The following is a 72,089-nucleotide window of genomic DNA, read 5'->3' as shown; positions in this document are numbered from 1 at the left end:
ACGAGAGAGTGTGACAAGCGCTGTGATGTCCCTTGTGCGCTGCACAATTTGGACATGATGCATAAGCCACGTCATCGACATGTACTCCATGTAAGATATTTAGCCTTCTCTGTTGGAGAGAATCAGATTTTCATTGAATCCTGGTCTCCAGAGTCATAGAATCCTAGAGTTGGAAGAGACTGCAAGGGCCACCCAGTCCAACTCCTTTATTCTGCCATGCAGGAACTCTCAATCAAAACATCCCCATTGACAGATGGCCATCCAGCCTCTGCTTAAAGACCTCCAAAGAAGGAGACTCTGCTGCACTCCGAGGAAGGAGTGTGTTCCACTGTTGAACAGCCCTTATCCTCAGGAAGTTCCTCCTTTGTCTAACACACAAAGCTATATCCCAACCTCCTATCCAGGAAGAATGTCAAAATGTTCTCCATTTTGAGCATGACTGAGAAACATGAATTTATATTGTTTTTTATTAATGTTTTTGGCTTTTAGTTGGGTGTGTTCTCGATTTTTGAACATCCTACAATTTGTCCTACATTTTGCCGTGCATCATGTCCTACATTTTTCCTACATTTTGTGTCTTGGGGGGGCTCTTAGCATCTCAAAATGGTGGCACTTAGTCTGGACCCCCCCTTCCCAAAATCTTGGCTACGTCCCTGCCCATGGGCAGAAGAACTGAATCTTGCAGTGCGTGCTGATTGCCTTTATAATATTATCTCTGTATTACTGAGCCTTCCAAAAAACAAGTAACTCATAAACCAAGAAGTGTAAACAGTATTATTAGCATGTTTCAGTCCTAACCTGGAAAAAAAAACATTTCTCAGTGGAATATAGTAATTCAGTCTCTACTTATTCACTCATTGGCCCCTTTGTTGAGACTACTTGCAAGGATTTCAATTAGTGCTATTTTTTAAAAAGCATATATTCCATTGTGATAACAACATTTGGAATTACAGATGTACAATACAAAATCATAATTAAATGGAAACGAGACAAAACAGAATCTGAAATAAGATCTGACTAAAAAAGAGTGTTGTTCTATGTGCTTGTCACTTTCTGTTAATGTTTCAGTAAATTATGTTGTCATGATTGGTCTGGAGTTATGGAAAACTGTGTTTGATTTCATACACCAAAGAAACTATTATGGATGAATCTTCCCTGACCAAATCAAATGCAATTAAATTTGAACTTCCTAAAATTTACTAAAAATATAGAGCAAACACTACATTTCAATATAGGATTTTTTCGAGAGCAAGAAAGAGATGGTATAATTGTTAAAGCGTGCCTGTGCCAAGCACGGGCTTACCATCCATGGTTTGAGCTTTTGCAGACAGCAAATCCTGGCTTTCTCAATGGGCATGTGCCCTTTGAAAAAAAACAGGACTTAAGGTCCCATGTTTTTTACTACACTCTTGGGGATATGGAATTCTTGGTATATATACACTTTGCAGGTCTTCAAACTTGGTATAATACTGGAAAAGTTGAAATCATAAATATAATATAAAGAATGCAGTGCATCTGTCACTTCATTCTATCCACACAAGAGGCTTTTAGATCAGTTCCAAAGAGTATAGGCTTCAAGTTAGATAGAAATAGATATAAAATTCATATAAAAGTTAAGCTAAGTCACAATGGAGTCCTGTACATGTTTACTCAGAAGTAAACCTCACTGATTTCAACAGAATGTACATCCTTGGAAGGATTACAGTTTAAGAACTATTTTTTAAAAAATATATGTAATTACACTTGCAAACATCTGAAAACATGATATTTTAAAATTAAAGCTTAGATAAGACATCTCTATTCTTTGAATAAAACATAAGTGCAATTGCAAGTATTTAATGAACAACTACTTTGGGATCTTTGAACTAGAACTAGTTGCCTGTTAAAGATTTTATTCAAGTTATGCTGTTTGTTCTAGATGGTCTTTTAAAAGAATAAGCCCCACAGGTTTGTACCAGTTTGAGATTGCCTCTTCCTATTTACAAAGCCATTGAGCTTGTTTCAGTTATGCTATTATCTTTCCTGTCCAATGAACACATCAAAGAAATAAATTTTAAAACCATTAAAATGTAACACATAAAACAGTACATAAAAAGCAACTTCAGAAGCATGAGTGGAACCAATAAGTTCTCTGTCATGCTGGATTTCTTACTTTTTCACCTTTGAAACCTTGTTTTCAAATTCTGCGTCATGTAACATAAAAAAATTGTCTATCAAGAGTGCCAGATTTGTTGTTGCTATGTGCCTTCAAGTCATTTCTGACTTATGGCAACCTTGAGGTGAACCTTTGCTGCTATTGTTCTTAACTGCCTTCAAGTCGATTTCAACCGATGGCAAGCCTGTGGATGAGGCATCTCCAAGATTCTCTGTCCTCCACTGTTCTGCTTAGTTCTTGCAAAGCCATACCTGTTGCATCCTTAATAGAGTCCATCCATCTAGCATATGGCCTTCCTTTCTCTTTCTATTTCCCTCTACCTTTCCTAGCATTATTGTTTTTTTTCCAGTGAGTTGTACATTCTCTTGATGTGTCCCAAGTATGACAGCCTCAATTTTGTCATCTTGGATTCCAGGGAGATTACTGGCTTGATCTGCTCCAGGATCCATTTGTTTGACTTTTTGGCTGTCTATGGAAACTCAGCACTCTTGTCCAGCACCACATCTTGGATGAACTGATTTGCTTCCTATCTTCTTTCTTAACTGTCCAGCTCTCCCGTCGATATATGGTAATAAGGAATACAAGACCTTGTATGAACCTTTGCATTTTAGGATCTTTTCTAGTTCTTTCATAGCCATACACACACCATTCTTGATTTGCAGGCTGTAGTCTGCATTCCTATTAATTTGTGATCCCAGGTATAAGAACTCTTTTACTATTTCTATTTCTTCATTGTCTAGGTTGAATTTGAGTAGATCAATGCTTCTCTAGGTCCCAACATGAAGGATTGCCTCCCCACACTGCAGAAAAATGAAACATAGGCACGTTACAGACGGGCCCATGAGGCGCCATCATTATGCGTGAGGGGCGGTGCTTCCTGACGCGCCTTGCCCCTCGTGCGTAACGAGTGCGTCAAAATGGCAGCGCCCTATACATATGGGTGCCGCCATTTTGATGTCGTGGATGCATAGCGTCCGGATGTCGCACGGCAGAAGTGATGCTGTGAGTGTGTGCCTCGCGCCTTGTGGCACCACTTCCGGGATGCAGAAAGAAGCGCCATTTTGGAGCTTCTTTCTTGCTGCACCTGGGAACCGTGCAGTTTGGCTGTTGCAGTTCCCAGACTCAGCAACCGGCAGCGGCGCGAGACCACCCATTTTGGGCGGTCTGTAACGCGCCATAGATTTTCACTGTGAAACTTCTTTTTCGCATTTGTGGGGAATCCTTCCCAACCTGGTTGGTGGAGGTCTTGTTTATTTTTGGATATTGGCGGTATGTCTTTGGTTGTCTGGAGCTTTGTCATACCAACACTAGAAAGGTGTTAAGTTTGATTGACAGGGTGAATACCTGTCTGTGAAGCATAAGGAAGGAACCAGAGCCAGCATGAAGGATTCCTGCCCCACAATTCCAGAAAAGGAACTTTTGTGGTGAATACCGATGTTCCGTTCTTTTGAATGTCAGGTAATTCAGGGCTTCTACATTAGCTTCTGATATTGGCTCTTATATTGTACTGGGCACTCTCATTTTACAGTATTATTATTCTAGCATCTTTGCTTCTACATCTGGAATTCAATAGGATTTTAAGATTCAGCAGAATAAAGGGGTACATCTTTTCATGGATGACATTACTTCAGAGTGTAGGTGAGGGTTGCGTGGTTGAATGGGCTAAAATAAAGGAGGAAGAAAACAAGCATGTCAAGGAGAAGACTATGCCAAGCCATTCTTCTTGCAATACCAGTTATTTATGTGCAGCCAAGGTGTCCTTTTTATTTTATTTTATTTTATTTTATTTTATTTAGGACAGAGAGTAGGAGAGGCATGAAACCATCAAACCTCCCATTTGCCATCTGAAGTGATAAAAACTAAGAAATATCTATGTGTTCACATATGCATAACCCCTATGAGTTATTAGTTTGACCCAGTGGATGGGGAAACCCTAGGGAGGGGACTGTACCTGCTATCTGAGTTCAGAAAAGGAGGGATTGCTAAAGCTGGGGAGAAGCTTTATTTGCCAGTGCTAAAGACTTGGCCTTTTTCACCTTGAATAAAGGGTTTAAGATTGCCTCCAAATATTACAATCCAAACAAGCAGCTCAGACAGAAGACTCAAGCAATCAAGTCCTGCACCTTATTGGATTTTTGGAACCTCTGGGGCTGTGCATATGTGTCAAATTTAATATACATAAAGTCATAGGAGATTATCAGATGGGACGGGATGGGGACAAGATCTCATTCCCGTCCTTATCCTGTCCTTATTGCGATCGCACAAATGCATTTCATAGACATCACTCTTATCCTGTCGTTGAAATGGAATTGTATTAACACAAACTCTAGTTAATACAAAATGACAGGATAAGTGTGACGTCCTATTAAAATCTTTCATGTGATCACAATCGGTTGCAGTTCAATGATGGGACACTGACAGGATAAGTGTGATGTCATATGAAAATCTTTTTGCGACTGGACCATAAAGACAGGACAAAGACATCCTTTTCCCCATCTGATAATCTCCATAAAGTTCGAATCCCGTGCCATGCAGGAATACACAGTCAAAGCATTCCTGACAAAGCACTTTGTTTAAAAACCTCCAAAGAAGGAGACTCCATCAAGGCAGTCTGTTCCACTGTCAAACAGCTCTTACCATCTGGAAGCTCTTGTTCATGTTAAGGTGAAATCACTTTTCATGCAGTTTGAATCCATTGCTCCTTATCTTTGTATTTGAAGCAGCAGAAAACAAGTTCACTCCATCTTCAGTGTGACATCTTTCTAATATTCAAAAATGGATATTGTTTTGACCTCTTAACCATCTCTTCCCAAGACTATTTTGTTGTAGTGTTGTAGGTTTGTTGTTTGTATATATGTGTATATGTATATGTTGACTGATACTGACTTTGAGGATGATGCTGGAGAAATTTGGAATATTGTAGAAAAATATGGTAAAATATACACACATTGTTTCTATGGAGTGTATAAACTGATTGGGTATGATATGTTGGAAATGTTCCCTGTCACTACTCTGAATATATGCTTCAATCTTCTGGGGGGATGTGTATTTTGGATCTGCATTGATTCATTTCTTTGAGCTGAGATTCTCCATTGTGATGCTGATTCTTTAGACTTGTATTAAGATATGACAGATTATGGCTGCCTCAGAGAGATTTTGTAGTCACAAAAAGAAATGCAATTTTAAAATACATCCCTTTAAAATATTTAAATAAGCAATACAATTAGCCAAGCACTTAGGGTTTATTAGCTACAGCAAGTAAAATTAATAAGTAAATTCTGATAAAAATGATTATGTGTCACAGTATATGGTTTTTACGATGACATTTCACATAATCTGACTTTGCTCGAAGAGAAATCACTCATCTGTTAAAATTACTTTTAAAAAGCTGTCAAAATTGGAAAACCTGCTGTCAAAAATATGATGAGAAAAGTTAAAAATGGTAAAGTATGTTGTCTTAGACAAAAAAAATTACCTTTATAATGGAAAACCTTGATATTGTCTCATTATATTCTTGCATGTATCGTCTTTTACAGCTAGAAAATGGTTTGTGCATGTGTGTTCACGTATGCACACACAGAATAGGAACATATGATGACTGTTTTTGAAAAGTATCATACTAATGGAATATTTCCAAGACATTAATTCTAATAAAAATCAAACTATACCTCTACAGTCATGTTGCATGGAAGTGTTTCATAGCTGAGGATGGGATTATGTTAATTTTGTTAGAAATCCTGGATCAGTTCATGGTTAAAAACTTTCAATATGGCTGAATAAGGCTGTTGAATAAATGGCAGTATCCTCTTTCTTCATTTTCATTAACTACATTTGTATCTTGCTTTTCCTGCAAGAAGCTCAGGGTGGTTTGTGTTCCTCTCTATCTTACTACAGTGTTCATAAATCAAAGCCAGATTTTGCCAAGGTTTTGCAAAGGTATTTCAGACATAGGGCAGCCATACCTACCTAGAAACTAATGGCTTGGTATGTCCCGTGTGTATGTATATTGACTCCTCTGCAGCATCCAGAGATTGAAGCACCAGTACTTACCATGAACAGTCGTTTTTGCACTGCGATTTATATTAGACTAAGATAGGAATGAGCCAGCATGTTTTAGTGTTTGAGCATAGGACTATGATTCTGGAGACCAGGATTTGAATCCCATCTTAGCCATGTAAACCCACTAAGTGACCTTGGGCAAGCCACACTCTTTCAGCCTCAGGAGATGGCAATTGCAAACCCCCTCTGAAGAAATTTGCCAAGAAAACCCAATGATAGATTCATCTTAGGGTCACCATAAGTAAGATATGACTTGAAGGCATGCAACATTAACAGCAATAGGAATAAAAACCAGATATATCTGGTTTAACTCCAGGGCCCAAAATGCATGGGCCAAATAAGGCAGCTTCCAGCCACTTTGGGGGCATGGTGTTCAAATGACACCCCCCCCCCGCCCCATCCAAAGCAGCCAGAAGCTTCTCTAGTGCCATGACTCAGACCTTTGGACCAGATTAAAAAGGAGACGATTAAATCTGACTACTGGTGGCACTGGTCTGGGACTGCAGTAGCAGCCTGCTTTAGGAGCGGGCTGTGCAGTCACTGTGCTCTCAGCCCAATTGCGGCCAGACCATCTGTTCCAGGCCCATGACTTTATTCACAACACCACACTGAGTGATAATAATGTTGTTTAAACACACCTACATTAGTGCAACAGAACTTCAACTTCTGGGGGGGAGGGTTTCAATCCATTGTATGATTATTATTATATTTAAAGAACTGGTTGGTTGGCTGATGCTAGGTAGCTGGTTGATTGGGGAAAAGGCTATCTATACGTAAATGCCTTGGATTCAAGATCAACTCCCTTGGAACCGAGAACAACTTAGATCCAAGAAAAAAACTTGAAGAATAATTAATATAAGCCTCACACACACACACACACACACACACACAAAACCTAAGACAACAGAAATCAGAATAATTCTTCAAGGGACTGTCACATAATCTGTCCCATTATCCATTATGGAAGGCTGCTGCTCAAATACACGACAAGAGCCATAGAAGTATATATCTTCTGCAGGTCCAATATTGATTCTGAAACTAATATTTTGCTTCCCTTTGTCATGGTTCCAGTGGTCATCTGGTAAATGAACTTGTATGTTCTGCAAAGAGAAATTAACAAAATTATTTCTGGGCTTTGAATCCCACCATTCTTTTTTTTCCCCCAGCTCTTATGACCACCAGAGAGGAAGCATAATGTAGTGGTCTGAGTTCTGATCCATGTCTCAGGTGACCAGGGTTCAAATCCCCACTCAGCCACAAAAATGCACTGGGGGAACTTGGGCAAGTTATACAGTCTAAGTCTTAGAGGAAAGCAAAAACAAACCCCATCTGAACAAATCTTGGCAAAAAAAAAAACACTCCATGATTGTTTCATCATACGATTGCCATAAATCAGAAACAACTTGAAGGCACACAAGAACAACAACAACCATCAGAACTCAAAATGGTGGAGAAACAATGATAGAGTTGCTTTTAATCATGCAAGCAGGAGGCAGTCAAGAGCAACTTTACTGTTCATCCCACATAGAGGAAATATTGGTTGGCTTCTAAAACCAATTCCTAGGGCCACAAGCTTGTGCCATAACTATGGAAACTGTAGAAAGAAAAAAAATCCCCATATAGTTAAACACCTGATTATACTGCTGTTTCATATATCATCCAATTCTTTGATATAAATTCATTTGTACCATATTCTAAATTAACTAGATTAAATGACAGCTCACAGGGTGATTCATACAAATACATATGCTTATGTGTCCAAATTCTGAAGATATCCTTTTCATACAACGAATGCTACCTCTGTGATGTTACGAACTCAGACACTGCTTCTTCATATGACAACATAACTAAAGGACCAGACTCTTGCATTCAACTATATTCCAATAATAACAATTCAATTCAGCCCAATCCCTTAGTCAGTGGCATATTTGCTCTCAATTCTGTTTCATTCATCACATAATTCATTGCAGCCTCCAAGTTTTCCATTGATTTAAACTGATGAGCTTTGGCATAAAATAGAGACTATTCCTACATAGTGCCAAAGTAAAACAGTTTAAAATCAAGTCATGTTAAATTACCCCTAAGAGTACAGATGATTTGGTTATTTGTTAACTTAATTGTTCTCTAGCCCAAGTGAAATGTGCTGTATGCAAATTAAATAATACCAAGTGTCAGCACTTTAAAGAAATGCTCATTTGGCTTCCATTGAGGTTTTTTGCCTCCATTTTCTTCATTTCTTTTGCAAGAATATTTGTCTCCATTTCTCCCAGGACAATATAGAGAGACACACAACCCCCCCTCCCCCGTTCCTGCTGGCAAAGACGGAATAGCTGTCAGCAAACCAATAATACATAGTGGTAAAATATTTATATTATAGTTTTTCTGGGAAAGTGAATGGGGTTTTCATTTTCATTCCAATGTGAAAATGGGCTATACACAGTGATATGCTTGTGTCTGAAAAGTGAGTGGATAGAATTCTAAACGCTATAGTAATTTATCTCCCAGCTATCAGCCACTGGATGAATTAATAAAAATAGAAAGGCTTTTACTAGTTCCAGTGAAGGAAATTTTAACTGAAGTTACACAGGGCAGTAATTAGTAGCATCTCACATTCAATGTCATTGGAGACTGGTCTGGTAGATCAAACACTTCTGTATGTGGCCTACTTATTTGGTTGCTGGCTCATAATTTTCAATAATGACCCTGTCTTGCTGAGGGAGAGGGGGTAGTCTTCTTAAGCCACTAGAGTCCTCTGAAAGATGGCGATGTTCAAGTACAACACTGTGTTTATGTAGTCCCCAAAGTGTATCAAAGCTCAGATCCACAGAAATAAAAGAAAAGTCAAACAAAACAAGCATTAGACTGCGTAAAATAAGGTATGGACAAGGCAAACAGGTGAGGCATTGTTTAGGTGGCTAAGGTAGATCAATATCTGTACTTGCAAGCCCGGAATTTTGCCCGCTTTCCTCTGGCACTATGCAGATCATCTTACGGCCTGCAGACAGACTGTCGCCTAAATCCAACTGACAGGCAACCTATTTCACCTCTGTAAAAGAAAAGGGGGAAAAATCATACCTATCTTCATTCTTGGAGTGCACTGGAATACAAAGTACATCTGCTGATATTAAACCATTCCAAGGTATACATGCAAAATGGCATCCTCAGAGAGTCACTTTGATTTTATGAAGATAAATACATGTTCAAATTGAGCTAGGCTTTCTTTTCTCATTACTTCTCATGAGTTATCTATTTTGGAACAGAACACTTTAGTGAAAGACATGCATTGTCTGGAGTGGAAATTATTTCTGTGCCACGTGCTGTCCACACAACTCTCTTGAATGTGTTGTTTTGATGAATATGGTTGTTTAGATAAGATTTCACCAAAATAATATGACCCCATTCAGCAGGCAAATCCATGTGCAACACTGGATTTCATTACACACATACACTTACTTAAAAGTTTCCTGGACCAAGACAGATAAAACTATTTCTTTCTCATTTTTTAATGTTATCTTCTTTGATAACCTCTCCCATAAAGACCTCTACTTTTGAATTTCTAGGAGGAATGTACTCTGGTGCCTCAAAAAAAAATACAGTTTCCAGAATTCCATAGCATTGAGCCATGGCACTTAAAGTGAGGTCAAACTGGATTATTTCTGCAGTGCAGATGCAACCTAGCATACAGAGCAGTGGATTTAAGCTACAGGAAAAGAGATTCCAGGTAAAGATTAGGAAGAACGTCCTGATGGAAAGAGCTGTTCAACAGTGGAACACACTCTCTTGGAGTGTAGTGGAATCTCCTTCTTTGGAGGTTTTTAAACAGAGGCTGGGTGGCCATTTGTTGGGAGTGCTTTGATTTTGTATTCCTGCATGGCAGGGGGTTGGACTGGATGACCCTTGGGACCTCTTCCAACTCTAGGATTCTATGATGCCTGGGCTAGATAGACCTTTAGTGTGATTCAGCATAAGGTTCTTATTTGTTTCTGTATGTTTTTAAAATTCATTTTGAAGAATCTATATGCTGCCTTTTTAGCCACAAGGGCTTCCAGAATTATACAAAGTCAATTTAGCAGTCTTGGCCTTCAGGCTTGCAATCTAAGCAAGATATAGCACACAAAGAAAAAGGGAAGGGAAAGGAATTAAAAATAAAGTTCAGGAACAACTGTTACCCAGCATGCTAGCGATGTGCCTTTTTACTCCTTTTCTCCCTTTATTTCCAGACCAGTATTCATATGCACTTATCCATGGATGCCCACACATTTTTAGTGGTGGACTTTAGCCCCAACAAATCATGGACATTCTCCTGAAAGTATACCTGCAAGTCAAGAAATACAACTGACACAAACAAGAGATTGGCAGAGAAATACGTTAGCAGAATCCCACAGAATGTAATTCCTTCCTTTCCCCTGCCCAGTCCCCACATCAGTGGTAATTTCATATTTATGCATATTTATGTGTTGATTACACTAACTGAATGGCATGCCTATACTGTAATAGCAAATGGCATTCCTTACATTGCTATAGGCCTTGCTTCCATAAACATTTAATAAAAATAGTACCTGTAGATGAATTAGTTTGACCCTTACAAAATAAGTCAAGCTAAGGGCTAGACCATAAGTCAGGCAAGGAAACATGGCACCCTTTAGCATCCTGACATGCAATATATGTGAAGTTGCAATAGCGTACTGAGTAATAATTGCTGTTGTGTTCATACTGGCACATCCAGTCTGGTGTAGGTTAGATACAATTCCATTTTCACGTCTTCCTGTTGAACATTAGCTTGTCAATAGAACATGTGAGTCAATCCAACCTGTTGTTCTCCTATTCATCATTTCTATCCACTTCTCTTCAACCCAAGCAATAATGTTGTAAAGCGTCTGGTAATGGTGACTGTTCTTGCCATATAACATTAAATAATCTTTAGTTGGACCTATGAATACTCTCTAATGTGTACATACTGTTAGACCTAGTTTAACAACATACCTCCTGTCTTAAAACATCTAGCCATTTGAAGGGCTTCCATGTCTCTCTCCACAACCTTTTCTTAAGCACCTCTAAACTGGCAAGGATTTTTTTTTAATGCAAATCAAAATAAAGCTTACAGTCCATGAGCATCTCTAATGCAGTGATTTAGCGATCTCTTTGCTGGTTTCATTTTCTGCCTAAAATGTTTCTGCAGAAAGTGATGGTTATAGTTTATGTGAACAATTTCAAGATCAACCATGAAGTTCTATTTTAAAGGTGGAAAAACATGCTGCTTTAATCTCCAGAGTGTAAAGGTCACTCTTGTCAGCTAATGCATATCACATCTCTCAATAATGAGAACAAGTACACTGTTCGGAAGAGGAACTGCACAAGTTACAGATGTTGTAATCATTATTTTCTGCTTTACCTCTCTTTATAGCAGAGGAAATGTAATTTACTTGTCAGATTGAAATGTTTGATATAAATCTTTATCTTTCCTTTCAAACAAGTTTTTCTGAAACATTATATTATAAACAACTGGCATGTTTAATTAAACAACTATTTTATTCCCAGCAGAACAAAAGGGTATGATTATATTAATTTAGCACCAGGACCTGTGACCAAATCTGAAAGAAAACACATTCAGCTTCACAAGGTATGATTAGCTTAATTCTGAAATAAGACATGTGACCAGAATTTCAACCAAATATTGCAGATCTATTCCATATCTTGGTGATCAGTATGTAGATGGGTGTTCATATAATTCAGGGTGTAGGTAACTATTAAAATTTACAAAATATAACATCCTCTTGTAATTATCACGTCTAATCTTTAACTGGTTATCAATTAAAACTAGGGCTTAGTGTGACAGAGAGAACCTATCTAAAAATAAACTGAGGTAGTTTCAGTAAATGTTTCAGTTCACTAGGTATGATCTTCTAGTTCATCACAAGAAACATCAAGGAGAAAAGGTTTATAGTAAAGCTATACATATTTCCCTTTGGAATCAATAGGACTTCAAAGTGTTTAATTTCCATCACAATGTATGCCATGTTTTCCATCATTATGTATGTCTGCCCATTTGTGAGTTCATTGGTTCTTCTGACTTTAGCACACCATTGGGCACCCCTACAGTCCACTCCAACAGACCTCAGCAACCCAACTGACACAATTGAGACACATATCTTCAGTTGATTTTCTACTGGGTTTTTTTCCCCACACTGCATCCTGTGTGAACTTTTTGGGAGAGATTTGGGGGCACAAAATTGTCCTGTGTCTGGAGGCTTTGGAAGGGTTTCAGAGGCTGTACTTTGGAGCCCAGTGGGCCACACGTAGACCTTAGGCCAGTGATGGCGAACCTTTTAGGGACTCAGTGCCCAAACTAAAAGATGTCCCAGCACCGGATGTTACCCAGTGCCAAGGGAGGAACTTCTGGGGCGGGACTTCTTTCCCCACCCTCCCGGACCTTAAGCTGCCTCTCCAGAAACAGCTGAAGATCTGGGGGAGGATGGGAGGGAAGAGGAACAGGAGCATGACTGTTCTTCCTCCTCCCCTTGCATCCTCCCGGTCCTTCAGCTGCCTCTCTGGAGGCAGCTGAAGGCCTGGGGCAGCCAGGAAAAGGGGCAACAGTTGTACATCTGTTCCTCCTCTTTCCCACCCTCTGCATGCCCTGAAAAATGGCTTTGTGTACCATCTCAGGCACACATGCTTTAGGTTCACCATCACTGTCTTAGGCCATATGTTCCCCTACATCTATTTTAGCACCAGGGCTGTTGCTACCATTCATTTCAGTGCTGTGACTCTCCCAGATGTCAGAAGTTGTGGAGAAAGCAGTTGCAGCTTGCTTGCTCTTCCTCATAAACTGTCTGTTCCTCTCTGTTCAGAAAAAAGATCTCTATATGTCACACAAAGGTGCTTTACAGACCGCCCGTTTGGGGCGGCCTGTAGGCACTGCTTTTCCTGCCGGATCAGGGCCTCAGCTTCCAGAGCGGCAGCCTCCGTGGCCCCGATCCGCCTCTTTCCAGGCCGTGGGGAAGCGCTAAAAGGCTGAGGACACCCAGTGGTGGCAGTGAGGAGGAGAACCTTTCTCCCTTGTGTTGCTGGCGCAGCCGTCTAAAGGCTGTGCCAGCGACGCAAATTGTGGAAGGAGCTCCGTTTCGGAGCTCCTTCTCACGCTGCGTAAAGGGCGCTCTATGTGCCCTTGCGCGGCACAATGATGTCACGTCCGCGCCACCCCGTTTGGAGGCGGCACGTTTGTGACGTCGTAAAGGCGGGCCCCGTGTGGAACGGGCACTGCCATTTTGTACGTCCTGGGGACGTACTAGGGTTAGGTGCGTGCGTAAGGCACACACTTTGCCTAACCCTAGTACGTCCCCAGGATGTACTTTACGCCCATCTATAACGGGCCAAACTGTCTTGAACCCCCTGAGCTCACCATCTTCCCACCCAGTGTGATGAAAGACACCACTGCATTGCTGGTGTCTAAGTAAAATTTAGAACCATCAGTTCCTCAGTCAATGACTGAGATAAAAAACCAGATTAACAGACATGGGCTGGAATCCTTTTGGTGACCAATGTACATGGAACTTAAGAATGACACTGTGTAAGGAGATATTCACTAGTTCTTTGTGCAGTGTCTAAACACGGCCCTAAAACAGACCTGGGACACCACCCTCCATTTCCTTGCTGCAAAGAAAGGAAGAAACAAACAGGTGTGGCAATGCCGTTCCAGGCTACTGATCTGCAGCATGGGGATTACAAATGAATTCAATTTCCCAGATCTCTAGTAAGTCACTGAGTGATCCCATTTCTCATCTCTCAGCTACAGAACTGCAGCTGGCTGCTACCTGGTTGCCTCCCTCTTCCTTCCCTCCAGCTAGTAAACAATTGTGGTGGTACCTTCAGAGCTTGAAGGCTGTCTTTAAAGTCTTTAAGGTGCAAGAGAAGCATAGGAGATTATTGCACATGTTTTTCTTCTGAGCTGGGCACAGACGTAAACCTCTTAAAAACAGATGTTTTCACACACTTCAGTGCCCAGCTCAGAGGCATCACGTACGCGATCTGGACTTCTCCTGGCCTTCTCAAAGAATGGGAAAAGTCCGATTCATTGTGAAGTCCAGATTGGATACACGATGCCTCTGAGCTGGGCATGGAGGTGTGCAAAAATTGCCCAGCTTGGCAGAAAAATGTGTGCAATAATCTCCATCGTGTTGCTCATGCAGAGCATTAGTCGCCACTCACTCTGATACAGGATCTCGGCCACCGTTAACAAGATAGCTTAACAAGATCAGAATAGCATTCCATAAAGCTCTTCAAAAAGCCTTCTCCCACCCCCCAACCCCACACAACATCCCAATCCTATGCTTGCTAACCCCTAAAGTAGAAAATGTTTGGTGATCCTATAAAAGCAGAAAATCCACATGTAAGCTATATGCACACAAACTTGTGGCTGGTTCAGTCCCTACTTAATTCAGGTATATCCAACTGTCTGAATTTGAGGGATATGGCTACTCATTCAGGACAGTTATTTTTCTGTGTTACAGTTCCCACAAGTTCTCCAATCAGTGGCTATTGAAGTTATAATCCAAATAAGGACTTTCCAAAGCTCTGTCTAATTGTACTCTCTGAGATACAGTTTCCAGAGAGCTGCCCTAATCTCAACTTCTTTCATGTAAATAGAAATAAAAACAAATCTATTGGTGGTGGTAGTGGTAAAATTAGCTACCATCAGTTTTTTGGGGATTTCTGCTGGGAAGAATCATTTTGTCTGAACATCTCTATTGTACATATTGCTTTGTAGAATGCTAATTTAACTGCTTATTGCAATTCTAAAATGTATTTATATATGATATTTGTATAGTATATGGGACTTATCACACAGCTCAATAAAGCGCCTTACCACTGCCAAATTCAATTCGAATTCAGGATTGTATTGCAATATGAAACAATAGTACAATATGAAAGATTCTTTTTCTCCCATACAACTCTACCATCATTTCCATAGTTTTCAGCATTCCCCCAAAACTAACACAATTTTCCAACCCTTCAGAGTAGGATTGTGGGGGACTCATTAGGGGCTGTGATAGAGAGGGGAGATCACAACTTCCCAATGTAGCACTGAAGTCTGGCTCTATATGTGGGTGTGTGATAGAGAGAGAGAGAGAGAGAGAGAGAGAGAGAGAGAGAGAGAGACTGTCATGTATTCTCTTTTTTAACCTGTGATAAAATGTCTTCTTTTATTTCCATTTACCCTTGCATCCTGCTTTCAAAGTTTATTAAAACTATTTAAGGTAACCTTTCCCCCCTTTCTTGATAACAATGTAGTTATTATGAGCTACAGAATCAAATCTGCAATGAATTCTTTTTAAACTTGTATTTCTATGTTATTCTATCCTGAATGTAACCAAGAATGACATTTTGCACCTTGTTAAATCTATATATACATAACACACAGTGGCTTGTGTGTATTCTAATCTTTCCCTCCAATTATTGGCTGTTGTAAGCATTTGCACAGAATATCTAATGCTCATATAAAATTCTTGTACCTGTAGCAAGTGCTCCATGGCAGCCATAGACACAATCTATGGAATTTGTGAGACTTTATATCTGTTGAAAAGATGGGGCAATGGTTCATATTTGAAAATCAACCACACTCCTCTTCCTCCTCTCCTCTCTCTCTCTCTCTCTCTCTCTCTGTTGATTTTAATTAATCATCTTTGTTTACTTTTGTTTATTTAGGTGAGCAGATGAAATATTTTTGATCCAGATGTGACACTTTTAGAACTGTCATTTACTTTGCAGATATACAGGATAGTTGTTGTTGTTGTTGCTGCTGCTGCTGCTGCGGCTGCTGCTGCTGCTATTATCACATTCCCCTGAGTACATTTGTGTTTTCATGATAAACCCGTAGTTGAGAAAACGTGTCAGACACTAAGCACTAAATCCACCATGCAGAAACATGGAGGGATATTACAACAAACATTTTAGAAGGAAAAGGTCGTTAAGTTAAACTCCTTGTAATCTTAAATTATTTTTAGTGAAAGATATTTAACTGTCAAGTAGGATAATGACAGATTCAAATAAAAAGAAATACCCTGATTTAGTATCAAAGTGAATAACAGAGACAAAGCAATTTCTGGATATACAGTATTGGTTCCTGTGTTATGCCTTATATGTAGGGTTGCCATAATTGTCCACTATTACCAGGGACAAAATGTAGGACAAATTCGAGACCAAACTGTAGGACAACTGCAGGACAAAACTCAGCCCAAAATGTAGGACATTTAAGGTCCTCCATTTTTCTTAAATGGCAACCCTACTTATATGGTATTAATATTCAAGTTCGAGATTGGTTTATTTGTAAGTGGGTGCCACTGATTTCTCTTAAGCTGCAGTTTGTGTAAAAGTAGGCATAGTCTGCACTGGCCCATGGGATGAAGGGGGCGTGTATGAGGGGCCTCCATGATTGTGCTTTGCGAATGTATCACTGGGCACACTGATGCACCAACACACTGTACAGGTGGTACACTGCATGTGCGACTGTGTTGTCAGACATCCAATGAAATGGCATATGGGCAAGAAGAGAAAAGTAATTGGGTCACAGGAAGTGTATTTGTGTGATGGTGCACATGCACGGTAGGAAGGCGACAAAAAAATAATTGTGCAGTGCAGCTTGACACGACATGGTGCAGACAGCCTGTTAATGTTTAGCCAGCCTTGAGTGTTTGGCCAGCCTTGTGGGCAGCACGGTTTTGACCCAAATTCAGAAAAACCAGCATCAACCTGCATTTCCCTGCCCATCTGTTCCAGCCCAAAGATAAAGGTCCCACCAGGATCTGACTTTTGATGTCTACACATGGATGGGAGCCTATCTAGGGGAGAACTGGTAGACAAGAAGAGATAATACCAGTTTCCTGTTTCCCATAATGGCCCATGATCCAAGGTGAGCATCTCATGGCAACATTTCCTCATGTATCACCCACCAGCCCTTCTCAAACTACATGTTGCCAGCATTATTTCATTTTATCTTGTGCACATGTCAGTTTATAATGATTTCTCATTTTGTAGGTCTTGACAAATTTGCCCTAACATGTTTCTCAGCTTATGTATACCTACATGACAGCCTTTAGGGCTGAAGGGCAGGGTATAAATACTGTAATAAATAAATAAATAAATACTCCATTAAATCTTAATGCTTCATGTCTTTATATCCCATCTTTTCTCTGAGAAGCTTGACTGAATGGATCAGTTTATTGCAGTCACACACCAGAATATGAGAAGCTTGAGAGGAATCACATACTCATAACAAATTTTAGAATGCTATTCATGACCCTGTGAAGTAAATTAGGTTGCCCAATGAATTTCATGGATGTGTGGAGTGTGAACTCAGCTTTTCACTGTATCATGCCCAACACGCTAACCACTGCACCTGACTGGATTCCCCATTAGCTACCTGTTCTTCAAATATTTGTTATGCTTTACAATTTTTCCAAATTGTCTCAATCATATTATCTTCGAATGTTTAACACTGTATATTGTTTGGCACAAATATCTGTTATTGAATATTCTTCCTTTAATCTCAAATATTGGACAACATATATTTTTTACAGAAAAGTTACAATGTTTAAGAAATGTTTGTAGAGATTAGGAATATGTGAGACATAAAGATGGTAGTGCCTCATTCCAAAGAGAATCAGGACACAAGAAGAGAGACATCTTCCATTCTTAAAGGGTGGCTGTCCCATTTAGTGTTTCAGTTTGGGGATAGAGTGTTTGTTGAAATAGAGAAAATCACCAACCAATTTATAGAATTGTCTCCTGCTTTAGGTCCCTACTTACAAATACTCATAGAATCATAGAATCGTAGAGTTGGAAGAGACCACTAGGGCCATCCAGTCCAACCCCCTACCATGCAGGAAATCCAAATCAAAGCATCCCTGACAGATGGCCATCCAGCCTCTGTTTAAAGACCTCCTCCAAGGAAGGAAACTCTATCACCCTCCGAGGGAGTGCATTCCACTGTCGAACAGCCCTTAATGTCAGGAAGTTCCTCCTAATGTTCAGGTGGAATCTCTTTTCCTGTAGCTTGCATCCATTGTTCCGGGTCCTGTTCTCTGGAGCAGCAGAAAACAAGCTTGCTCCCTCTTCAACATGACATCCCTTCAAATATTTAAATAGGGCTATCATATCCCCTCTTAACCTTCTTTTCTCCAGGCTAAACATCCCCAGCTCCCTAAGTCGTTCCTCATAGGGCATGGTTTCCAGACCCTTCACCATTTTAGTCACCCTCCTTTGGACACGCTCCAGTTTCTCAATGTCCTTTCTGAATTGTGGCACCCAGAACTGGACACAATATTGTAGGTGGGTCCTGACCAAAGCAGAATACAGTGGCACTATTACTTCTCTTGATCTAGACACTATACTTTTATTGATGCAGCCTAAAATTGCATTGGCCTTTTTAGCTGCCGCATCACACTGTTCACTCATGTTTAACTTGTGGTCTACTTGGACTCCTAGATCCCTTTCACACGTAGTTGCACACATACTAACAAATCCCTTTTACAGAAAGATCTGATCAGTTGTATTGATTAGCAGCAAGATTAATTATTTCACAAAACTGGTCAAAATGCTTTGAGAGTTTGACAAATTATGATCCTTTGCACTTCTTAAGTACATTCATTTAAAAAATGATGGTGGACACAATCCCCCACCCACCCACCCACACACACACACACACACACACACACACACACATTGGCATCTATTTATTTCTGAAGCTGACAGCAGTACAGATGAATTCAATACATCAATTCCTTGTGTAAATTTCTGAAAATATCTAGCGCATTAACACTATTTTTAATAAATAATCTTTAGAGAACAACAGGTAGAACACTGAGAATATGAATTTCACATGGAAGAGTTTTTTTATTTTTCCTTGTATAGACTGAAATGGCTTTTTAATTAATTTTTGTGGGTTTTTCGGGCTATGTGGCCATGTTCTAGAAGAGTTTCTTCCTGCTGTTTCGCCAGCATTTGTGTCTCACAGCTTCAGAGAATGCTTGCCTGGAAAGGAGTTAGTTATATATACAGTATTGTGTGACCTGGAAAGGCAGGAGTGATTTGCATGTGTTTTGTTCTGTTTCTAATGGCAGGCCTCAGGGTGTGAGGGTCTGCACAAGAGGATTAGTGTCTTCTTGATAGTGCTCATTGTCTGCTGGGAGATTTCTCATTTTGCATTTGTTGAGATAAGCTTTTTTAATTGCTTATCTAATACTGTAATGCATGTGTGAATTTGTCTAGTTCCTTTTAAAACCCTCTTAGGGACTATACAAACAGCCCCAAAGGGGTGGCCTCCAGCCATCCCTTCTTCAGCCAGATTGGGGGCGCAGCAACTGCACACTATGGCCCTCGTCCGGCCTTTCCAGGGTACAAAAAGGAGCCACAAAAAGCTCTATAGAATGTTCATGTTTCTAATATTCAGATTGGAAATAGAAAAATGCCAGTGGCAACCTGGAGCATATCTGTGCTTGAAGGATGTATCGCAAAAACTTACATAACGAATTCTTCCAGACAAATCAGCATTATACTCCCTGACTGTGAAAACGTATTGCTTCTAAATCCTTAGATGAGTGATGGCAAACCTTTTGAGACAGAGTGCCCAAACTCAAAGGTGTTCCACCAAATGTCACCCAGTGCCAGGGAGACGGGACATCTGAGGGGCAGGACTTCTGACTCCTGAGGGTGGGGGGAAGAAGAGGAACAGATGTGTGCCTCCTCCCCACCCCCACCCCCACCTTCCCAGACCTTCAGCTGCCTCTCTGGAGAGAGTGAGACAGCCGGGAAGAGGAGGAACAGGCACGAACCTTCTTCTTCCCCTCCCTCCACACGCCCTAAAAAAGGCTTCAGGTGTCATCTCTGGCGCGTGTGCCATAGGTTCACCACATGGGCTTAGATGAAACTGCATATTTTCCCAGTTGTGAAATCTCTCTTACTGTTGTCAAATGATGATGAAGCAGTGTATTGAATAATAATGGAATTAAAAATCAATGAAATCTGTGGTCTTCAGCTAATTCTCAGTTGCACTGTGCTCATGTATATCGAACATTTGCTTGCTTCATGAATTCTGCAAAACCTATCAATAAATCCTCCATGCTGTCTTCATATTCAGCACTTAACATTAACAAAAATAAACCTGCCTGAACTTGCAATGTCACATTTCTAAACTTGTTGCTCACTCCTACACTTCTGACATCACTCTTTCATTCATTCCTTCATTCTGTTTCTCACTCACTCACACACTCATTATTCTTTCTCTTTCTCTCTCTATTTCATTCTTTGACATCAGCTCTCCCATATCTCTTCAGGAGGTAGAAGCAAGCTACTCTTAGCTGACCATTCACCTATGGACAGGCACAGCTGAATCCTTTGGCTCTTCACAAGCTGTCAAGCTCTCCTGAAGTCCTTGGATTTAAACCAATTTAGTCCAATGGCTTAAATCCAAATACTTCATTTTAAATGGAATGGGATTGAGCTGTTGTATTCCATTTGCTTTCCACAGGGGCTTGATCGCTTGCTGATTTCAACAAAAAGGAGTGAACGGAACTACTCTCAGATATACTGTACTCCTAAATGTCTCTAGTCTTTCTTCTTTTCAAAAGCCAATACAATATGCAACATATCAAATAATACCAAGGAACTAACTACTCAAAGAACAGTTAAGTATGCCCCAGTGTACCAAGGGATTAAACAATAGAATACATCTAACTGTACTTAAAATAAGGGCATTTTGGAGATCAAGGTAACCTGTAATCATCTGGCTTTCTGAAATGTTCGTGACACTTGAAAAACTTGGTTGAAATTATTTGCCTTTGATTTTATTGAGCCAGTGGGCTGGGAATGTCTGTGTCTGTTGTATATGAAGTGACAAACTTGAATTATTATTTTTCTTCACAAACATACAAACACACACACACACACACACACAGTCATTGCAATTGCAAATATACATCTATAAATTATAAGAACTAAAAGCAACAAGTATAAATTATTACAATTAAAAGGATACACAGACACAAAGATCTAGCACATTATACCTGCTATATATTAACTACATAAATCAGATCATAGTGAACATCATGTACAGCGTTCTGTTTCCAAAAAATAATAAATCATAGCCATCTTTTTACAAAGTTTTCCTCATTCATTTTATTTTCTTCCGACTATGTCATCATTACTGTTAGATCGTTTCCTTCTCCTCCTCTTCCTCTTCTTCATAATATTGTGATAAAAGTAGGATGAAAGACTGTCCCCTCCTCCAAGAACTAACAAAGATTTTGGCAGCTGTCAATAAAATCATCATCAGTTTTACACCACCACTGGAATAATTTTATACAGTATTCAAGGGAACACTGGGAAGTTGATAACCAGTTATATTTTTCTATATGAATGCCAAATAAGACTAAACTTTTGGATATTTCTGAAAAATACTGTACGCAGATAAATTTCACCAAAATGACCACATTACAAGAATTTACCTTATATACCATGGTGATTGTATTTGGATTTAAACAGCACTGGAATTTTTTAAACTTTCATTTAAAAAAATAATTACTATGCTATTTTCCTTCATCCTCATCCATCTATTCTCAAGCTTCATCTAACATACACATCTTTAAGTCTCTTTTCCATCCATCCATCCATCCACCCATCCATCCATCCATCCATCCATCCATCCATCCATCCATCCATCCATCCATCTCTTGTTTTAGCTTTTAGGCTTTAATCCTGCTAGAATACTGTGATAGTGATCACATTGTAGGCATGGTTATGATGAACAAATCATTGGATTATTAGATACAATATGATATCTTTGCAGATTTCTTTTTGTATAGTCTTTAGTCTTAACACACAATCCACTTTCATGCAGTCTCACTGTTCAACACTCAGACACTCGTCCTCTCTGATTTTAGTCAACTCAAAATTCTATATGACCCTCACTTTCCTCCTTATTGTCACATCATTCTTCCAACAGCATTCATTCTCTTCACCAGCCACCCTTCATGTGCAAATCCACCCCATGTTTTACTCCTGTCACTCTGTCTTCATACATTCCCAGAATCGTCTTCACCATCTAACATAATGTAGTACAATACAGAAATACAAACTGTTTCACTTTGATAAACTAACAATCCACATTCCAATTAAGCTGAATTGCTAAAATGACAAAAAATTCTTAGAAGGAGCAGTTGTGACATTACTGAACTAGGATGGTGTCCCCATTTGTACTGTCAGAACCAAGGGACAATCCACACATTCAGTCAATGCAGGACTCAAGACATTGTGAAGGAATACAGAAATAGTGAAAGAAAGTGATTTTACTAGGTCTAATGATACTCATCAGTAGATCTGATGATATACATCAATACTGATAACCATGTATTTTTGTGCAGTAGGTTATGAGTACATTTGGATTGACAATTACTTCAGATACATCACAGTGGGCAACTACTTTAGGTCTGAGGACAAATTCTTCCTCATGGCTCAATCCAGGCTGCAACTCCCTTGGTGTCAAAATGCACCCAACAGCTAAATTCAAAATTAAATTACCTTAAGGTCTTTTTAGCCCAAACAAAAATGGGCAGTGCTCATTTTTATAGAAGAATCATATTCAGTAATTTAAATTATTTATGATGGTGCTTTTGGAGACACATATGACCTATAGGTTTTGTCTTGCCCACCTCTGAGCTACATCAACACCACCTTCCAAAACTGATATTTTATAATGTTGAGATAGTAGCACAACAAGACAGTTCAGTTTTCTGTGTAGTATGGGAATGCTGTTGGCTTCCCTATTACTAAAAATATATCAGAAGAAACTGCACTTAACATGATTTACACAAACACAAAAAAAAAAACCCTGAAAATCCCTGCATTCAACACTGAAACTGCACTCAGCTCTGGCACCTCTCAAAGTACCAGACCTGTTCATAAGTGAAGCCAATGCTGATTCTATGAGAATTGACTTATTTGTGTTTTGAATCAGGCTGTAATGAACCCTTTGGGGGTTCCTTTCAAAGGAGATTGCAGTGCCAAACACCTTCAGAAGTCCTGAGCTGTATTTAAATGGCATGTTGAGCATTCACAAACCATGGCAGTGTGAGATAATTGTGCAAAAACTGAACAGAAACATTGATGTGTGGTGTATGTAATTAGTCAGCATGGTATCTATATGCAAGTATTGCTGATGAACTTTGTGAGAGAAAAAAATCTAAGATGGGTTTGTATGAGTGTTGTATACAGTATCTATTAATCTATACACACATGCATGTCATGCATCTATCTATACACACAAGCACACACAAACAGTATTGTCAATATCATTTGTGCAAAACCAAGTATACTATCTTTATAATGCACACATGTGGAAATTTTGCAAGCTGCTCCTACTATTTCTAGGAAAAAAAGAAGAGGAAATACATCAGTTATTGGTTGTGAATTATTCATTCAACTCTGGTTACTATTATATTGGAGATATTTCCTGTGAGCTTCTCAATCTTATAAGGCTCTTAGCATAGGAATGAAAGAGGGCCATTTGCTAGCCAGTTCTCTGTATTTCCCCCCACTTGCACACATGCAGAGCTCCAATGGATTACCCATGCTGTTTACTAGATGTCACATGTATTGCCAATCAAACATCTGTGAAGCACAATATCTGCTAAATGTTAGTCAAGGATCATTTACCTTCAAAGAGCTTGTTGATCCACCATTGAAGCAGCTTATGAAATTAACTTCTTCATAGGGAAGAAAAGCTATACAGTTTTCTTGTACTATCACTGATACCATCTTGTTTAATAGATACAAAAAACCACAAAGCAAAGAGCAAGAAAGAGGAAGTAAAAGATCTCCAAACAAGAATCGTCTTAGCTTTTCACTTTAATGCATAAAATATTAGTACTATTTGTAATCCTGGAACCAAGGATGATGGCTTCCAAAGCTGGCTTTTAAAACTGTTAATGAGCACTGGCAATGTGAAAAAAGATGGATTAGGTAGATGTAATGAGATATGATTAAAGGGTGTAAGCACTGAAGGGTGTTAGAAAATTCTTTTCAGAAAGAATATAATTAGTGTCTTGTAAAACTACTTAGTAGATAAGATTTTTTTTCAAAAAAAGAAAGGTTAAAATAAACACGTACCATATGACAAACCTGCTTAATTATTTCTCCCCTCTGGTGCTTTTTTATAACTAATAATGTGCAGAATTTTTTCTAGATAAATAATGTTTGTTGAATATTTGTTGAAACTTCAACATCCAATTCAACTGATTTTAATTGCAAAACACAAAAAGGCCAAGTGTAGAAATGTCCTGTTCCATTGCCAATATAGATTCCCTTGTTGATTTATGTAATGCAGCTAATAATATGTGACTTATCTTGGATTTAAACAAACAACTGAGCTTCTTTAAAGCAAACCTTCTTTAAGTTGCTTAGCAACTTTTAAAGCAGTTCTTTATTAAGCAGACAGGAATTGCTTTTTGGATTTCAAATTTTCAAAATGCAGACTAGCCAACCAACATATGGGGGGAGGGGACTAGCTTCAAACAATGGAGTTAAGAAAATCTCACACTGGTATTTCGAAGGATTTATATTTGACTTGACATAAACTTTTAAAAATAAATCTGAATTCCATGTGGTTTGTGAGAATGATACTGACAAACCTTTTAAAGTAATATTTGTTTTAAACAGTAGTTTTTTCACTTCATCTTTTCAACTTGCAAAGTTCCAAACTTCAACATAAATTCTAGCTTCCCTATATTAGAGTTCATTTCAAGTATCAAGAATAACAGTGGACCTTCCTTCCAAATCTGGTTCATGCAACTGGCATATTTGTTTGAGCTTGACTTTGTGTGTTAAAATTTCATATGTGTCCGTTTACAATTCTTTCTCAAGAATTGATTCAGGTAATTCAGGTCCAAAACACACTACAGAAATAATCCAGTTTGAGACCGCTTTAACTGCCCTGGCTCAGGGCTAGGGAATCCTGGGAATTGTAGTTTATTGTGGCACCAGAGCTCTCTGATGGAGAAGGCTAAATATCTGACAAAACGACAGTTCCCAGAATTCCCATAGCAATCAAAGGGGCATCAAAGTGAATTATTTTTGTGGTGTGTTTTGGACCCTAGGTGATCCTTCAGACACACATTTGGAACTCTAAAATTTAGGTAACTGTGATTATTCACACTGAGCTAGCCTTACATTGAGAAGTATAAATGAACTCTATTATAGTTATTTTTTCTTATTTTAGTTATTAAAAATGATTCTGCCACATATTTCCTCATTAGTATTAAAAGTGGTTTTGTAATGTAACCCAGTCCTCAGCCATCCCCCAGTGATCCTTGATATCAAATTTATATCAGAAAGGGAGGTTGCTGGCTGGTAGCCACCAGGGACTCCCCAGCATAGCAAACCAGCCATTCTATATAAGGACATCTGGATGGCTCAGCATGGGAAAAGCCAGAGACACTTAGCCAAAATTGCTTCAGAACCTACATAATCCCTTCACCGAGGAGAGGACTGGTGAAAAGCTGGACCTGGGGATTGTATACATACAACAGACAAAGGTAGTTTCCTTCTGGGAATGAAACTCTTTTTGTCTTAGGACACTGACACTGATTGTCCCATCATTCTTTCCTATGACACCCCATTCTTCTCCCTTGGGAAATTCACTTAAGCCTTTCAATTCCTGAAACACTGCCCTCATGACCCATTTCTTGCTATAAATACACATGCCCAGACAATAGCAAATTTGTCTGGTCTGAAACTGGACAGAACATCTGTTCAATTTCGACTTGACACCTCAGTAGCCAGCCATCCAGCCCATTTGTCACAAGTGACTACTGAGCCATCTTCATTCTGGTAACCCCACAATTGGAGCTACACTTCAGATCAGTACAGTATTACCTCTTAGTCACCCTGCAACATACTATTTCCTACTACTACTAAAGATAGTAGGTAGCAGCAAATAGCAGGGTGGCTAAGAGGTAATACTGTACCAGTCTGAAGCATAGCTCCAATTGCCAGGCTACTGGAATGACAATGGCTCAGTAGACATCTGCAACATGATTAATTCTTGTATGTGTGAGTGAGATAGTGTTCTTGTGAGTGTGGAGTCCTCTTTTTAAATAAACTAAGGTGCAGTACAGACTGGCAAGGAAATGCCAGCCCATTGTGCTGCGCAGTGTTGCTATGACAACCAGACCGTGTGGCACAGTTGCGCAGTAAAAAAGGAGCCGCCTGGAGTGGCTCCTTTTTTGTGACGTTGCAAGAGCTGCATCGCAGCCCTTATGATCCCACTTCCTTTTAGAGACTTGTGGGTGCTGAGATGCCCACACATCATCAATACGTGCCTCATGTGGGCAGTGCCGCTCAAAAATGGCGCCGCCCATACGTACTAGGGCTCGGGAGCATGTGGTTGGTATGCATGTGCCACTGCCACGCTACAAAGCATCCATATGTATCGGGCCTAAATTAATTTGGAAAATGTCTCTGGGGTTCTCTGGTTTTGGAACTGTTATACAAAGGTGCTGGCTCTGAATTTGCAGTAACAAAAACAAAACTCTCCGGCCCACGTCAGATGCCAGCGTTCAGCTCAATCTGAGTACAATGCACTCAGAAGCATCTTAATGTAGCATAGTAAGGAAGCAACAGTCCAGATTAAGGTATTGGCAGTGCACTGACCACATTCCACACTTAACACATAAACTCACAGACACAGTTGATATCTTTCCTGTTCTTGGATGTTCTTTATCTTGAGCTGCAATATGTACAGATATTTACAAACTCCCCACACAGACTTCCAGCAGCTTCAGCATCTGTTGTAACACAGCTTCAACAATCCACTAGCATCCAACCCAAAATCACCAACCATGTGACCTGTCTTCTGGTACACTTATATACTGAGATGGCTATGAGTCATCAACCTGTGCCCTATAGTATAATGCAACCTTTTGCAAGGTTGCATTATGCCATGTGCTCTGACTCAGCATTTCCTGGCATCCTCACAGGAAATGATGTTCCCTGTCAATCAAAATATTTTCAGCACAATTTAAAGGAATATTATTCCAACAAAAGGCTGAGATTCTGGCTTTATATTACTGAAGCTCTCTCACTGCTTTCTATTGAGCTAAATTAATTTCCCCATTGAGTAAAATTTGTGGGTGCCCTGTTAGGACACCCTACAATTTAGGTAACAGTAATAACATTTACAGCTACAGCCATACGCACTTAATGGAAGTAAGTGCAATTGAACTTGATGAAATTTACTTCTGGTTTATCTGCATCAAGCTCACTTTAACAAAATAATCATATCCATGTAAGCTCAGAAGTAAGTCCAACTGAATTAAATGAGATCTACAAAATAGCTGATATAGGATTACAGCCCTAAAAGATTGATAGAATGTTCTGGATTGGATGAGGGAAAACAAGTTCAAGTTGAATCCAGACAAAACGGAGGTACTTACGGTAGAGACCCCCAAACCAGGTATCGGGTTGCAACCTCCGGTCTTAGAGGGGCTCACGCTCTCCTCCTTGTCGTCTGGGGGTGCTACTTGACCCGTCACTTCAGATGAGGAATCAGGTGAATGTGACGGTCAAGAGTGCCTGTTATCACCTTTGGCTGATATGTCAGCTGCACCCTTTCCTGGAACAGGGTGACCTCGAAACCATAGTACATGCGCTGGTAACCTCAAGACTTTATTTTTGCAATGCGCTCCACATGGGACTACCCTTGTGCCTAGTCATATGGCAGCCAGGTTGGTCACAGGAAAAGCAAGGAGTGACCATATAACACCAATATTGAAGTCAATCCACTGGCTGCCTATTAGTTCCCGGGCACAGTACAAGGTGTTGGTTATCACCTTTAAAGCCCTACATGGCTTGGGCCCAACCTATCTAAGGGATCGCCTGCTTCCATACAATCCGCCCCATACACTCAGGTCCTCTGGGAGGAATTTACTACAGCCCTTAAAGACCAGGTTGACAGCGACTTTCCAGAGGGCATTTTCTGCAGCCGCTCCCAATTTATGGAATGGCCTGCCGGACAAGATCCGTCAAATTACCAATCTAGAGAGCTTTTAAAAAGCCATTAAGACGGAGCTCTTCCGGCAGGCCTTCCCGGGATAAAATACTCAGCCACGAATAAGACTTCCCATCTAGTGAACTCTGCCCATGATGATTATTATTTGGATTAGTTGGATTTTAATATGTAGTTTTTAATCTTACTGTATACTGTTTAATCTTGTTTTAAAGGGGGGGCACTATGTATATATGGATGTATTTTAACTTGTTGTACGCCGCTTTGATTGCCTGGCAAAAAGCGAGATAGAAATAAAAACATTATTTTATTATTATTTTTACTGAATCCAGACTGAGCAAATGAAACTTAGGTCCCATTTAAAATAATGTTTAAAAAATGATTTTCCCATCCTTGAAAAGCTACGGGATAAGCCTGGGTTGCATATGGACTGCATATAGGCTGCCAGTGGGAGAATGTGGTAAGACCCGTCTTTGAAGTTAAACATCAGGATAATGATGGGATAAAGCATGTGCAATAATCTCCTTAGATTAAGTATTTAGAGAGTTCTAGATTCACTTCCACTCCTAGACTCATAGAATCATAGAGTTGGAAGAGACTATAAGGGCCATCTAGTCCAACCTTCTGCCATGCAGGAACTCACAATCAAAGCATCCCCCACAGAGAGCCACCCAGCCTCTGCTTAAAGACTTCCAAGGAAGTAGACTCCACTGCACTCCGAGGGAGTGTGTTCCACTATCAAACAGCCCTTACTGTTCCTCTTAATGTTGAGGTGGAATCTCTTCTCCTGCAGCTTGCATCCAATGTTCCAGGTCCTGTTCTCTGGAGCAGCAGAAAACAAGCTTGCTCCTTCCTCCATATATCCCTTCAAATATTTAAACAGGGCTATTATATCACTTCTTAACCTTCTCTTCTCCATACTAAATATCCCCAACTCCTTAAGTCAGTCCTCATAGGTCATGGTTTCCAGATCCTTCACCATTTTAGTCGCCCTCCTTTGGACACGCTCCAGTTTCTCAACATCCTTTTTGAATTGTGGTACTCCTCTAGAGTACTTAAGTATCTCTAGAAAATAATTTTAAGAATTGCACTAAACTACGGATCCTAGAATTCCAAAGAGTTAAGTTGTATCAGCTCAACTAATAGCAAACTATGGGGTGAAACACACAGACCAAATAAAGTGGTTTCGAACTGCTTTGAGGGTGAGGGATTTAGATGCCTCAGGCCTCCCAAACCATGCTCCGGGGCCAAACACCAGAGCAAAAACAACCCATAATATTCCAGTTTAGCCTTCTCTGAGGAGGACATTCAGAGGAAGAGACAGAGAGAAAGAGTTGTTACTACCTTCTCTCAGCATATTTGTTGATTACTGTACTTTGAGAATACTTGGAACAGAGACTCTGGAAATAATGTATTGGGCCAAAAGTTATAAGAAAAGGTATTCCTTAAGGACTATACGACACAGTTTCCTGCAACTGTTCATGTTGGGTGAAAGGAATAAACTAATGCAAGAATCTTCTGAGAACTTGTACCATCCTATGAGAGAACGGAGCAGTAATCTTAATCTGTTTTCCAGAAAAATTGGGCTTTCTCCTGCCCATAGTTTGTCTGTTCCCATTTGTAAACATAAAAGAGAGGGAAATATAATTCAGTCTCCTTGATTAAAGTCATCCATTTTGTGTGCATTCTTTTCAAATCCTCATCACATTGAATTCACTCCTTCCCACTCTACTGAAATATGTTTTACACTGTATGTTTTTACATTGTTTTAGGGTTGTTTTGACTGATGTACTACCTTTGGAATTTAATGGAAAAGATGTTAAATCCCTGGTTATGTTTCCTGCAGAAGACATGTTTTAAGGTAGAGAAATGTCAGGACAGCTTAAAAAACCCAATATCAACAGGAAAACAAACTTCCAACATCTTTGATGCAGAAGTAGTGAGCCATTTTAACTACTTTTGAGCCTGTGGGTTTCCCGATATATATTAAAAGAGAATTCTGTTGATCCATCTATTTGTGTCGTTACCTACTCACTTAGGAGACACTTGGGCACTTCAGACAATGATCTCACCCATTCCCAAACTTCCCTTCTTTTTCCACCATTTTTTCCATCATTTCTCCTATTGTAGAAAATCCACTGAGGAAAAAAGTATATCTTCACAATGCCTTCTTGTTCTTGGCATGAAGAACTTTCTGCCTAGAGATGTCCTCTCTGTCTTTTCATGCTATCCATACAATAATGGTGCCTCCAGAAATGCTTACAATCAGAATGTTTATATCATTTTTTAAATACCAATTCAAGTCTTGCTGTGGCTCATGCTTATGCAGTCCAAAACTGCATGACCAACAGACCAGACAGAGACATAGGATACTTGGGGGTAAACCCAAGATTTAAAGATTGGGGTCAGAAGAATAAAATAAACTTTAGAGAGAAAAACAGTCTAAAGGGGAGAAAATTCCCCAAAACAAAATCATTAGACTTCTGTGGCACAAAATGTTGAAAGACTAGAGACTATTTTTAAACCTTAAGAAGAAATGAAACTGAGAGCTGCCCATAAAAATCAATAAAATGATCAAAAATTTGGAAGTATCTGCGATTCAGTATACATTTGTCCACATAGGTACACCCAATCCAGATGAGGGAAGGGTGGAATAAATTAAAGAATTTAGAGCTATGAATGGTCTCATCAGAGGCTGGTCTCAGTCACACTTATGACATAGCCTATTTCACAGTGTTCATAGTACAGTGGACCCTTGTTATACACTGGGGTTTGGTTCCAAGATCTCCCGTTTATAACAAAATCCATGTATGCTCAAGTCCCATTAAATATAATGGCATAGCAAAATGGTGTCCCTTATAAAAAATGGAAAATCAAGGTTTGGTATCTGAAATGTACACTTTTTTTGAACATTTTCAAATTGTGTATGCTTGAATCTGTGTATAAAAAATCCATGTATAAGAAGGGCCAACTGTACAATAAAACACACACTATGGCAGCAATTAAGAGACTATTGGTAAGTGGTACGCCTTTGTTTGGTTTTATATAACGGTAACAGTATGACTAGAATTGATTTGATTTGAATTGAATTCCATCTTTTTCTTTATACAGGATCCAAGATAACTTCCAAAGATTTTAAAAATGCAGTACATTTTTTAAAATTATTAATACAAAGTTTTTTAAAAAAAATATTAAGAGTCAGTTTAGTTTTAAAAGCCCAAGGTCAAAACAATACACAGTTAAAACACAATAAAAACAGATTTAAAAAATTAAGACAGACTACACAGATTAAAACAGATTAGAAGAGAAAACAGATTAAAAGAGAATACAGAATAAGAAAAGAGTACAGCCTACCCACTGATGACAAACCCCACATGCACACACTGCCATTAAAAACCATGGGATGTGAGGTCCCAGGGTTTGTGGCATCTGTGGGCGGGGGTGGTGGTGGTTCAGAACAGAACCCCTGTGGAAACTAAGGGCCTATTGTCATAGAGACATACCATAGATATTTATGCATTCCTTGTATAGAAGGAACAGGATTTTCATTGTTGTTGTGTTAACTGCTTTCCAGTCTACCTCCATTCATGGCAATCCTATGGATGAGACATCTCCAAGAAACCCTGTCCTCAACTGCTCTTGTCTTGCAGGCTCAGATCCGTGGCCTCCATGATTGAGCCTAACCATCTAGTATGTGGTCTTCCTCTCTTTCTACTGCCTTCTACTTTTCCTAACATCATTGTTTTTTGTTGGAAAATCATTGCATTCTCTCTCCCCCTCCTGAGATAGATAGGATTTTCCTGCATGCATCTCTACTGTCTTCTATCTCTATTTGCATGCCATTTGGTCCTGCTAAATTACAGGGGCAATAAATACCTTTGTAAATTGGTAAACAGGTCATGTGATCTAAGTATCTTCCTTAGGAATTTCTCTCACACAATAGATTTCTCCTGCTTTCCCTTCGGTCTCTCCATCACCATGCTCTCTCAACTTTCCTCTGAAAGATGGTGAGATACAAACTTCTTCTTTTACCTGAACTATTCACTAGATAGGTTAGGATGTAGCGTCCATGTATATGTGGATTTAAGCCATTAGTAAAGTTTTGTTTTTTAAACTACAAGCTATTTGTGTCAGCCTCCTTATAGAAGCATCTTAAGACAAAAGACCGTTTCTGCTGCTCTGCTGATTTACAAGCTAGACCCTAACAGGCTTGGCTTTGATATTTTTTGTTTCCTTACCAAGGGCTGAAGCCTTAGGAAACTTGAATTCCCCAACTTTTTTTTTCTAATGATCACGAAAATTTCATGATTTTCATAGGACATGACAAAGCCCTTTTCCTGTTCTTCCTTGCCACTTGAACAAGTAATTTCTGCTGAACATGCCACAATGCATGTGGGCAGAACTTTCAAAGCAAATTCTATGCATGTCTCCAGTATATAACACAGTCATTGTACAAGCCTCCCGGATACAGGTCACCTGGAGACCACATTAATCTTCTTATCCTTCATATAAGAAGGATAGGATTGGAATATAAATATGTTTGGAAGGCGTAGATTGTACCACTTACATTTTGTGATGCTTTCACTAGAATATATTTGTCCTTTTCCCCCTCCTTTCATGCCAAGGCCTGAATCCTATAGGTTAATCTCAACTAAACCTGACCTAGTGGATCAACAGCTGAATAGAAAATTAATAACTCCAAAATAAATTCCATTAATTCAATTTTTCCATCTTGAATTAACAGTAGGATTCAGGATTTTGTTTTATATAGGATAGTTTCTCACACGGTATCAAAATCTTTTCTTGTTTGCTCCCATGGAAAATCAAGATTACCAAGCACAGGTGACAGTGGACTTAGACCAAGCAGGTCTACACCTCATTTCCTTCTGAGCTATGCAGTTTTTCTTGTTGATGACTATGGTCCAAAACACACTGCAGAAATGATCCAGTTTGAGACTGCTTTAACTGCCCTGCCTCAAAACTATGGAATTCTAAAAACTGTAGTTTTGTGAGACATTTAGTCCTCTCTGTAAGAGAGCTCTGGTGCCACAATAAACTACAATTCCCTGGATTCCCTGGCACTGAGCCAGGGCAGTTAAAGTAGTCTTATACTAGATTCTTTTTGAAGTGTGTTTTGGACCGATGTTTATATGCTACTTTTTTGCCAATGCATTCAAGATAGATGAGTTTTAAATTATGATATAACATTTAACAGATATTGTAGAGAAAGAAAAGAGCAAACAAGGAAGAAAAAACTAAACAAAATTCAGATACTATGGCTACATTTTGAGACAAGAATTATGAAACATATATTAATTGAATCATGGGATCTTAGATTTATATACATCTGCAAGGGTCATCTAATCCAACTCTTACCATGAAGTACTATAGAATTAAAGCATTCCTGAAAGGTGGCCACCCAACTTCTGTAGAAAGACCTTGTTGAAGAGCTCTTACAGCCAAGAAATTCCTCCTAATGTTTTTAGTAGAATCTCCTTTATTGTAACTTGAATCCATTGTTTCATGTTCTATTTTTCAAGCCATCAGAAATCAAGCTTACTCATCTTCTAAATGACATTCCTTCAGGCATTGAATGATAGCTGTAATATTCCTTTTCAGTATTCTGTTCTGCAAGCTAAACATACCCAGCTCCCTATGTCATTCCTCATGAGGCTTAGGTTGAAGACTTTTGATCTTTTTGATCACCCTTCTCTGGACACATTCCAGCTTGTCAATATCCTTCTTGAACTGAGGTACCCACAACTGGACACTGTATTCCTGGTGAGCTGTAACCAAAGCAGAATAGTGCTATTGCTTCGCTTCAATATGCAGCCCAGAAATTCATTCGCTTGTTTGGCAACCACATCATATCAGCTAAGATAAGACAGGAAGGTACCTTTTCATCTAGGCCAGTGATACTCAAACTTAGGTCCTCCACGTGCTTTGGCTTTTACTTCCCAGACGTCCTGGCTGTTGACCAAGCTGGATTGGGCTTCTGGGAGTTGAAGTCCCAAACGTCTTGAGGAACACCCACTGATCTATCCCAATATTATCCATACTCACCAGAAATAATCCTCCAGCATTTTCACAGAAGCCTTATTCAGTCTGAGACCTTTTGCAGAACAGTAGCTTTGCTGTTTAGTTGCAGTTGATCATTCCTCAGCCAGTGGAGAGGTCTCCATTCTTGCATCTCTTCTGAGATTTGTTGTTGCTGTTGCGTGTCTTCACATCATTTCTGACTTATGGTGACCCTAAAGCTAACCTATTGTGGAAATTTCTTGGCAGGATTTGTTCAGAGGAGGCAGCCAGCTGGAAAAAAAACCTGAAGACAGTTCTAGAAGAAAAGAAACCCAAAAACAGTTCATCCCTAGTGGAAAATAAATAAAGGGATCATTGTGGTGGATGTAGCAATTGTTGTAGTGGTGATGGTGCTAGGGTTTTATTTTATTTTATTTTATTTTCTAGCTGCTGAGACTTGGATAGAGCCCAAAACCATGAAAACTGAGTGAGAGGTCTGATACAAGAGGATAAAGGCATTTTGTATGTATATATGCAAGATGGACATGTATAGAGACAATAGGTAATAACCTTCTAGGAAATCTTGGCCTTCTTTTCCACTTCCCTTGCAAGTAAAATTTTGTGGGAGAATAAAAGTTTTGGCTCAGAACAAATGGCAGAAATAAATCTTCCTCTCCTTCTTCAAGGGCTCCCCCTCCTTCTTTGAAAGACACCCTTCCAAAGTGTTGGGAAAGGGCTTGCAAACTTCAAGTCGCAGTTTTCTTTTAGGAAACCAATTTTTAAAGAAAACAAAGTGCACCCTTTTTTCGAGCTGACAGAGGGAAGTGTTTTGGCACATCTCCCGCAATGCTTTTGGGTTGGAACTGATGGAGAGGTACATAAATGGAAGGTGAAGCAATGGGAAAATCTTTGGGAAAACAGAGCTCTGGGGAGAAAGAACAAATAAAGAAATCTACCACTCAGGAGGCAGTCAAGGGACTTTTGACAGAAACCCGGGCTGCATCCACACTGCAGAAATAATCCAGTTTTACACAACTGTAACTGCCATGGCTCAATGCTATGAAATTGTTTGTGGCACCAGAGCCACATATAAGCAGAAAGATCTTAAATGGTCACCTGTCAAGGATACTTCAACTTTAGCTATGGATTCCTGCACTGGGAAGGAGCTGATAACTCTTGAGATCCCTCCCAGTTAGATTCAACTATTCAAATGAACTGGACTTCCATGTGTTAAACTGGGGCTGTCTACCAAGTGTGTCTTTGTGTGTGCCTTTAAGTTGCCTGTCAGCTTATGGCAACCCATTAATTTCATAGGGTTTTCTCAGGCAAGGAATACACAGTGATAGTTTTGCCAGTTCCTTCTTTTGAAATATAGCCTGCAGCACATGGAGTTCATTGGCAATCTCCATCGAAGTACTAATCAGGGCTGACCCTGCATACTTTTCAAGATCAGACAGGATCTGGTGCCTTTGGGATATTTACCAAGTACCAAACTACAATCTACCAAGTACCAGGAGTTAAAAATAGAATTCTGATTAACATGCGGTGTTCAAGCTCACTAACAAGACCACTGTGTTCTAGGAATGTCTCCAGGCTTTGGTCTGTGCGATGCAGCTAGAATCTTTGTTTTAGGCACCCTTAGTCCTAATGAATATCACATCAGGTCCTTTGGCCTTCACTGATTTGTAAATAGGACAGCCCCGCACTCTCAAAGGGAATGGTGAGAGGGGTTTTCCACCAGTTGCAAATAAAGAAGTCTGTAGGAAATCATCAGATGATCATCACAGTCAAGGAAATATTTAGGCTGGCCTTAAAACACTCACAGGAAAGAAAGGAGACCAAATAGTCTCAAATGACTGAGAGGTTGTAGCCCTCCAGGTCATTTTAGACTGCAATTTCTATCAGCCCTAGCTGTCATGGTCAATGCTGAGAGGTGATGGAGGTTGCAGTCCAATATGTCTGGCAAACTACAAAATCCTTCCACCAGAATGACCAGGAGCAGAATTTGCTGGGATAAGTTGGGTGTGGTAGTCCCAAAAAATCACTGATCCTTGCCACCATAGGAACTTTTGGCTTCATCTGAGCGGGGACAGGCCTGATCTCAAAGCAAGAGACTTTATAACAACAATTGAGAAATGAAATGTTATGACCTTTATTCCCTTTGTTCCCATCAATTCTCTGTCCCTCTTGGGGAGAGGGGGGCAGAGACAGTGTAAACTATTTGTCTAACACTTTCTCCACCACCAAAGAGTCCATAGAACAAGACTTGAAGCTGCATCAGCACTGCAGAAATAATCCAGATTGACTCTACTTTAACTGCCCTGGCTCAGTGCTACAGAATCCTGGGAACTGTAGTTTGTGGTGGCACCAGGACTCCCTAAGAGAGAAGACAAAATGGCTCATAAAACCACAAATCCCAGAATATTTTATTTTATTTCATTTATTGCATTTATATGCTGCCCTTCTCCCCAGAGGGACTGAAGGTGGCTCACAGATAAAACATTTAAAACCTCATTAAAATTCTTCACAATTAAAACATCTACATCCAGTATAAAATCACATAAAATATACAAAAAGAAAGTCATTGCCATGGCAGTTAAAGTGGGATCAGCTTGGATTATTTCTGCATTGCAGAGGCAGCCCAGAGGTTCTTCCACCTTTACAACCAAACCGGCCTTTGGAAAGGGGCTACTGAGGGAAACACTCGCCTTAACACTGGAGCCACACTGAAAAATTGGTGCAGTTTGACCCTGCTTTAACTGCCATGATGCAATGCTCTGAAATTCTGGGATCTATACTTTTGTGAGACATTTAGCCTTCTCTGTCAGAGAGCTCTGGTGCCATAACAAACTACGCATCCCAGGATTCCACAGGATGGAGCCATGACAGTTAAAGTGGTGTCAAACTGCATTAATTCTTCAGTGTGGCAGGAGCCCATTGGGCTTTCAGCAATACCAAAGTTGGTCGCTTGCTTGCTTTCTTGGCCTCAATATCATATTCCCATGTCATTGCAATCCTACACTGTTGTTGTTGTTGTCGTCGCTGTTGTCCTTTTGTGTCTTTAAGTCATTTTCCACTTATGGCAACACTCTTGATCATGGAGGGAAAAAATTCTGTGACCTTGGGCAAGACAAACTCTCTCAGCCTCAGGGGAAGGCAATGGCAAACCTCCTGCCAGGAAAGCCCCTGAGATAGGCCAAAGGTCAGAAAGAACTTGAAGGCAAGCAGCAACAACAACATGAAGCACCAAAAAAAGTATTAAAACTTGTGGGGAATAATGCAGAGCACCTGCAATCTATTTTATGGATCCTTACTTGGGAGGTTAATGCAGAGAAGAAATGCAGGTCACTTCTGAGTAAACATGATGCTTGTAAGGGTCTTCATCTCTAAGGATGTTTCAGAGATGGAGAAAGTAATTTGCCTTCTCCTTGCAAGCAGACAAGGAACAACCTGCCTGCCAGTGTTGACCTCCCAACCACTTCTGGAGGGGAACTTTGACCTTGGGCAAGTCACACTCTCTCAGGAGAAGGCAAAGGCAAACCTCCTCTGAACAAATCCTGCCCAAAAAAAAAAAAAAACCATGAAAGGTTCACCTCAGGGTCTCTGTGAATCAGAAAAGACTTGAAGGCACACACATGGTGCCCAGACGTCCTCCTTTTCCAGGACATGCCCTACATTTCAGCCTTTTGTCCAGGGGGATTCCAAAATGTCCTCCATTTTGAGCAGCACTAAGACCCATGTATTTATATTTATATTCATTTGTTTAACTTTTATTTGGACATGTCCTCCATTTTGGGGTGCCTTGTCCTCCTTTCAGGGTTAGGGCATTGGGTCTCCCTGGGCACACAGCACATACAACACACAAGACACCAACAGGTTCCTGGCTCTTATCTTTTGTATAAAAGTATACAATATCTATTGTATACCTTCTCCTACTCCTTAAACAATAAGGAGTAGGAGACCAAAGAGGCCTTAAAAGTACCTGGTCTGAGGACTCTCTCTATGTAAATGAGTATGTCAATGCCAGCAACAACTTTCTATGTTAGTGTGTGTGAGAGAGAGATAGAGTGAGTGTGTGTGTGTGTGTGTGTGTGTGTGTGTGTGTGTGTGCTATATATATAGTGCATATATATAGATATGTTTTATATATGATTCTATATATTACATATATATTCATATAGAAAGTTGTTGCTGGTATTGACATATTCAGTTATGCAGAGAGAGCTCTTGACTTGGCAATTCTGAAGACGTTAACATGTCCCCAAAGGTGTAGTTACAAGGAACGAAAAGAAGGCATTGAGCCCCCAATAAGAATTCTCCACGCTCCCCGTGAAATGTCCCTCCATCAATGCACAGAGAGCATTGAAGAAACTTCAAATTTCAGCTGAGTATTCAGAAGAACAATTTAGGTGTCCAAAGAGCGACCAAGGGACTGCGAACAGAGGAAACAGAAGAGTTCTAGATGTGGACCGTTTTCACTGCAAAATGCTAGAAATTTGGGGACTGAAGGAAGGTTTTCTAGCGATAGGGGGAAAGTCTTCTGCAGGCTGGGCAATGGCCTCAGTTCCTCGCCCCTGCCTTTCCCCTTGAATTGAAAAGGGCTTCGGAGTAGGCATAGGTCTGTGGCCCTTTGGAGGGCTGTTTATGGATTTATTTATTTCGCTTAGAGATAGAACCATGGTCAGGACGCACCCATTGGGTGCCAATCAAGGCACAGAGAACTAATAAAGACCATAAGCAACCACTCCGCCTGCAATTTCCCCACCTCCAAAACAATAGTGGCGATCTTAGGTTGTAAACAAGGCATTCTTTTTTCTAATGTTGAATTGTGACCATTTGCTTCCAGGCAAGTCCACTGCAGTGGACCTTCCAGGCACATAAGTTTCCGGAATCCATCAGCCACCATGGCCAGTCATCATGCTGGCTGCGGGTCTCTGGGAGTTATAGTCCAAAGAAGGAGCTTTTCTACGGCCACTCTTGGAAGACAGTGCATATCTCAAAACCAGTCTTTGGAGGGGGGATGAAAAGAGGTTGGGTCCTTTTCCTTTCTCCCTTGAGGGCTTTTGGGGGGCAAGTGGGAGACTTCTATGAGAAAGGAGGGACTGGAAATTCCTTGAATCTGGTTCAGCCTGGATGGTTTTAACGGTGACTCACTTTCACCAACCGTGAAAATAAATAAATGTAGGGCTTACTTCCGAATAACCTGGAAAAACAGTTTTTTCTCTTCTTTTGTATCAGTTCTCTAAATGCAAGAGAGGCCCTTTTCAGTAGCAGCCCCCTGGATTGTGCATTCACATGATCTTTTCTGTTGCTGCTGCAGGAACTTTTTTATTCTCTGATGATTTTAAGGAAGTGTTTCTTTAGATCGTTTACACTACTGTTGTCCTCTGCTGCTGGTTTTCTACTGCCCTGATATTGTGCAGTTCTTATACCTCTACCACGTTTTTAACCTTTACTATGAATGGTGGAGTACACTTCAGTTGCTGAGCTATACAAAAATGTTGGTGGTTGTTGTGTGCCTTCAAGTCGTTTCCGACCTGTGGCGGCCCAAAGGCGATCCTATCGTAGTAAGTCCCTAGAGAAGCAGCCTCGTGTATTGGTTTGAGCCTTGGACTACTAGACTCTGGAGATCCGAGTTCGAATTCCTTCTCGGCCATAAGTCACACACACTCAGGCTGCATTCGCACTGAAGAAATAATCCAGATTGACATCACTTTTAACTGCCACGGCTCAAGGCGATGGAAATTCTGAGATCTGTAGTTGGCTGTGGCACCAGGCTCAATGTCTCACAAATCCCAGAATTCCCTAGCATTCAGTCATGGCAGTTAAATTAAAGTGATGTCAACCTGGATTATTTCTGCAGTGTGGATGCAGCCTCAACCTCAGAAAACCCCGTAATAGGCTCGCCTTTAGGATCTCCATAATTCGGAAAGGATTCTTGAAGGCATCCAACATGAACAGTAAGCACCCAACCAATAGGTTTTTTTTCACTTGAAGGACCTACTGAGTTTGCACAATATGGGGTCCCCTGGAACCTGTTTGGAAAATGGTTTGGGGGGAGGGGCAGTTCCTTGGGCTCTGCTGAAGACTGAAGGATACCCAGAACCAAAATCCTTATTGAGAAGGGAAAAATATCCCATTTTCGGTTACCCCTGATTTGAGTGGAAATAGGTTGCCTAAAGCACACTTTCCATCACCCTTCAAGGGCAAAGAGGGTGACTAAAGAGGGCTAAAAGGAAAATAGGGGGGGATAAGGTGTTCCCAGAATATCTCATGTCCCACTGGAAATGAATTAGAGGAGACAACATGCAAGAAAGCAGAAGAGGGAAGAACAGCTGGAGGTGAAGCTGTTGGTGGTTTCCTTTCCATCTGGTTTCTATCTGTCTCCAGAGCCCTTAGTCCTGGGATCCCAGCGGCAGAGACTTTGGCAGCATCCACCCTGTGGAAATAACCCGGTTTGACACCACTTTCACTGCCATGGCTGTGGTGCCATGCTATGGGAGTGAAAGTGGTATCAAACCGGGTTATTTTACAGTTTCAGGCTTCATTCCCCCCTGCCCCGCCCGGCTTGAAATAGCTTGTCTGGCTCGGCGATGGGTTTTGACCCAGACTAAAGTTGTAATAACTGGATAAGAGACCACCAGGAAATCCCAGGGATCTCCAGCTGGAGCTAGGAAAGCATCTTCTTTACAAAATCTTCCTGAGAAAGCACATCCCCGCCTCGAGCCTTGTGGAGAGGCGATAAAGAAATAAACATTTAGTAGTAGTAGTAGTAGTAGTAGTAGTAGTAGTATCACCGCCACCATCATCATCATGTTGCCAAGTGTACCGAATTCCTATGAGAGAGATCTGCAGGAGCAGGATCCGTTCTTGCAATCGGAAGAGCAACTCAGGTTGCTCCAGCAGAAATCTCATCTGAACAGAGACTACTCCGCCACCACAAGCAAAACTAAGGAGTCTGGCGCAGGTCCTCTGTATGGCTATATATTGTTCTTCTTCTTGTTGTGCGCCTTCAAGTCGTTTCCAATCTGCGACGACCTCAAGGAGAACCGATCTGCTTTTCCTAGCCAGATTTGTTCAGAGAGAGTTTGCCATGGCCTTCCTCTGAGGCTGAGAGAGTGTGACTTGCCCAAGGGCACCCAAAGGATTTCCGGGGGATTCGAACCCTGTTCCCCGGCATTATCGTCCAATGCCCAAACCACTACACCCCACTGGCTTTCTAAGGCTGTGCAGAAGGCTTTCTTTCTCCTTCCTTCAGCAAATCAGTTCGATGAAAGTTGTGTAAAGAACGACTAGGAACTGTCTTCAAGACTCTTGAAGCACCAAAACACCACCTCCAGCACCTCTAGCAAAGGAATCCCATCTTTCCCACAGTTTCTTTCCTGGCCACTGGCTTGTTTTCTGTTTTGCCAGAGACTAGAACACCAACCAGTGGATCCCAATGACATAAAAAAGTGATTCCTCCTAAATATTAGGGAGAACTTCTATAGTGTAAAAACCGATGGGGGGGATAGATTACTTGAGAGGGAGGTGGACTCTCCACCTTTGGAGGTCTTTAAATTGAGGTTAGATTGGCTTTTTCAGGAGTTTGTTTAGTTATGTATTCCTGCATAGCAGTGGGATTGGATTAGATGGCCCTTGTGTTCCCTCCCAACTCTAATGATCCCACCACCAGCTCCTCTTTCTGTGGCAGCTTTTGGTATACACTCAATGGTTTAGCACCCTTCCAGCACATAGGCCTGGATGAAGATTCCCCATTTGAGGCATCAAAACAGAGTATAGCACTCTATACTGAGAAAAACATTCTCTCCCCTCCATGGCATTTTTGCTCTCTTTTGTCAATGTCAAAACTTTTGGCAATTTTTTCTTCAAAAATCACCAGAGAGAGAAAGATTTTAGAAATATCTTTTATTCAGTTTTTGCACAGAGCAAGGCAATTGGTGCATTAAAATGGGATCTCCCACCCATAGTCTGAAGTGGAACAGGCCCTTGTACACTCCCAGGTCCTTTCGCCACTACTGTACACAGTTACAGTGCTCTAAAACCAGTTTAACTGCCATGGTTTCATCCTGTGGAATCCTGGGATCAGAAGTGTAGGGAGGTGTATTTAGAATTCTGGGCCAAACTATAAATCCTAGGATTTCCAAGGGATGAGACATGGCAATTAAAGAGGGATCGGAGTGATATAACTGAGCATTGTGAAAGGGATCCATGGTTTCACTTCTTTCTTTTCTGCTCCATTCTGTGGGTATGGCCAGGCTTTTTGATAGTGTTGTTCACAAGTAGTCCTCCAAAAGCCACTTGGAGTCCACCAGACAGGTGATATCTGTACTGAGTTCCTCAAGAATATGGAAGGGGATTCTAGTACATGTCAACGATTCTGAATAATTTACAGTCCTGGGTGTGCGTAGAAGCTGGGTGGTTTGGGAACTCAAAGTTATTGTTACAGGGGCTGATATTTTAGATTTTAGAGCTAGCATGCTCTAGTGGTTTGAACACTGGACTACAACTCTGGAGAGCAGGATTGGCTCAGCCCTTAAAACTCACTGGGTGACCTTGGGCAAGTCATACTCTCTCAGCCTCAGAGAAAGGCAAACCCCTCTGAACAAATCTTGCCAAGGAACTCCTGTGACAGGTTTTCCTTGGAGTGCCCTAAATTGGAAATGACTTTATTGTATCACTTCCTTCCAAATGTGGCGAACCAGCCCTGATCTTTCGAAGGACTCACTCAGTTCAGTTTTTAAAATATTTAAAATATTTTTTGTTCTATGGTTATTTCCTAGATGGCTGATATCATTTTTATTATTCCACTGAATAGTTTAAATTGTATTGTTGGAGTAAGCATATGCAGCTAATGAGTTTAGTAAATTTTTGCATTATTGTTAAATAAGTGTTTATGAGAGCCTTTCCTCGTTGGTTTTTCTTATCACTGGGGCAGACACCTAAGCCATAAATCATGTTTTATGGTCACCCCAAATCATACACCCTTAGATCTACAAAAGCTTTTCTGTCAGATGGCATTGACACCTGTCCAGCCCAAAGTACTATGTGCATTTAGAGCACTGCCAAGTGTGCCAATCCAAATAACAAAACCCCTCCCCTCAAAAAAAAACTTCCAACAAGCCAAATTTTACTATTTTTATAAAGTTTGTAAGTGACTTGTTTTCAAGATAGGTCAAGAAAGTCATGGTCCAAATGAAACAGCTAATGTGTCTGGGAAAAATAACTTGGTTGTCATTTGAAAGGTCTGAATTGTATTAATAAATTTTGTTGCTTATAGAGGAGGTGGTTATGCTGAAATTTAACAGCTGGAATGATAACCACTCTCTGGGCTGATGAGATACCAAAATGTATGTCCTGATATGGTGCAGTGATTAGAGTGTTGGACTAGGAAACCAGGGTTCAAATTCTGCTCAGTGGTGAAAATCCACTGGCTCACCTTGGACAAGTCACACTCTCTCAGTCTCAGAAGAAGGCAATGGTAAACCTCCTCTGAACAAATCTTGCCAAGTGATACTTTAATCTTGGGGTGGACAGATGTCAGAAATTAAAGGTGCACAACAACATCAACAAAATATATTCCAGACAGAATTGCAATCTGGGAGTGAGAAAGGAAGATAATAAACATGTAAGAGTCTCTCATTCTCTTTCCTGCCCTCTCCAAAATTAGGAATCAGTCCATTGACCCCATTACAGCTTTCATTTTGAATGTTTAACCAAGTTAACAAGGAACAGCGGGGAAAGAGAGGGAACTCCACAGGAGAGATTAACATGTTTGATTCTCTTTATTTTCAGCATCTTTCCCCATGAAGACCTCAAAGGCAATGTCCAGCTAATGTCTGTTGTGTTTGTTGCACTGGATATGTTCTTCATCTGTCAAGTGTTTTTCTCCCTCTCTCTTCCTCTCTTGCTTGCTCTCAAGGATGTTTCTTTCTTCCCATTTCCTTCCCACAGACAATTCCTCTCCTTTTGTTACTGGTCTTGGTTCATCGTCGTCGCTCGCCCTTACCTGAAAGGAACAGAAATCCCATTAACTTCACAACATTCTTCTGTCACATCCTAGGGCTCTTTTCTATCACACACTTAGAGTGCTATGGTTCCAACTGGGGCCCAGTCACACTACACAATTATACCACTAACTGGCATAGCTGCATCCTGTGAAGCCCCTGGGGATTTGTAGTCTGTGAACTAGAACACTCTGCCTGATTTTTCTAAATGCCCCTCACTATACTGTAAATCCCAGGATTCCAAGGGATGTTGCCATGGCAGTTACAGTGGGCTCAAAGTACTGTAACTGTGTAGTGTGAATGGGCCTCTGAACAGCCATGGCTCCATCCAATAGAATCGTGGGATTTATAGTTTAGGGAAGGATATTTCAAATTTCCGGCCAGAGAACTCCTCTGAACCTCAGGATTCCACAGAATAGCACCATGGCAGTTAGAGTGGGATCACAGTGCTGCCTTTAGGGCTGAAGGATGGGATATAAATACCTTAAACAACAACAACAACAACAACTGTGTGGCCTAGAAGGTCCTGTTCCAACATTCCTTAACATCTGGTGGGAAGGCCAGTGATAAACTTTGCTTTGCTGTCTCATTTTACTAATAGCTGGGTAGTGAGCAAGATGATGAGGATGATAGTGGACTGAAGAATAAGTTACAAAGGCTTCATTCTCACTGCAGAAATAATCCAGTTTGACACCACTTTAACTACCATGGCTCAGTGCTGGGGAATTCTGGGGACTGTATTTTGTTGTGGCACTAGAGCTCTCTGACAGAGGAGGCTAAATGGTCACAAAAGTACAGTTCCCATAGTCAGACTGGATTATTTCTACAGTGTAGATGCAGCCCAAGAAAATACGAGCCTGTTGATCCACCTGTACATTTGTCATAGGGACACATGCCTCATATTGTGCCTTTCTCTTTTGTCATGGGCCGGGAAGCGAACAATTCCAGAATACTGAGATCCAGTTATGGTTGGGGAATGTCTACAGGCGATCTAGCTTTTGCCAGTCTTCAAAGGGCGTTTCAAAAAGTGGATTTCGTTATTCTTGTTGTTGTTCTTGTTGTGTGCCTTCAAGTCATTTCCGACTTATGGCCACCCTAAGGAAAACGTATCATGGGGTTTTCTTGGCAAATTTCTTCAATTTCAAATTTCCCTTGCCATCCTCTGAGGCTGAGAGAGTGTGACTTGCCCAAGAAGGTCACTCAAGCTGCCTTCTCATTGCTCCTTTGCAAACGTCTTGGCTAGGTTTTCTGACGCAAAGGTTCCTTTGGAACATCTTCCTCCCTCACTTTTTCTTGTCTGCAAGAAATATTAACTTTATAAGATAATGATGTGGGCTAGGAAAAAAGCAGAGACCCGGCGTGGTGTGGTGTAGTCGTTTGAAGTTTGAGTTGCGACACCAGAGATCCCATCGGGTATCCCTGGGCAAGTCACACTCTCTCAGCCTCAGAGGAAGGCAATGGCAAACCTCTGAACAAACCCTGCCAGGAAAACCCCCGCAATAGGGTCTCCATTAATCGGAAACGACTTGGAAAGCACACAACAATAACAATAACAAGCAAAGTGCAGAACCAGTCCGAAATCCATTCTTAACAGGGCGAGGAGCTTACGTTTGCATTAGAGTCCGGTTTAAGCTAAAATCGATTTAATCCTCGGCTAAGATAACGTCCGTAAAGCAGAAAGTGAGGCACCAGTCTTTAAGAAGGAAGCCTGGTTGAAATCAGTGGATTTTACTTCTCAGCCAATGCATATAGATTCTCCTTGGGAAGGCAAATGACTTCCAGACTGCATCCGCACTGCAAACATAACCCACTTTAACTACCATGGCTCAATGCTATGGAATCCTGGGATCTGTAGTTTGTAGGGGCAGCCGAGCTCCCTGGCTGAAAAGGCTAAATGGCTCACAGAACTGCAAATCCTAGAGCACTAGGTGTCAAACCGGATTTTCTGCAGTGTAGATGCAGCCCCAGTCATACTGCAACGGGCACAACCGAATTCTCCACGCAAAGCAGTGGGATGCTGGGGTGAAATATAGGCATGGCATGCGACAATGGCAAATATTTGTTTGTTGCAGGTGGCTTTTTGTTTACTTATTTATTTGCAGGCCTGGCCATGGTTTCAATGCATTAATGTGAAATAGATCCTGTTTGAAAAAAAATCTGGCGAGTTCTCAATGGCGGAGACATTTTCCGTAAGGAAAGCGGCATCCGCACTGCAGAAATCATCCAAGTTGAACCCCACTTTAACTGCCATGGCTCATGGCCATGGAATTCTGGGAACTGTCGTTTTCCGTGGCTTCAGAGCTCTCTGACAAAGAAGGCTAAATGGCTCACAAAACTACAACTCCCACGATTCCATAGCACTGAGCCATGGCAGTTAAAAGCCGTATCCGCAGCGCAGGAATAATCCAGGCTGAGACCTTTTCAATTGCCATGGCTCAGTGCTAAGGAATGTTGGGAGCAGGAGTTTTGTGACCGAGAAGGCTAAATGTCTCACAGAACTACAGTTCCCAGAATTCTATAGCATTGAGCCTTGTCAGTTAAAGTGGTGTCAACCTGGATTATTTCTGCAGTGCGGATGCAGCCGAAGTAACCACCTTTTCCTTCCTTCCTTCCTTCCTTCCTTCCTTCCTTCCTTATCTTTCTTTCTTTCATTCTATTTTCTTTCCTTTTTCCTTCCTTCTTTCTTTCCTTTCTTTCTTATTTTCCTTCCTTTCTCTTTTCCTTCCTTCCTTCTTTTCTTTCTTTCATTCTATTTTCCTTCATTCTTCCTTCCTTCCTTCTATCTTTCTTTCTTTCCTTCCATTCTATTTTCGTTCATTCCTTCTTCTTTCCTTCTTTCCTTTCTTCTTTCCTTCCTTCCATTCTTTTTATTTTCCTTCTTTGATTCTTTCTTTCTTTCTTTCTTTTTCTTTCTATTTTCCTTCCTTCCTTTCTTCCTTCTTCCTTCTTTCCTTTCCTCCTTCCTTCCATTCTTTTTGTTCTATTTTCGTTTATTCCTTCTTCCTTCCTTCCTTCTTTTCTTTCCTTTCTTCCTTTCTTTTTTCCTTCCTTCCTTCCTTCTTCCCTTGAAATTGCAAAGAAATGTAATTTTTGGCAAGTGTGCACACACAGTTCCTCTTCCATTTTCGTCCCTGCATCACACTGCCCTCGTTTCCGATGTTGGATGTCGCTCTGTTCCAAACGTCGGGAACTACTTTCCGAGGGATCTGCAGCCAACCTGGACGCCTCAGTGGAGGGGAAAGGAGGAATCAGTGATCTGAGAAGGGCCGCTTCCCTGGTCAGGATGCTTAAGATGGGAACTCGAGGGGTCACTGAAGGGAACACTCTTGGGCTAAGAAAGCCCTTTCATCCTCACTTCAGCCAGTCAACGTGTTGTTTTGCTTACTGCGGAGCGTCACCTTGCCTACAGTTCAGGGGACCAAGGTCTCTCTTTCAACACAGACACACACATGGATACAATATAACCCCAAGTTATAGCCCTGTTAGCCTGGGAAATCAGAATGCAAAGGGATCTTGTAGCCGCTTTGAGGAAGAGCTGGGAGCGAGAGCTTTGAGAGCCAGCCTGGCCTAGTGGTTTGAGGGCTGGGCTAAGTCTCGGCCACGATAGCCACTGGATGACCTTGAGCAAGTCACACTCTCTCAGCCTCAGAAGGAGGGCAAGGGCAAACCTTTTCTGAAGCAGTCTTGCCAAAAAAAATGGTAGCCTCCTCGCCTTTGGGTCGCCATAAGGGGGAAACGATTTGAAGGCACACAGCAACAACATGATCTTTAGTACTTCATGTATCCAAGGAAGTAAGATCAGGTCTACCAAAACTCAAGCTACCAACTAATTTCGTGAGTCTCAAAGGGGTTCCAAGTTTCCTTTGCATAACCCAGATCCACCTGCTTCTGTAGCATCTGTAAAATCCTCAGAACAATTTTACTGGAGAGACTGAATTGCCATCGTCCTTCACTAGCAACTCTCAGAGTCTCTCGCAACGACACTGTCGACTCTCCCTTCTTTACTCCGAGAGGAGAAATGCTGAAGATCTGAGAAGGATCCAGACTTTTTTGGAAGGGGCGGGGTTCTAGGAAGAAGATGGGAGGAGGGATGCTTTGGCCTTTGGCCTCCAAGGGTCCAAAATCTTGTCTGGTTAATTTCCAAGGTTTTATGCTCTTCTTTTAACAGTCCTTTAAGCATCTGGGTCTGAAGGCCCCTTTGCTTCGGAGTCACACCTACTCTTTGACCTCTTAAAAAAGAAGTCCTTGGTTTAGACAGGAGGACAGAACCACCTGGGATAGACTTTAAAGCTCGGAAGAAGCCAAGGAAAGGACTTCTGTATGTAATGATAACAATGACAACGGGCCAGAAGAAATCAATAATAATAATAATAATAATAATAATGGTTTTGAAGAAGTATTTTGGCTAAAAAGAAAAAAAGTGTTGGGATATATATAGCAACTTCTCATACTGAGACCTTCTAGGGATATAAACGCATGTCAATGGTAGCTTTATTGCTTACTAACAGCCCTCCTCACTCCAGTTTACTAAGAGCATACCTCACCTTATGTCCCTTGAAAGATCTCCATTTTTATCTCTTTGTCTTGCGCTCCCTTGCATGCTACAGGGAAACTTCCTTAAGAAGCATGGAGTCTAACTTTCTACCTCGTTTTCTTTGCAATATGGCAAGCAAGACTTGTGTCTTCATAATCATGGTTTTTGCAAGTAAACTTGTTTTGATTTTACTCTGGCTAAAAAGATTCTAATTTGGGGACATATGGGCTGGGAGATATGTAGGCCTAGTTTTTCTTGCTCTATTTTCTCTCTGCTGGTGAGATTAAACAAATTCTCCAATGAGGATCAGAATCGATTTCCAGTGGGAACTAGGGGCGTATACCTCGAATCAGGATTCGGAGCTTTTGGTAGTGGGAATGATCCCTACTTTCTTGAGTTTTCTAATGTATCTCAAGAAAGAAAATTCCAACAACAGGGAAGGTGCATTTCATGGGTGCCTTGGCTCCAAGTAGAAAGAAGGAGGGGATCACCTCCAGCGAAAGTTGAGGATCGGCTGAGCTGAAATTCTAAATGATTGCAATGCTAGAAATTTGGGAACTGGCGGAAAGTTACAGTCGGGGTGGGATGGAGACCTTCATTTTGTCCAAATAAATAAATAATAAACTGCCTTCTGGGTCTACTTGAGCTCAGCCAAGCTCCTTTCAGCATAAAGAGGCAAAAGATTGGTTTGCCTTTACGTTTTAAAAAGAACAATAATACATTCTTTTCCAAGTTGTGCCAAAAAATTTTTTTTTAAAAAAGGTCGGTTTGCCTTGCCAGTTTTTGGAATAAAAGGAAAGAGGGTTGGAGGGGAGAAGAGAGATGGAAGAAAGTAACTTTTTAAGATGGAGAGAATGTGGGAGCATTGTCCCAAGTCCCGATCCTGAGCTCAGTTAAGTTCCCTTCAGCATAAAGACGCAAAAGATTGGTTGCCTAGCCAATTTTTGAAATAAAAGAGAAGGGTTTGGGTTTTTTTTCCCTTTGGAAGGGGCGATGGCTCTTGTGAAACTTTTTCACACATGAGGAATTTCTCTTAATTTCAAATGGAAAGAAAGTGGGGCCAGAACGCATTCACGCGAATTCGCTAGTTCAGCTAATTTATGTGAATGCGTTGCATTCTAACTGGCTTCCCATTGCCAGAAAATAGCATGCCATTGCCCGAATTTGTGTGAGGTAGTCTATCACGCAATAACATTAAACCCCATGATTGCGTTCAGATTGCCATTGGATTATACTTCCAATTTCCCTTGGTCGCATAGTGCATCTGAAAACGAGGACGATTTTGACCAGAAAGGAGCCTCCAATTCCTTAAACAGACATTTTTGGGGGGTGAGGGAAGAGAGATCCAGCTGCATCGGGAGTTATTTATCTGACTTTTCTGTTCGGAGCAAAGAGTCCAAATGGCAACCCAGGATGGCAAGTTCTTTTCAAATCCATAGGCTATCAGCAGAAAGGCACTCTGTGATTATTTGTTTGTTTGTTTGTTTTTATTTCTTTTCTATGCCGCCTTTCTCCCAAACAAAAACGACTCAAGGCAGCTCACATTTTTTTTTTTTTAAAAGCAACATTTTAAAAAACTTTACAGGAAAACATTTACTGCAAGAGGGAGGAGGAGGAGGAAAAGAGACCCCAATAGAAACACTGGCGAAGTATTTTTGCTCCGTTTTACTTCTCCTCACCCCCAGGGTTTACAGTAGGGAGACTGTTTTTGCCTGAGGCCTGCTTTTCCTCAACTATGAAACCGAGGTGACCAGGCGTCCTCCTTATCCGGGCCATGTCCTACATTTCACCCTTCTGTTCAGGAGGAATTTCACAATGTCCTCCCTTTGGAGTATGACTATGAAGCATGAACTGACGTGTGTGAGTATTGTAAGCTTTTCTTTGGTGAGGTCCTCCATTTTGATTGCCATGTCCTCCACTTTGCGGTATCTTGTCATCCTTTGCGGTTAAGGACATCTGGTCACCCTGCAAGAAAACAGGTTCGCCGTTAAATAAAATAACCGCCCCCTTGAGACTCCTCCCAAAAAATCTGGAAACCTTGAATAATTTCAAAGAGTCTGTTTTAGCATCCGAAGGAAGCCAGGACTACCTTTGAGACCAACTGGGAAGAAGACATTCCTCACCGAAGAATTTCGGAGACGTCTGATGAGGTTCCACCAAAATCTCTTCTAGAAACATCTTCCTCCCAGTCAGGCTCAAAGTCACTTTTTGACTTCCGACGACCCTTAAGACGCTGAACCTATCAGAGGGTTTTCTTGGTAAGGTTCTTCAAAAAGGGGTCTGCCCTTCACATCCTCTAAGGCTGAGAGAGTATGACTTGTTGTCCATGTCCATGGAGTCGGGTGTGGGTACATGTGTGCATTTTCAGGCATCAGTACCCATATACTGTATATGTATATATACGTATATATACACAGGCATATTCATACACACAGGCCGGACGATGGCCCCAAAACTTCTGAACCATCGCACTACACAACGGGGGGGGACTGCGTCTCTTTTCATTCTTCCACAGTGAATACTGCTTTCCAGGTTTTTGTTCTATACACACACACACACACACACACACACACTCTGTGTGTGTGTGTGTGTGTGTCCCAAGGATAATTTGGCCGGTTGTGCGCACACACTCACACACATATTCTCTCTCTCTCACACACACACATACACACACACACATATAAACACACTCACTCTCTCTCACACACATGCATATATACATAGACATATAGGAGATATATAGATATAGATATAGTATAAGTAAAATAAATTTGTAATCTCCTGAGGATAACTTGGCGTGTGTGTACATACATACACACATATACGTGTGTGTGTATATATATATAGAGAGAGATATGGCTAGAAATATATACACACATGCGTGTGTAATAATATGTGTGTGTGATGTATGCTTGTTTATGTATGCAAGTGCACTCATTCTTCCACAGTGAGAACCTTGTGTTCCAGGTTTTTGTTCTACATGCACACACACAAAGACATACATACACACACACACACACACAGAGAGAGAGAGAGAGAGAGAGAGAGAGAGAGAAATGTTCAATTAACAATTTGTAATCCGCTCTGATAGCCTTCTGGCTGAAGAGCGGGATATAAATAAATAAATAAATAAATAAATAAATAAATAATATATGATACTATACGGTGTGTGTGTGTGTGTATATATATATATATATATATATATATATATATAGAGAGAGAGAGAGAGAGAGAGAGAGAGAGAGAGAGTGAGTCCTCGGCCCCTCCACTCTTGTCTCGGACGCGGCTCCCGTTCCCGCTTCGAGGTGTGGCCCTTCCCTTGGCTTCCTTTGGAGCCCTCCTCGGATGCTCTTCTTCCTCACAGCAAAGGAGCACCAGGCACCGCAAAACGGAGGACCCTCAAGCAAAATGAGAGGGTATGCCCTCATAAAAGCGACTGAACACTCGTATCAATATAAAGTCATGCTCCAAAAGGAGGACGTTTGGGAATTCCTCCTGGAGAGAAGGTTGAAATGGAGGACAGGCCCTGGAAAAGGAGGACGATGTCTAGTCCCCCTCTTTCTCTTTGGCCCCATGTGGGACGTTCTTGAGAGGCACAGGAGCCAGAGGGGATTCTTTCCCTCCTCTTCTGAATCTGAGGGAGCCTAAGAAGGCTGCCCCACACCCGAGCAGCCCCAAACCCCTTTAACCGGTGGGCCTTCAAAACATGACTGCTCCTCAGGGGACCCCGAAGTCCTGTCTCTTCCCCTCACCCTTGGACTTCTGGGTCTTCACTGCCCCAGCTTTGCTGAGGACTAGCAGCTTATTCGAGAGCCAGCCTGGCCTAGTGGTTGGAGCTTTGGACTCGGGTCTGGAGACCAGGGTTTCTGATACGCACTTTTTTACATGTTAGATAGTCAGCTAGACAACTAGAGGGCTCCTACAGACAGGCCAAAATAAAGCTGCTTCGGATCACTTTGGAGGTATGCTGTTTCAATGACACTGTCACCATATATCCGAAACAATAAACAATGCTGAGCCTTTCATTTCCACCAGAGCTAACTGGTTTGAGCGTTGGACTGAGACTCAGGAGACCAAGGTCTGTTTCCGGGCTCGGCTATAAAACCCACTGAGTGACTTTGGGCCAAGTCACACTCTCTCAGCCTCAGAGGAAGGCCATGGAAAACCTCCTCTGAGCAAACCGTGCCAAGAAAACCCCATGACAGGGTCGTCTTAGGGTCGCCACAAGTCGGAAACGACTTCAAATCCCACAATAACACCAAAAGCAGCTTCTTCTACCCGTAGGGGCCAAAGAGGAGGCAGGGAGAAGGGGAGGGTTGGAAGCAAAGGCAGCCCCGTAGTTTTTTGTGGGTTTTTCGGGCTATGCGGCCATGCTCTAGAAGAGTTTATTTCTGACGTTTCGCCAGCATCTGTGGCTGGCATCTTCAGGCAGCCTCCTTTCCTGGGTCTTCGGACGCCGACTCACGCAGAGATACACCAGTTTCCTCTTAGGATCGCATTCTTCCCTTCCCAAACATTGTGTCGAAGCTGCCTTGAAGCTGGAGGCTTGTAGCCTTTTCTTGAGCTGATCAAGCAGAGGGGCAAGGGACTTTCCTGACCAATTGCCTCCATCTGATCCAATGGAGGTTCCTTACTAGCCAGGGAGCCAGTAGATCCCAAAGTTGGACCCAGAAAAAAAAAACAACCGAGGAAGCCTGTGTAGTTTCAACGCCATCTTCTCTGCCCCTCAGCACGACTTCCACTTCTGCATTTTATCCCCTCTGTTTTTTTGAGCAACACGTTAGAGACACCCTTAAAAACGTAGGAATTGCCCTTTCTGATGCCAACTTCTCCTGGAGGAAAAAAATACTAATGGGAAGTGGGTTTCATTGTCACCATCACGCTGAAAAACCTTTGATTTAAGTACAAACTCAACAAGGGCGGCGCTGAAAAGGCTAGAAATTCGTGTCCACTTTTTTAAGCAGAACCTAGTTGGGGGAGAAAGTATTTTCAGCGTGGAAATGAATTCAGTCCCAAGACAACCGTGCAAACCGTTTTCCTTTATTCAGAAGCGACTTCTGCTTATGTTGTGAGTGAGGAAACTTGTTACCGAAATTATTCAGGATTATAATCCGAAACTTTGAAAGGAAACCGGTCCTAATCCCAATCATTTCATTGAAACCTATTTCCCAGTTATTTTATTTCGAGTAACTCTCTTTAGGCTGGGATTTCTGGCATTCAGTATACTTTTACTTGGAAATAACTTCTTGTGGCTTTGACTGTGAGATTTAATGCTTGCTTACTCAAAAGGAGTGTCACTGTATTCAACTGAGAGTGACTCCTTTTAGTACGCTTGCATGGGAGTTGGGCCTTATTTGGAAATTAATGCTCCTTAAATTAACAGGGCTTTCTAATAAAACAAAACAAAAATGTTTAGGGTCAGGATATTAGTTTAAACCATACTCTCCTTAGGGGGAAAAAGAAAAAAAGAAAGATGACCGTAATACTTAAGATACCTGTTTGGCTCGGAGTTGGTACTTTTTCGGTCTATATGTTCGCTAATATTCAAGAAGATCACACTTAACTCTCGGAAAATATTGTTATTTCATTTAAATGGGGGAAATTGGACTCCCGCGAGTTAGATCTGTGGTTTTTAGGGCTGGGATGGAAATTGGACTGACACCACTTTGCACTTTAACAATCGGATTTCGTCAGGGTACAAGTTGTTTGTTTAACCCGACAGCTCCGTGCACCCCGTCGCACGCTTTACACACTCATTAAAACGATTATTCACGACCTGTCGAGTGTTTTCTAGTTCATTCACAGGAAAGACTTAGTGCTATAGGATCCAAGTCGCAGACCGTCCTCTGCACGACGTCTGAGGCGCTGCTCTCCCCCTTCTGCGCATCACTACTACTACTACTACTACTACTACTACTATTAATATTAGCAAAAATAAAATAAAAGAATATCCCCCACACAGAAACCCTCAATGCGATTTAGAGATGTAGGTCAATTTACCTCTAAGGCTCTTATCACAGAAATCTGATCTGGAGAGGGCAGACTTGATTTGAGTTCGGGAAACTCTCCGTGACATTTAAGTGACATTTAAACCAATAAGTTTCCATTAGGATCGGGGCCTACAACCTCGGCCCAAAGTCGGTTTGCAAAGCCGATCCTGAGCAGGTTTGGCCAGAAATCAGGCCCCATTTCCAACAGGATGTAACTTCCAAATTATCTGGGTTTAAGATTTCTTGGATGCTGCTTGTCCCAGCGACTCCGATAGACCTGACCTAGGGTCCCCCTTCTCTCTCTTTTGGAGATAGCTTTTGACAGCTCCGCGGGACACTAAACAAACGCCCTGGAGTGACTCCATTTCCCAACTTTTTCAGCGAACTATAAAGCTTGGGTTGGAGCTGAAGCAGAAGAATGAAGGGCTGGGGGAAATGATCCCTAGGCTAAACCGATCAGTCAGTCTCTCCCTCCCCCCCCCCCCCCACGAACTACTAGGAAAACTTCACCCCCAAAATATAGTCGGTTCGACATTTGCAGACATGTAGGAAAGAAGAGCAAACTGATGGAAGAATGTCAAACTTACTCCCAAACACTGATAAAGGAATAGGAGACTATCCATAGTTCCTAGGGATACTGCCCATGTTCCAACGCTTGGGACCCGATGTGGACTTTGAGGAGTGGGGAGCCTCATTGAACTCAGTTATTTACTCCGGAGTAAAAACATGCAAGCAGTCGGGCTGCATTAGCACTGCAGGAATAGTCCGGTTTGACACGGCTTTAACTGCCACGGCTCAGTGCTATGGGATTATGGGAATAGTAGTAGGTTGTGGCACCAGAGCGAAGCTAACAATCCCAGAATTCCATAACATTGAGCCGTGGCAGTTAAAGCCCTGTCAAACCGGATTATTTCTGCAGAGCGGTTGCAGCCATAGACAACACAATAATATGAAGTTTTCTTCTTTCCTTTCCCGCAAAGAAGGTCAAATAGAAACGCCTTGGTGAACGCCTAGGAGAGTTGTTGTTGTGTTGTTGTTGTTGTTGTTGTATCGTAGGGGCCTATCTCGAGCCTGAGACAGTTTACATGGAAGTCAGGCCACTTGAAAAGGAACCCAGTGCTCTGGTGAATTTTACAGGCATTTGCAAGGTAAAAACGTTAACTTGAAGCCAAATGGATTCGGAGATTCAGGAAGATTCGGTTCTACAGGAACCAAGTGTTTTCACTGCTCATAAGGAAGCAAGCTGTTGGCTGGGATGGAACCCTTTCCCACTTTTGGAGAGGACGGATTGGACCCAGATGCATTAGAAAAACTAAAATACATTCCCAACTCACTCCTAGATAATACCCCCTGGCAAACAGAGCCTATGCATTTGAATGTGTGTGTGTACACGCACATTACACGCACAGAATGTATGTCTAGGCCCAAATCTAACTGCCAGTCCCAACTGGAGTAAACCCATTGAAACAATAGGATAACTTGTCTCTCCGCAATTGTTTCCATGGGTTTTCTATGAGACTAGCAGTTGGAACTAGGCAGGATAAAAATAGAGAGAGGGCCATGTCTTCTGAGTTTTGTTTAAGAGAGATATATTCCTTTATTTAAAAAAAACTGAGGAGAAAAAGGAAAGCAAGCAGGCGTATGAGCTGTTGGTGAAAACTTGCAGGAATTAGCGGCTCTCCTTCGGATTGTTTCTCTGCAACGGCCTTTCCTTTCCCCGACATCAACTCTCCAGGATAATCTCCAGACAAAAGAGACCGAAATCTGTATGGTAAAGGCTTCAAAGTGGACCCAAAGAAACAACACCGATCGATCAAGAAGGTACCCAGCGCTTGTTCTATTGATGGAGACGCGATCGATATATATATATATATATATAGCCTCTCCGAGAACGTGTCTCTAGGTCAAGCTTAGGCGTGGAAAGTCAGAGTTTGTTTTAATCAGCCAAAAAGTAAAATAAAATACAACAGGAGAATGCTGTGTTTTTTGTTTTGTTTTTTTGCTCCTGATTGCAAACCGGGAGGGGAAAAAACCACAAACACAACACAAACAACAACTAGGAAGGGGAAGGCTAGACTTTCCACACAAAACTTTAGTGCATTGGAATAAACTGCGGGAGAAGAAGTCAAAGGATTATTTGACAATTGCAGTGGAAAATATAAAATAGTTCCTTCCTTCCTTCCTTCCTTCCTTCCTTCCTTCCTTCCATCTGATAATAGACCTTTGCGGGGAAAATTGTCTTCTGGAAATGGACGGATACTTTGCCCTTGATGTATTTATTTCACCCCTTCCTCCCTTCCTTTTCTTCCTTCTTAACCTAAAATAATAAGGCTTGGAAATATAACTGCACTGTGCATTTAGACCTGTTTTTGTTTTGTTTTTTACCTCGTGGGTCTCTTAAAGTGATCTTTCCAGTCTTAACAGAAGATCAAAAAATCTCGATTAAAAAGATTCAGTGATCTTTGTTTTCTTCCTAACAGAAGACAGGGGAGCCCTGTGTGCGGAAAGAGGAATTGTAACCTCTGCGCGAATAAAAACTCTAGAAAAAGAAACCTAACTATAATCTATTTTTTAAAAAAATATTTTCTAGAAGAAGAAGAAGAAACCCCCACAAGTTTAATAGGGTTGTTTCCATCTTTTCCCTGCTATCTCCGATTTCACATGATCGATCAGGTGAAATGCTTTCGACTTTTCCCGCAATAGGAAAGGAGCTTTCAAGGAAGAAAGGTAAAACTATGCCCTGGCTTTTCTTCTGCTTTGAGTCTATGAACAGCCCCGAAGTCTGGAGAGAGATTCTGGAGGGGAACCCCCCCCAAAAAACATAAACAAACAAAAAAAGCAAACAAACCCACCTATTTCTCCCCCCCCCAAAAAAAAACCCTGCAGAGACTTAAATGAAGCCGTTCTCCTGTTCCTAGGAGGATAGACCCAAAATGTTAAAATGTGGCTGAAGCAAAAGAATTTTGCCACAAGACTTTCTTTCTTTATTTGGGCCAGCCAACCCCCTGCCTATTATTATTATTATTATTATTATTATTATTATTATTGCAAGGACCCAATTTCATCTGAGATCCACGGATGGACTGGTATATAACATAATTTAATACAGCATTTTTGTCCATAGTATATTCCTTTCCTGTATAGTGCAGATTAAATAAAGGCCAAGACTCAGGAGGAGAAAACAAGGGGAAAACTTTCAATGAACAGACATGATCTTTGGGAAACATGAATTTCAACCAAAGATTTTGGGCTAGTTTCGTGCCCAAGGACCTGACTGGACCCCAAATGAAGCGTCTTTACTAAACAAGCCTATCTAAGGTCCAAAACACACCGCAGAAATAATCCAGTTTGAGGCCGCTTTAACTGCCCTTTGGCTCAGCGCTAGGGAATGCTGGGAATTTATTGCGGCACCAGAGCTCTCTGACAGAGATGGCTAAATGTTTCACAAAACTATAATTCCCAGAATTCCCTTGCATTGAGCCAGGGCAGTTAAAGCAGTCTCAGATTGGATTGTTTCTGCAGTGCGTTTTGGACCTATGTCTACTCAGAAGTAAGTGCCACTGAACGTATTTCCAGAGAAGTGTGCAAACTAGACTGGCAGCCTTGGAGTCTCACTGTTTTCCTTCCGTGAAAGATATTGGCGTTCTTTGTGAAAATGAAATTAATAAGATTTTCCATATACACACACACACACACACACACACACACACATACACACATATACTCTGTGTGTGTGTGTGTGTGTGTTGTACTATATTGTATTGTATTGTATATAATTGTATATAATTGCTTGCGTTTCCCTGGAGGGTGTCCATTGCACTAACCCAAAGTAATTTCACTAGTTGTTTGCTAAGGTTTGGTGGGATGGGAGAGTGTTACCCCTAAAATCAACACAGATCTCAGATTGTGCTTCAAAGGCATTTAAGGACTGAGATCGAAAAGTGATTCATTTTAATAAACCTAGTAATTCTCTTATAGGCATGTTCAGTACCTATGAAGAGTAATTCTCTTAGGCATATTCAGTACGTGTATGTATATATTTTCATAGACCTTTACTGATTACGGGTTCCTCTGAAAATAATCCATATTCACAAATGGGAGTTTATTGATCCCCCCCTTCTTTTCGACCCTACCTTAAAATAAACTTTGTTTATATAGAGATATCTCTCTCTCTCTCTCTCTCTCTCTCTCTTTTCCACTTCCCAGGGGACATTCCCTGCTTTCCTCCCTCGTGTTTACCTTGTATGATTGTTACCAGTTCAGGCCTGCGAGGAACCTGGAGTGAGGGGCTGCCTGGGTTTGTGTAACCTGTTCTCACGTTGTTGTCATGGAAACACAACGCAAAACCTCCCAACACGCTTTGGGTTGCCTTTGTGGTGGGAGGGCAGGGAGGCTCCGACTCTCCTCCAGGTTTTGCTCTACACACAAGGGGTGGCAATCACTGCTTGCCACTAACAACAACAACAACAACAACAACAGATTTATTTAGCAGCACTCCCTCCTCAGCCTTCGGGGCTCCTCTTGAATTGAGAGCAACAAGGTTTAAAGTGGGCTGCAACCCCACTGAATACCCTCTCACACTTTGCCTGGAGGATATAGTAATGTGGCACAGGAACCGAGCCTAGATCTGAATTCAGATTGAACCAGGCTCAGAGCAGACCCATTGAAAACCCTGAGGTTTAGATTAGTCAGGACTAAGATGTGCCATTAATTCTAATTGGTCTTTTTCTATCCCTGACTAATATCCAATGGAGATCCACTGAAATCCGTGGGGCTTAAATTGGACTAAGATGTGCCATTAATTCCAACCAGTCTTCTTCTATCCCTGTCTAATATCCAATGGATTTCCATAACGCTTCTGGCCTAGCTGAAACCAGATTTAACCATGCTCAGAGTAGACCCATTGAAACCCAAGGGGTTTAAATTGGACTGAGATGTGTCATTAAAGCCAACCAGTCTTCTTCTGGCCCTGTCTAATATCCTATGGAGTTCCAGAACAGCTTGGCTGAATTAGATTTCCTTCTTCGAGATAACAGGGGGAGGAAAGCCTTTGGACATCTCTCTAACTGCATTCCACTCGTACCCCATCCCACTCCACCGCCAGAAACAAAACCCACAGTGAAGCCCTGAACAATCCAAACCAAACACTAATGATAGATAGATAGATCCCGATAGATAGATACGGATATAGGCAAACATGGCCATGGAGAAAGATTTCTATGTGAGTCTAACTTCATAGCGTCTGAAAACTGGCCATGTGTGCATCTATATGGAGGGGGGGGATGAGCCGTTTTGGGTTTCTTGAGCATGACAACAGCGCCCTCTTCTTGCACGATAAAAAACAGCAGGAGCACACATTGAGTTAAAAACACACTGGGGGGAAACAGTTTAAGGTGGGATGCATTCCACGTGCATCCACTCCACCAGCCATTTCGGCCTCCAGCTTCTTCTCCCTAAATTTACAAACGACTTAGGTCAACCAGCACTGGAGAGGTGGTGACCAATGTGTAGCATTCACGAGGAGAGAGATGAAGTGACCCAAACTAGAATGACTTTTTTCTTTCCTTTTTTGCTCAGATGCTTTCTTTACCATCGGCCTCTCCTAACACTAAATGAACCCATTTATCCTACAAGCCGATCTCTTGGAAAGACATCTCCAATGGGTCCACTGTCTCACACTGCTGCCAATGTCATTGTATATATACATTGCTCTGAGAGAAAGAGAGAGGGGAAGGAGGATGGCGTTCACCCTCTTTCCTCTTCCTGCAAGAGGAGATAAACCTTGCAGCACTTCATTACCGATGGCTCTGATTGCGTTCAGCAGGTGTTTTATCTTCCCTGCATTTGGGTCGCTCAAATTGGTGTATTAACAATTAATTATTTTCTTGAGATTACAAATGACAGGAACAGGGGAATTAGGGGACAAGATCATTTACAGAGTGATGAGCAAGGTATTGTTCGCCTCCTTGCTTCCCCTTACCTGTCCATAAAGGCCCAACTTTTAACTGTTTCAAGAAGAGTTATTGTAGCAGCTTTGAGATTAACTGAGAGAGGAAAAAGTTGTAGCATAAGCTTTGGCAGACCAAGTCCACCAAAGTCATCCCATTGTGGGAGAAAGGTGGGATATAAATCCTTGAAATAAAATATGAACAAATAAATCTCCCCATACATCTGATGACATAAAGCTTATACTACAGACTTCTTTCTCTCCATTAGCCTCAAATGTGCTACAATATTACTTTGCATACTGATCCAAACTAATTTTAATTTGCATTTTAAGATGAGTTTGTCAAAAGCCGAGAAGAAGAGGAAGAGGAGCATCACCCCCCACCACCACCACCATCGTCATGGTTTCCAAAAGAACTAACTCCAAAACTTAGATGTGGTCGATACTCAATTTGTGATCCACAATACAAATAAACCCATTATTTGGCAACAGCCTGAGCTCCATCTCCTGCATTGCATTCCTATCAGTATGAAGAACTCAGAGGTTCTGCTCTGCTCAGTGGAGCTGACTCTCAAGAGCGAATTGTAGACCTAGGCCCAGCCCCCAATGGAGCCTGTTTACAAATAACTATGTTTAGGAAAGCTCAGCCTTAAGTGCAGGTATATCCTTTCCAGTAAATGCCTACTAAGCAGCAGCAGTGCAGCCTTCTGCATGTCCCTTCAGAGCTAAGCCCCACAGTTTTCAACAAGGCCCAGTCCTTATTAGTGAATGGGACCATCTGTCAGTGGGGCTTTCTTGTGAATAAACATACTTTGGAGTTCCAATGGAGGCTGAGGCAGGACACCAGAAGGTTTTCCTTCAGGAAAACGTGCATCACAATCCACCCCAAATGAAATGCAAGAGACCAATCCTAGACATGTCTCCTCAGGAGTAAATTCCCAATGGGATTTACTCATCATGAGGCTGTATACGATTTCATCACAAATCCCAGTCATTTCTTTGGTCAAGGATTAAGAAGTTCATGCTTGTCTCTCACCTAAAGGACAAGGAACTGGAAGTGATACCTTCTCCTGGGCCACAGTCATACTTAATGCTGATGAAACTGTTTTATCGTTCAACAACAGCAACCTAATATATGAAATCATAGCCGCTTGGAAGTGTTTTCTGGACTGTTAATCTGCCATAGCTGGATTAACTATCTAGAATCAAGAATGTATTTCTTTTGCAACAATAGCAAGTACATTTCTTTCTTTTCTTTTCTCGATATGACTACACCGTTTGAAAGTGAAATGGGGTGACACTGTAAAACAATTTGTGCAAAACTTTTGTGCAAATTGCAGTGAAACATCAATAACAAAAGGAAAGGCATATGGCCGGATTACAAAACAAGAAGAACCTGCATTCCCCCCCCCCCTTTTCCTTTAATTAGAAAAAATAGGCTTCCTTAGATAAAGTTCTAAAAAAGAATTAAATCATATTGTTTAACTGAAGAGACAGCCAAGAAAATCCCATGAAAGGTTCGCCTTATGGTCGCCATAAATCAGAAACGACTTGAAGACACAACAACAAGAACAATAACAACAACAAAATCTGCTAGTAATCCCAGTGGGCCTACCAATTCTCAACTTCGCCTGGATCTGTATTTTATGCTGCATTTATCCTGGATGCAATATAACGCTTAATGTTAGGGTAAAAGAGAGGATGCATGAAACCTTCCCTTTAATGCATCCGACTGAATCAGAAGACAGAAAGAAAGGAAACCAATCGAGAAAGACCGAAAATCCGAAAGGAATGCCAAAGAAAGTTTTCATGAGAAGAGAAAAAGAAGGTGCGAGTGGAGAGAAAATGTTTTAAAATCTTGCACTCACCAAGTCGGGAAAAAGCTTGAAGATCCAGGAGACCGAGCAGATGGGATTCCCGAGGTTCTCCTTTAGGTCCGCCGCAGGTGCTTCTCTCCCCCAAACGTTTCCAAAGACAAAGGATTTCAGAGGCCTCTTCCTCGCCTTCTCCTTGGGAAATCGCGCCAGGGCTTCCTCCTTCTTGCCACTTGTTCTGAGGGCAAGGGAGAAGAGGAAGGCATTTAATCCACCACCGCGGTTATTTTTTTAAATCTAAAAGAAAAAGGACACAGGAGGGAATAATAATAATAATAATAATAATAATAATAATAATAATAATAATAATAATAATAATAATAATAATAATAATAATAATAGGAAACTTTGCACCTTGCACACTCAGGAATCTGGGAATGTGGATTATTATTTGCCTGGACGTGTGTGCGGGTGAGGAGAGCTGGGGATGATGGGACACCCCAGATGGAAAGGGTTCCCCTCTGCTTTCTTCTGGGGGGCAGCTATTGGGGGAGAGAAGTGGGTGCCGTGTATTGACTGCCTAGAAGTTGACTTACCCGGCGTCCTGGATGGCTTGCGTGGGTCTTCCAACGGCTCTTCCTTTCTCTCTCGTCTGTCTGCTGTGAAATCGTGGAAACGGAGTCTCCTCCGGTGAGGCGGTAGGGAATGCCAGGAACTCCGCCCTCTGGGCACGGTCCTCCCAAGCCAGCCAAAAGACCCACCACCACCCCCGGCCTAGGCTTTTCTTTCCCCCCTTTCAAGGAATCAGACAAACCCAGCCTTCTAGCTTCACCTCTCGCTAAAGCCGGAGAGCTGCGCCACTTGGCCCATTCCCTTGCCTTGGTGCGCAAAAGCCCGAAATCTCTCTACTCAACTCCAATGGGCCCTTTGGCAGGAGAGCTTCCCACTCCAATGGGCCCTGCCTCCCAAGCACCCACCCAAAGCCACCTTCTTCATGGCAGGCGGACCTGGCTTCCAGAGAAAGGAGGCGAGGTAAGGTGGAAGGACCCGATCACCATCCCCTGAAGAAACACACAGCGAGGAGGGGAAAAGACGCCTTCATTCATATGCAAATAGATCTACTAAAATGAGAAGCTCATCGGCAAAAAGAAGAAAAGAAAAAGAAAAAGAAAGTAGAAGGAATCATTCCTGTCCCGGTGCATAGAGGAGGACTAGTGGCACCTAATGTAGGATAGATTAAAAACATTTTTTGTCAGTCTATCCCACATTAGGTGCCACTAGTCCTCTTCTTTGAACCGGGACAGGAATAATCCAGGATTCCTCCCACTTTCTTTTTCCTTTTTCCTGAATAAGAACTTGAATATCTCTGCCCTGGAAAAAGCTGAGTGAGGAGTTTATTAAACTTTTTCCTTACTCAGTTTTTTTTTTCTCCAGGGCAGAGATATTCAGGTTGATTCAGTTTGGAGAAGAAGTGGGTTAAAACTACCGGAGTTTTAAAAAAGGAAGGGAGGGGAGAGAAAGAGAAAGAGAGGGTGCTCAGGAAGGTCAAGTTCGCCTAGAGAGCAAAGCCATAAAAAGAAAGAAAGAAAAAATAGGAGCATGGTTTTATCGTTTTAAACAAAACGGGCTTTTCGGGTGTGTTTGTTTTTTAAAAAATAAAATAAAATCCCGTATTTAGCTAACACTTTTGAGGAACACTCTGGGCCCTGCTCAAAGCTTAGTCTAGAAAGGCTGCTCTGTCACATCAGTCTCTACACCAAACCAGTCCTCCTTCTCACCCTCCGATCCTAAACCCTTTCTTCTTTTTTTGCCCCACGCCCATCATCATCATCATCATCATCATCATCAAGACTCTCGTTGTTTTCAGCATCAACTTTTTCACAGGCTAGGTAGCACTTTTTTCAGACTAAATGTGAGCAAGACACTATTTTAAGACCCCGGGAGTGGTTTCTGAGTAAACACACCTACTAGACTCTTGGACTCAGAATCAGGGCCTTGACTTCCAGATTTTAGGAAGGAAGGGCACCCAATATGCTTCGGGATCCTTCAAGCATTACGACTGAACAACTTTACAGTTCAAGGCTTCTTTTTTAAGAGGCTCGTGACTTTGGTTTTCTTTCCTTGTCCCTACGAGCTTTCAGAGAGCAGAGAGACATTGAAGCACATCCAAGTACAGACTCCCACATTTAAGCAAATCCAAGTATAGACTATATACAGTATATATATTCGTATATATATATATATTATCGCTCAATTTCCCCTATCCTGCCGTAAAATATTAAAAGCAACTTAGATCCACAAAAGTTATCTATAACACCGGCGCTATGACATACTCCTGCTGTTGTCAACTATGACGGACACGGCGAGCGATGCACCTTTCAGAACTTCATCAGTATTATTTTAATCTTAAACCTTAATTTGAAAGTCAAGTACTGGGGATGCTTATCGCCCTCTCTGTCGTGGTTTAGCCTGTGAAGGAGAAGGCCCAGTATCTAAGCCACACAGATGGCCCGGCCGGTCGGTCGGATAAGATGCAGGAGGGAATGAAAGAGAAAGTCGGGGGTTCGGGTGGTCCCTGTTGGAGTGCTTTGGAAAATCCCATGAGCCAATGGGGTGAAAACCCAAACCAAGGGTTTTGCCAGACAAAGTAAAAATAAATAAATAAATGTCGAGGCTGGAGAAGACCTGAACTCTGGCTCTGTCTTTCTTTTCGTGACACCGCCATCCTTGGAACAAAAGCAATCCCAGTTGCTGACAGATCAGACAGAACTCCTGCTCTTCCCTGGAGCTGCCTTATCCTTTCCTTTCCTCACCCTCCAAGGAAAAAGAAAACAAAGAAAGGTTGAGGGACACTTGGGGCTTGCATCTGCATTGCAAAAATAATCTGGTTTGACCCCGCTCTAACTGCCCTGGCTCAAGGCGATGGAATTCTGGGAATGGACGTCTGTTGTGGCACCAGAGCTCCGCAATTAAAGCGGGGTCAAACCCGATTATTTCTGAAGTGTGGATGCAGCATGAGTCGGAAGAAACTGGGACCTACAGAGCCCTTTTTTACACTTTCCAGGGTGAAAAAAAAACTCGCAGGGAAAGATGCAATCGCTCCACCTTTTCCTACGAGAACGATTACCCACCAAGTTTACCTAATTAATGCTTATTAGCCAACGGGAGGGGGAAAACCCCACCCTCCTATGTCTTTGATTAGACTTGCAATTATTGAACCAATCTGGCTTCGATACGCCTCCCCCTCCCCATCACCACCTTTCCAGCCTCACTTCTGCCATACACTCCAAAAGAGAAAGAAAGAGAGAAAATTTGGATCTTTACCCCCACCCCCTCCCTTTGTTTTGTTTTGCCAGGGCCGCGCTGAAATAACAGGTTTAATCCAGGCGGTTGGATCCCCCCCAATCTGCAACCCCTGGCAAGTGTTAAATAATACATCAGCCTCTTTGTCAGCTGCACCACCAGACGCCTTGCCTCGTTTGTTCGGCTTTGGCAAAGGGAGCCGACTTGGGATTCCATGCTGGAAGCAGGCACAGATTATTTATAGATAGATAGATAGATAGATAGATAGATAGATAGATAGATAGATAGGCAGGCAGGCAGGCAGGCAGGCAGGCAGGCAGGCAGGCAGACATACACCGAGTTACCTGTTTGCCTAATTTGGAGTTTTTAAAACATTATTATTATTATACACACACCACACACATATAATATATTTTCTGGGAATGGTCTAATTTAAGAGGCTGAGATGTCTCCCTCCTCTGCTGCCCTTAAATTGCAATTCCCCACCTCCATAATGTATCCGACCCTCATTTTTTTTTTTTCTTGTGGTTTATTTTATAATATATATATATAGATATATATAATATAGATAATCGATTGCAGAAGTCTTTTCGAGTTACACTATTTGCCTAAATTTTGGAGTTTTTTTGATTATGATGATTATGCAGACCTTTGCCCTTCCTGCATCAAAAAAACAAAACAAAACAAAACAAAGGCACTCCAGCAGTCCTGTTTTGCCATTTTGGCTAAGGAAGGCGATATTATATACTCACACACACACACACACACACACACACACACATAAATTTAATCTCGAATTGCCGGAAGTTACCTATTTGCCTAATTTTGAGTTTTTAAATATTAATAATAATAATAGAGTTTAATAATAATAATAATAATAATGGGATCTTTGCCCCTTTCTTCCTTAAAAAAACGAAACGAAACAAAAACAAAGGCACTCCAGTAGTCCAGTTTTGCCATTTTGGCTAAGGAAGCAGGAGGCCTTTCCGACTTCTACCAGGGCTTGGGTCACTTTCTTAGGAGACTAAGAAGAACCTGAGAGGTCTCTCTGGGCCCCACCTCACCTCTGCCGCCCTTCAAATCTCCTCCACCTCCATAATGTCTCCGACACCCCTCCCCCTTTTTCTGGCTTATTTTAAGAAGATACACTTTGCGACCCAACCACTCCCCTTCGCCTGAACCCAAAGGATGGAGAGTGTGGCTTTTGCACCCAACCCTCACCTCACCTGCTCCCTCCCCCAGTTTCTTTCCCTTGAATTTATTCAGATTTCTCTTCTCCTCCTTTCTCTCTCTCTCTCTCTCTCTCTCTTTCTTTTTATCTCTCTTAAGGAGACCTCGTCTTTAAAGCATTTCGGGCGATAGCATCTCTAAGCAAGAGCTTATTTTTCATCCCCCCCACCACACACACATTTTGAAAAAGAGAGCCAGCCTGATTCCACGACCGCCTACACACTTCACAGACTACACAACTGTAACAAATGAACAACTTGTCCTCCGCAGACTCTCTGCGGGATCCAATTAGCTAGGAAAAAACCCTTTCTGTCCGAGGTTAGTTAGTTAGGGTTTTTTTTCTCCAGCGATTTGCAAGAATCGCCGCCTTTCTTTCTTTATTTTCCTCTCCGAAATTTCTTTCTAAACAACGGATGTTTCCCCCCCTCCTTCCCTAGTTGGCCCATTATAATTCCAAGGCGATATCCTTAAACGCAAAGGGATGGACTCGCGTCTTATATCCATTTCCGAAGAGGCTGCTGGGCTTCAGATCAAGAGCTCAGAAGGACAGGAGAGGCCTATCTCCCTTTAGCATCGCGATCTGTACCTACAAAGAGATTCGTTTCAGGGGAGAGGAGGTCAGGAAAGGTGAAAAGCCTGTGACATCACGCAAGGTTATCCTTTCAACACCCCCCATCGTCCAGTTAGAATTAAAAATAAAATAGAAAATAGAAAATAGAAAAAGGAAGAAAACAAGGGAAGAGAAGGAAAGGAAGGAAGGAAAGAAGGAAGGAAAATGGAAGGAAAGGGAAAAGGAGGGAAGGGAAAGGAAAGGAAGGGAAGGGAAGGGAAGGAAGAGAGAAGGAAGGAAGGAAGGAAGAAGGAGGGAGGGAGGGAGGGAGGGAAGGAGGGAAGAAGGAAAAGGAGGGAGGGAGATAATAGTTCTACTTTAAAAACATTAATAATATTAGAATCTGCCTACTCAGCCCTTTTTCAAGAGGAACCGAAATGAAACCGAGCTGCATTTGTGTACACACACAACCACAACCACAACCATATCCGAACACACAGATTGACACGGGACTAAACCGGCCTGCCTGTCATCCAAAGACTTGCTCCCAACAACGTTAGGCCCCACAAACTTCAGTTGGCCTAACTTCCAGGCAGGGGGAGAATTGCAAGGTTTCCTAGATGTCCCTGGGTTGTGTTGGTTTTGTCTTCAAAACAAGCGTGGAGTATTTTTAAGGGGGTGTGTGTGTGATGTGTTGGAAAGAGAGCGAGGAGGGCGAGGGAGTCAACACAAGTCTTTTATTCCTAGCGATTTAAAAGCAAAACCAAACCCACCGCCATCAACGCGAGCAGACCTTTCCAAAAACAACGCTGGCACCTTGTCTACACTGGGCCAAATCCGCTCTCACAGTAAACGCATTCTTTTCAAAGTAACCTGTGCAAATATTTAATTAAAATCTTTTCAAAAAACATCTTAATCACCTCCGATTCTGACAGCGGGAAAGCAATCTGTAATACTTCTAAAAGCTTTGTGGGTTGTTGTTGTTGTTTTCCTCTTAAAAATAAATAAAGCAAAAACAGGTATTTATAGCAAGACAACTGGCAACTGGAAGAAAACTAGGGCCGAAGATTATACACTAGCTTCGGTTTTCTAGGGATTTAAATATATATATATATATATATTATATATATATGGATATGGATGTTAAAATGTCCTGACAAAAGAGACAAAAGAACTATCGAGTATATATGAATTTAGCCTATTTTTTTTTATTTCTGTGTGTTCATAGTAAACATTTTTTTTGTAAGTGACAAACACGGGCATATGACCACAGTATCACAATCAAGGTTTTTTTGTTTTTTAAAGACGACATTAACAATCACTCAAATTTATGCGGCATTTGCGCAACACAGGTTACATATTTGCAAGGTTTACCTATAAGTACAATAGGTATTAACATTTCACTACATTTAAAAAATAAAAAATAAAAGTGACCTGTTAGTGACCACATACATCAAAATATACACAACACAAACTGAAGGCAATTCATGATTATTATTATTATTATTAATTATTATTATTAATTATTATTATTATTTTTAGTCCCCTTGGATTCATTTGAATGGGCAAAACTGAAATGATAGAATTGGGGCTTTGTTTTTGACTCTATTTTTTCTTTTAAAGGGTGAGGGACCATTTAGTACAAGGGATGCATTTTCTAAAACCCAATCTTTGGTCTAAAAGTAAAAAAAGAAAGAAAGAAAGAACATGAAACAGGAAAAAAGAAAAGAAAGGAAAAAAAAACGGTGTTTTGTTTTGCTTTTCCAAAAGTGGAGGACAAAAGAATGAACCCACGGCCAAAACCTTGCTTTTGGGCTTCTCTGTCTAATTGTTTGGCTTCCATACAAATGACAATTTGCATCGTGTCATTCATCAATTGGTATTTTTTATTTGTATTTTCATTGTTATTGTTATTATTATTTCATCGCGTGCACCCACCAAACAGTTATCCATGATAACTTAATAATACTGCAAACATGGGGGGAAAATCTGGCGGCTTTGGCGAGTCATCACAGCGGAGACAAAAACGGCAAGGGAAAATTTTTAAATTAAAAGAAGAAGGGGGGAAAGGAAAAAAAGAGCAGTCACTATTTTAGATACACATTCGACTAGAATTTTATTTTTAAACCCCTTTCTCACAAGTGCATCCTCTCCCCAATGCATGTCCCCCCCATCTCTCTCTCTCTCTCTCTCTCTCTCTCTCTCTCCAAGACCGGTGACTTTGCTTATCTTCCCTTTGCTGGCATAATAATAAACGACCTTAAAGAGACTGAACAAACGTACAGAATAGAGGAGGAAGGAAACAAAACCAAAAAAGGGGGTGGATTGAAGGAGGGAAAGTGAATAAAAAATACCTGGACTTCTTTTTTTTTCAATTTTTGTTCCTCCTGGGTGAGTTTATAATAATTATTATTATTTTGTCTTTCAGTTTTGTTCTCTTTTTTTGTTGCTGCTGTTGTTGGTCTGTATATATATATTTATATATATATCTCGATATATAGGTCTATTGTCTCGCTCGCTCTCTCTCGCTCTCAAAAAAGAAAAGAAAAGAAATGCGCATTTACAAGGAGAAGGGAAAGAAAAGGGATGTCTGTCTGTCTGTGTGTGTGTGTTGTAAAACTTACAGTCTCGGGACCTCCTCGGTCCGGGGGCGGTTAATGTATTAACGGGTTGGAGGAGGCGCCCTGGTTCTGGTGGGTAAAATAATCAGAGAGTCCCCCCGAGAGTCCGGCGGCGAAGCTGGGCAAGGATGGTCTGAGGGAGTCGCAGGGCAGCGCCGAGGAGGACGAGGGCGCCGCCTGAGGCGAGGTGGAGGAGGAGGCGGCCCGGCCGGCCATGGCGCTGCTGCTCTGGGAGGCCATGGACGGGTGCGGGACGTGGGGGAAAAAGTAACTGGTCTGCCCGGCGGCCAGGAGGTTGACCGAGCAAGGGTTGAGGGAGTAGGTGCCGGAGCAGGGCACCGAGAGGCCGCAGGGCACCGAGGCGGCCAAGGCGGCGGCGGCCGTCAAGTGGTGGGTGGCGTAGGGGATCTCCCCGTTGACGAGTCTATCCACGCTCAGGCCGTTGGAGGCCGAGAAGGAGTGGTTGTTGCCCAGGGAGTTCTGGGCCAGGACCGAGCTGTAGGGCATCGGGTGGCTCGGGTAGGCCGAGGCCGCGCCGTTGTAGCTCAAGGCCCCGCTGGCCCTCGGGTGGTGGAGCGAGAGGAAGGGCGACATGGGCCAGTACAAGGAGCCCGCCCGGTCCATGAAGGTCAGGCCCGTGGAGGTGAGGCGGGCGCCCCGCTTGAAGGCCAGCTTGGCCCGCGAGGTGGTGGAGCGGCGCCGGAGCTTGCCCGTGGTGCCCCCGATGAAAACGTCGTCGCTGGACGGGTCCAGCATCCAGTAGTTACCTTTGCCAGGGTCGTCGTAGTGGCGGGGCACCTTGACGAAGCACTTGTTGAGCGAGAGGTTGTGGCGGATGGAGTTCTGCCAGCCCTGCTTGTTCTCCCGGTAGTAAGGGAAGTTCTTCATGATGAACTCGTAGATGCCGTTCAGGGTCAGGCGCTTCTCGGGGCTCTGGCGGATGGCCATCATGATCAGGGCGTTGTAGGAGAAGGGTGGCTTCTCGTACTTTCCGTTCTTTTTCTCGCCTTCCTTGCCTCCACCTCCACCACCTCCTCCGCCACCGTCGCCTTCCTTGGTCCCGTCCGACGCCCCCTTCTTCTCCTCCGACGCCCCCTTCTCCTTCTCCTCCAGCTCCGGCTCCCCTTTGCCGGACAAGAGCTCCCCTTTGGAGACAGCCACGTCCATGGGGCCGGCGGTGGAGGTCGCCCCAGAGCCGGCAGCGGTAGCCACTCCGACCCCGACCCCGACGCCTTGGAGCAGGAGCTGGGTCTTCTCTTCCTCGTCCTCCTCCTCCGCCGGGGGCGCTCGCTGGGACTGTGGCGGTGGTTGGGGCGGTTGCTGCTGCTGCTGCTGTTGGTGGTGGTGATGGTGGTGGTGGTGATGGTGATGGTGGTGCGGGTGGTGGTTGTTGTGGTGGTGGTGGTGGCCGTGGCTGCTGTTGCTGTTGTTGTTGTCGTTTTGGACGGCTTCTGGCACCAGGCTGTTGATGCTGAAGGAGGACTTGGGCAGCATCTTGACTTCTTTCCGATCGCCCATGTCCAACATCACCTTGCCTCCTCCTAGGCAGCGGGGGGAAAGGGACCCGGCCGGGAGGAGAAATCGCTGCTGGTGGTGATAGTGGTGATGGTGGTGGAAGACGGGGCTGGATCCGTCCTGGAAGGAGCAGCAACGGCAACGAAACGGTGGGAGCAGCAGGAAGAAGAGGAGCAGCAGGAGGAGAAGGGCGCTTGGACCACCAGCTCCGGAGCCTGGCGAGGCATGTAGCAAAAAGGAGACCGGAGCTGACGAAGGAGGGACAGAAAAGACAAGAAGGAGCCGGCCAAGCAAG

At 41.9% G+C, this 72,089-nt stretch overlaps 1 protein-coding gene and 1 long non-coding RNA gene across 4 annotated transcripts in view; both read right to left on the bottom strand.

Annotated features, from left to right (window-relative positions):
* Positions 1-41,430: 41,430 nt before the first annotated feature.
* LOC121918940 lies at positions 41,431-64,799 on the bottom strand. Of its 3 annotated transcripts, XR_006101348.1 has the most exons (4): positions 63,172-64,799; positions 62,630-62,872; positions 50,681-50,789; positions 41,431-44,292 (listed from the first exon to the last, which is right to left on the bottom strand). It is a non-coding gene; the product is annotated as an uncharacterized LOC121918940 (long non-coding RNA). The 3 variants fall into 3 exon arrangements; XR_006101346.1 differs by lacking the exon at positions 50,681-50,789 and having other exon boundaries at positions 63,172-64,798; XR_006101347.1 differs by lacking the exon at positions 41,431-44,292 and having other exon boundaries at positions 50,388-50,789.
* Positions 64,800-70,251: 5,452 nt separating this feature from the next.
* FOXG1 (forkhead box G1) overlaps positions 70,252-72,089 on the bottom strand; it is a 2,307-nt gene continuing 469 nt past the window's right edge. Inside the window, exon 1 of the mRNA XM_042446503.1 lies at positions 70,252-72,089. This exon is cut by the window's right edge and continues 469 nt beyond it. Coding sequence (XP_042302437.1) covers positions 70,313-71,806 — 1,494 coding nt within the window. The 5' untranslated portion in view covers positions 71,807-72,089 and the 3' untranslated portion in view covers positions 70,252-70,312.

The sequence above is a fragment of the Sceloporus undulatus genome, chromosome 1 (genome assembly GCF_019175285.1).
Source record: "Sceloporus undulatus isolate JIND9_A2432 ecotype Alabama chromosome 1, SceUnd_v1.1, whole genome shotgun sequence".
NCBI classification, from domain to species: domain Eukaryota; kingdom Metazoa; phylum Chordata; class Lepidosauria; order Squamata; family Phrynosomatidae; genus Sceloporus; species Sceloporus undulatus.
The sequence above is the reverse complement of the archived record's forward strand: the minus strand, read 5'-3'. Positions and strand labels throughout refer to the sequence as shown.